This window comes from Pelophylax lessonae (genome assembly GCF_965119305.1).
Source record: "Pelophylax lessonae genome assembly, chromosome: 8".
NCBI classification, from domain to species: Eukaryota; Metazoa; Chordata; class Amphibia; order Anura; family Ranidae; genus Pelophylax; species Pelophylax lessonae.
The window spans coordinates 105,247,024-105,319,112 of NC_138775.1; the positions used below are offsets into that span (position 1 = coordinate 105,247,024).

Genomic DNA, 72,089 nt, shown 5'->3' on the forward strand with positions numbered 1-72,089 from the left:
CCCTTTATGCAGAAATCATTCCTGCAGGGCCACAAAGCTCACAGGACTAAGAGGAGGAGGATTTCGGGAGCATGGATGTAGAGGAAGAGGATCGCATACAGCAGTCTTCAAGGGATGGTTTTGATTCCCCAGAAACCCCAGGTGTTGTACGTGGTTGGGGAGAGGTTGCTCTTGCTGACAATGTCACCCTTAGTGACCCAGAGGACTCAGAAGCTCATGCCTCCTCCAACTTACGTTGCATGGGCTCCCTGATTCTGAAAAACCTGTGAAAGGACCAGAGGATTCGTGCTATCAAGGAGAAGGATAATTACTGGTTGGCAACAATTCTTGATCCATGTTACAAGCCTAAAGTTGCAGAGCTCATCTCAGCCGGCCGCCTTCGCAGAGGGAGCAGAAGATGAAACATCTTGAGGAGGCCTTGAAAAAAAAAAATTGTGTACCGCCTTTCCAGACACTGGGAGGTCAACATTCTCCGGACGTGTTTCTGAGGCATCGTTCAGCCAAAGGAGGAGCGGTGGTGAAGGCGGCCGGCTGACCGATGCCTATAAACAGTTCTTTTGTCCTCAGCAGCACCCAGGGCTGTTAGGTTTAAGCAACCATCACCAGCGTCTCCATCATATGATGCATGATTATCTAGGTGCAAGAGCAGACTTGAAGACCTTTCCAGCTGCGCATCCACTGGCTTACTGGGTCTTGAGGATGGCTACTGGCCAGAACTTGCTCAATATGCAATGGAGCTACTGGCCTGTCCTGCTTCCAGAGTGCTTTCTGAACGGACGTTCAGTGCTGCTGGAGGTTTTGTGATGGACAAAAGAGTGCGTCTGTCCACAGACTTTGTTGACCAGCTGACTTTCATCAAAATGAACCAGTCCTGGATCAAAAAGAGCTATCAGGCCCCTGATGCTGATGTAACAGATTGAATTTTCTAGGGGTTTGCCATCCCTTGAAGACTGCATATGCTGCCTATCCTATTCCTCTACCTTGATTCTGCTAGCTTCCAACAATGTTTTTGGTTTAGGTCAGTAACAACCCATAAGGCCTAATTTTTCTGCACTTGTATGACAGGTGCATACAATTTAAATGTTGTACTGTATGTCATTTTTAACAGCAGACCCTGTCCCTATGCCCTGCTAACTGTGAGGGTTTATGGTGTTCAGGCACCACCAACACCAAAGGCCCAATTTTTGGCACCTGTGTAGTACATGCAATTTCAAATTTGTATGGAATTCTTACGAGCAGGTCACGTTCCTGCTCCCAGCAAGAGTAACTGCGAGGCCTTGGTTGTGGTGTTCAGGCACCACCTTCCGCAAAGGCCAAATTTTTGGCACTTGTATAGCACATGCAATTTCAAATCTGCATGGAATTCTTACCAGCAGGTCCCATTCCTGCACCCAGCAAGAGTAACTGTGAGGGGTTGGTTACGGTGTTCAGGCACCAGCAACAACCAAGGCCCAATTTTTCTGCACCCGTATTACAAGTACATGTGATTTGAAACTTGTATGTATATTTGTATATGACATTTTTTGCTTTAGAAATGTCAGTATAACTGCAGCAGGCTACATATATCCTAGAGATATACTACTTTACAGGCACATTTAGGGGACCCCCCCAGGCACGATATTTTAAGGAATGTTTAATTTTTATAGTTTCACTTTAAGCCTCATTACAATCAGTAAACCAGTGCTCCGTTAAAAACGATCCTTTTTAAAAACTTTTTTTTCATTGCTACATGTTCCCCAGGTCAGGACCCAGACCCACATACACTTTTTTGGAACAATAACTTGCATTTAAGCCTTCAAAATGAGGCCGTTTGATTTTCGAGGTTCGAGTCCCATAGACTTTAATGGGGTTCGTTTGTTCGAACAAACTTTTCCTCTGTTCACGGTATTCTAGTGCAAAACAAACTGGGGGGTGTTCGACTCTTCACTAATTGAACATAAAGGCTATTGAGGAATGCATTGAGGGAACATTTCATCGACAATTTTGAGAACAACATTTTTCTATAAGCACTGGTTTGAGCGTATAGTCATTTTTAGCAGGGGTTCCCTGAGTCCACAAAGGTTTTGTAGGAGTTCCTCTGTGTTGAAATGAAAAGTTGGAGAAAGGCTGATCTAGGAGATGCCAATGTCTCAGCCCTTCTTGGGGGTTTGCCTTTAAGATGACCAAAGCCATTTTGTCTCTTCCTAATCCTAAACAGGAAATGCTTTCAAACTGTGTTTGAGGCAGCATTTTCATTGGGAGACCAGTCATCTCAGCCAGCTATTGCATGCTGAGTATCCAGCCTTCTTACCTGTAACAATAGGGCTTGGTTAAAAGGGGGCAAAGGGTGGTTACCCGTAGGGGGATGCACAGGTGTTCCATGCATCCCCATGCAGGCAGTCCCATGTTAATGAGAATGTTAATGAGAATGCAGCAGCTGCATGGACCAGCAGCTGCTTCAAATTTGACATCCAAGCAGGTGCATGGCCCTGAACACACACTTTTCACGTTCGCAATTGTGCATCTGCACAGATGCCAAATTGGGAGCAGCAGCTGTGTCTACCTTTTGGGTGAAGTTCCACTTTAGGGTTAAAAAAACAACCTTCTGATTTTAGAACCACATTAAGATTTTTAATTTTGTCATGGTTCCTCTTTTACATATTTATCTCCATCATCTTGGACAATGCATTTTGACCACCCTATATTCACGCATAGAAATATGCAACATTTTAGATGAGAATTGTATTTAGACTAGACTACGCAATGCAGTAATACATAGAAAATTTAATTCCAACAGTATCAGCTATGCAATGCTCTAAAAATATATTTCATTTACAGTATCATTTAATTTGAGGATTTATTCAGATAGGTTTATAACCTCGCTGATGATTAAAAATATATCTGTGTTATGTTGGCCAAACATAGGAAAGAATAATATAAGACCACTCTAGCCGATATGCCCACCATATAGTACACTAGTTAGCATGTACTGTACTAGAAACCTGTGAAGAAGGAACTTTTTTCCCATATGAATTTCACATCATACTCAAAATGGTGAAAATAGGAAATTATCCTTAACCCCTTGCCGACCGCTCACATGGAGCGTACTGCGGTAAAGTGGCTCGATTCCGTCCAGCGACGTAGACCTACTTTGCTGGACTCTTCCCCTTGTGGGCGGCGCGTGCGCGCCGCTGGAGGCTCGCTCCCGCTGTATTCAGACACAGCGGGAGTTGGGCCAGGGGGGGAGAGGCGGTGATCACCGCCGCTCTTCCCCCGATCGTCGGGGATCGAGTGAGGAAATCCGCCCGCTTGTGTAAACAAAGCGGGCGGATGTCCTATTGGACAGGCAGGGACAGATTACAGGATTCAGCATAGCTGAACCTGCGATCTGTGCCTGTGTCACACAGTCTCCTCCCCCCACACACGTCAGTAAGCACCAGGCATATATTTAACGCCTTGATCACCAATAAAGTTAACCCCTTCCCTGCCAGTGTCATTATTACAGTAACAGTGCATATTTATAGCACTGATTACTGTAGTAATGTCACTGGTCCCCCCAAAAGTGTCAAAAATGTCAGTCAGTCCGATCTGTCCGCCGCAATGTCGCAGTCCCGCAAAAAAAATCGCAGATCGCCGCCATTACTCGTTCAAAAAAAAAAGAAACAATAAAAATGACATAAATCTTTCCCGTAGTTAGTAGGTGCGATAACGTTTGCGCAAACCAATCAAAATCGCTTATTGCGATTTTTTTACCAAAAATATGTAGCAGAAAACAAATTGGCCTAAAATGTTAAAAAATTTTGATTTTTACATTTTTTTGGGGGGAATTTCATATAAAAAAATTTGAAAAATATTGTTATTTTTCAAAAAAAATAAGACATAAATTTAATTTGGGTACAGCGTCACATGACCACACAATTGTCCGTTAAAATAATGCAGTGCCGAATCGCAAAATATGGCCTGGTCAGGAATGGGGTAAAATCTTCCGGTCTTAAAGCGGTTAAAAATACGCTCATTGAGAATTTTTTTGTCAAAGACATGTAGCTAAATACATTTTGGCCTAAATATATGACAAAAATTGAATATATTGGATATTTTTTAACTGTCAAAGTAGAAAAATATTGTTATTTTTTCAAAATTGTCTCTCTTTTTTTATTAATATTGCAAAAAATGAAAAGCACAGAGGTGATCAAATACCACCAAAAGAACGCTCTGTTTGTGGGAAAAAAAGGACGACCGCGCAATTGTCAGTTAAAGTCACACAGTGCCAAGTTGCAAAAAGTGACCTGGACGTAAAGCAGGAAAATCCTCCGGTCCTAAAGTGGTTAATTATTTAAAAATGTTGAGTAGACTGTTTCCACTGTTCTTTTCAAGAAACCATCTACCTTATTTTCAGGGCACATTCACTTTAAACTTCATACTTGACTTGCTTTAAACAACATTGTTGAAAAAATGAATGCTATAAAAGCTTTTACCTACAAGAAAGTAAATAAATGTTTACCCTTCCCACACACAAACACTGCTCCAGTGGAAAAAAAAAGTCCATGAAGTCTCTGCAGAAACGGATATTTCAATGTCAGTTGATCCCCTGTGTTTCCTGCTGCCCTTAGTTTTTGCTGACCACTGTCACCTATATCACTTTCTTTGCACTAGTACATTTAAACAGTGGAAATCACCTAATATTTTCTACCAAGCTTTTCCATCGTTCTCTGGTGGTTTCTTGAGGAGGTTTGCTTCAGTGGTGAAACTATTGTATATAGTATGTGGCAGATTCCCATCATAAAGTCCAGGACCACTGGCTTCCCAATGTACTAGCAATCTCCAAACTGACATTGCTAAAACACCCATCAGTGGTGGAACTACCAGGGTCTCAAAGGTCGCACTTGCAACTGGGCCCTGTTGTTCCACCACTGTTGGGGATCCCCAAGACAGCAGGAAGGGGTCAACTGCAGAACATGTTAAAGGGTCCCACTGCGGGACCGTAAGGCTCATTTCACTCTGCTGCAACCCCAAAGTCCTACAACTTGCATGCAACTTATTTGTGATTTCCTTGCAACTTTCATGCAATTTCCTTGCAGCTTCCTTGTGACTTTTGTGATTTAACATTGCAGTCCATGGCACTGAAATCGCACCAAAGTTGCAGATATGTAGTGCAGGAACCTTTTTTTTTTATCACTACGACTTGAGTCACATTGAGCCCTGTGACAGGAGTAAAGGGCACCCGGATCAGAAAGAAAGACCCTAGGCCCAGAGGTAAGGGCCAAAGGAATGCTGGAAAGGGCCTTGGCGGGCAGGGAGTCTCTTCATATTTTCTTGCATTGGGGCCCTGAAGGTTCTAGATAAAACTCTGACACCCATCCTGGTAATTCCCACAACAGTAGCATTGTTTGTATAATAAGGACTGAGAACCAAGCGCAGCTTAACCCCTCAATCACCCAGCGCTTTGCACTACCAATCCAAAAAGGTGTGCACTCTCTCAAGGAAATGACTCAACCAGCTGCTACCTCATATAATAAAATCAAAACAAAGTGCATATAATCATAGGCATCCTAATTAATACACACAGGCAGCGCTATGACCCTGATTGTTGGGGTCTTGTGAAGGCGTCTCTAAATAATGTGATCTCCACAGACATAAAGAGAAACGAGTCCAAATATTAAAATAAATAACATGAGTCCATCGTTGGCGGGTTCATGCGGGATCTCAGTGAGGGATAAAACTCCGGTATGGAAACACAGCTGCTCTTATGTCCCACCACCTCACCTCGTGAAAAACACCCAGACTGGATACTCTTACCAAATATCATCATGCGCCTGTGCATGAGTGGCTGACACGTCCGGACCATCCTGATATCCCTGCTGTAAGTAACCTGTCAGCGGCTAGACTCTCCTCATAGAACGTGGTGCATGGGAGGGAGCAAAAAAGAAGCTCATAGAACAGTACCGTTTGGAAAACCATATGCCTCTTTATTGTTAAAATCTCCCCCCCTCACCCATTACACTCACATTCAATTGAAATAGTATAAGCATGTAATGCATCAATAGACACCGCGGACTCCGCCGGTCGCATACCGGTCCTCCGTGTGCTCGTCAGCGTCCCTAGGGCGGTGACTTGTGCGGTCACCTTGACAACAGCACGCGGGACGTCAGCTTCACTACTGATCGGCTACTTCCGGAACGCTGACGAGCGCACGGAGGACCGGTAAGCGACCGGCGGAGTCCGCGGTGTCTATTGATGCATTACATGCTTATACTATTTCAATTGAATGTGAGTGTAATGGGTGAGGGGGGAGATTTTAACAATAAAGAGGCATATGGTTTTCCAAACGGTACTGTTCTATGGGCTTCTTTTTTGCTCCCTCCCATGCACCACGTTCTATGAGGAGAGTCTAGCCGCTGACAGGTTACTTACAGCAGGGATATCGGGATGGTCCGGACGTGTCAGCCACTCGCACAGGCGCTTCTACTAATGATATTTGGTAAGAGTATCCAGTCTGGGTGTTTTTCACGAGGTGAGGTGGTGGGACATAAGAGCACAGCAGCTGTGTTTCCATACCGGAGTTTTAACCCTCACTGAGATCCCGCATGAACCCGCCAACGATGGACTCATGTTATTTATTTTAATATTTGGACTCGTTTCTCTTTATGTCTGTGGAGATCACATTATTTAGAGACGCCTTTACAAGACCCCAACAATCAGGGTCATAGCGCTGCCTGTGTGTATTAATTAGGATGCCTATGATTATATGCACTTTGTTTTGAGTAGCATTGTTTGCTACACCTATATTTACACCTTTGCTTTGCATTTAATTGCTGCTCAGAATTATCAATGTTGCCAGGTATTAAACAAATGTTATGCGTGGCTTTTGGTACTCTGAATAAATGTCTAACTAATAAAATCACATAAAATCTGTCTTTGTGGTCTTTGACATGAAAACTGGGTATGTGCTTACATTTAGCACATTTAGCTGACAAGAAAGATAAGGCAGGCCTTTCTGATACCTGATTGTTTGATTATACTTCCAACGAGAAAATTGCATGTTTTTGTAAAAATAATATATGTTGGGATTGTACATATTATATTTTGCCTGTGAAAAAAGGAAAAACTTGCGCTTATGGGCCAAAGGTATGTTCTATAAACTTAATTTTTCGTAAGAGAGTAATAAATATTTGCAAAATAGTAAAAAATAAATGAGTAAACAATAAATTAGAAAGCTGCTGCTGACAAAAATAGGTGTACGTGCCTTTAAATAATGAAAAACGTGAATATCAGCGCTGCTTTGTAAACTTGACCCTATATAATGTCCAAAACACTTATATCCAATAGTGCATAAAGTGCTATGGGAGCACTACATCACTTTTTGAAATACTACAGCAGCACTTGATGAACTTATATCATTTGTGGACATTGTTTACGTATATGAATTTTTGCTGCACATGGTCACTTTTTGTTGCACATAGGTCTTTATGCACTATTGGATATAAGTGTTTTGGACATTATATAGGGTAATGTTTACAAAGCAGCGCTGATATTCACGTTTTATATTTTGCCTGTGTCATTGCACAATCTTATCAGCATTATCCATTCCAAGAGTAATATAGATACATTTGCATATCATCAGTTAAGGTCTCATCAAAAAGACAACTTAAAGATTGAAAAATGTAAAGCACAGAAAAAATGATCTGGGGCTTTTTTCTAAAACAAATATCATTCCCCAAATAATCTTTTGTGTAGACCAGCACCTTACACATCCATGTCAGATCTTATCCAAAGCATATACAATGTAAGTGGCCTTGACAGAGGTACATAAAGAAGCTATACCATCCTTTAGTCTACAATCCGACCCTAAAATTGTAAATGAGTTAGGATCAGCTACCAGCAGAGCTTCGTTAACTCCTGTGATGCTGCTTTTGAAACTTAATTTGGTATTTCTTTGTTCTTCTCAAGTCTATGTAGTTTGTGTTGTAAACCCAACAGCCTTGGGCAATCGTGTTCCCCAGCTTCCGCCAACTACCCTGTGACTTGTTGACTCTTCTGGACCAAGACCCTCAATAACTTCATCTCTTGCTACTCTTCCACTGCGAGCAGTCTCCTCTTGAACTTGGGTGACCTCTGTGTGTCCAGCATAGAAACCAGCTACCGTATTGGCAGTTTGTACTGCATGAACCTTGTTGCGTGCACGTTTCTGAGTCAGCATACATGTAAAAACTTGTTTAAATCTCTTACGGAAGTGCTTAGAGATAAGAGCATACACAATTGGATTGAGGCAAGAATTAGCATAGGACATGCAATGAGATACTAGACGGAAAGCATATGTAGCTCTATTGAAGGGAAAATGTCCAAACCAGAAGCAAAGAATGACTAAGTGGTGAGGTAGCCAGCAAATACAGAACAGCACAGCCACTATGATAATCATTTTGGTTACTTTATGCTTGGCTTTTCTGGATTCAGACACTGTTTTTACAGGGTCCACTGAAGTCCACAAAAAGCAGATGGTTCTAGCATAGGAGAGACCAAGAATAAGCACAGGGAGGAGGTAGCCAAAAACAAACGTAGACACATCCATTATCTTCCTCTTACGATCCTCCCAGTTTGGAATACAGATAGGTACTTGATTATAAAGAATAATATGATAGTAGCTCAAGTAAGGGCCAGCAAATAGGATAGAAAGGGCCCATATAACTGCAATAGCTGCGAGGGCATTCCTAGAGGTACGGAGGTCTCTGGATTTCAGTGGGTAGCGGATGGCTAGGTACCTGCAGAAAAAAGAATGAATGAACATGAATCTGATTAAATCTGTAAATATCTACCTGTTATACAGATCTATATCTGTAAATATTTACCTGTAAAATAAAAATCATGCCAGGCATATTGAGATAATTAATGTAATCTAGTTATATGTGTACTTGATTTGCTCAGCTGTGAACTCAAAGTGCTATTAAACCAAGAATAAAAAATGTAATATATTGCAGTTTACCAATCTTTAATTGTGGTGGCTGCATTAATGTTTCCTTTTTTAGGCTAATTTTTTCTTTATTGTCTGCTAGCCATCCTGTCAGTAACACACGTCCTGTCTTCCAGTGAAGGAGCCAAATAGCCACCTTTGGATAGCAGCAATGTCAGTCTGGGGAGAGGGTGGTGTAGGATGCACTAGCAGATTTAGATGAACTTGACTAACAAATTAAGGCAGAATTCCAGATAACACTTTTTATGCAGTTACAGCAACAGTTTTTTTCCTTTTGGGATAGAGGTTTTACATAAATAAATAAAAGCTGATTATTGTAGGCATCCCTGTCAGTGTTAAATGGTTTGTCTCAACCCTCTAGCTCTCACTTTTGCTGCACAGCTGGTCTGTTAAAGTAAGTTAAAAAATAGGAGTTACTGGCTAAACTACTAGGTAAAAAGAAAGGAAAAAACGCCAGAGGGTTTGTTTGCATGCAAGGACTGGCGCTACACTTGGACTGGCTTTTAACAGGTGTTTGACAGGTGGTAAAAAGGCGATATGTTGCCTCCTCACCACCAATTTCCCCCCCTAAATGCTGCACTACAACACCACAACTAAGTGTATTGCATGCAACTGCAGCGTAGCCTCATTCACTTAACCACTTTACCACTGGAGGATACTGGAGGATTTTGCTGTCTTACGTCTGGGCCACTTTTTGCGATTCGGCTCTGTGCGACTTTAACTGACAATTGCTCAGTTGTGCGATGTTTTATGTCCTTTTTTTCCCACAAACAGAGCTTTCTTTTGGTGGTATTTGATCACCTGTGCGATTTTTACTTTTTGCGCTATAAACAAAAAAGAGCGTTTGTTTTGAAAAAATAACATTATTTTTAACATTTTTTTATATGAAATTCCCCCCCCCCAAAAAAATGTAAAAATCAAATTTTTTTAAAATTTTTGGCCAAATTGTTTTTTCTGCTACCTATGTTTGGTAAAAAAAAATCACAATAAGCGTATTTTGATTGGTTTGCGCAAAAGTTATTGCGTTTACTAACAAAGGGAAAGATTTCTGTCATTTTTGGTGTTTTTTTTTTTAACGCGTAATGCGGCGATCTGCGATTTTGTTTTGTGGGACTGCGACATTGCGGCGGACAGATTGGACCCTTGACTGACATTTTTGACACTTTTGGGGGTACCAGTGACATTACTGCAGTAATCAGTGCTATATATATATGCACTGTTACTGTAAAAATGACACTGGCAGGGAAGGGGTTAATTTTATTGGAGAGGGAGGGGTTAATGTATGCCTGGTGCTTACTAACGTGTGGGGGGGGGAGGTGACTGAGTGACACAAGGACAGATCGAGGGATCAGCTATGCTGAACCCTGCAATCTGACCCTGCCTGTCACTTAGGAGATCCGCCCGCTCTGTTTACACAGGCGGGCGGATCTCCAAACTAGATTCCCCGACGATCGGGGAAGAGCAGCGGCGATCGCCGCCGCTCCTCCCCTGGCCCGACTCCCGCTGTGACTGAAAACAGCGGGAGCGAGCCTCCGGCGGCGCGCGCGCGCCCCCGAGAGAGGGGAATGTCTGGCGACATAGACCTACGTCGCCAGACGATAACGAGCCACTGTGCCGCAGTAGCAGCACAGTGAGCAGTGGTAAAGCGGTTAAACAGGTCGCATCTAGCAGGTTGTAGTGCCCGTCAAATGCAATATAGGGTATAATTCTGGCCACGGCATGTTTACACCCCCACACACTGCCTTTGCAGCTTAACCACTTGAGCTTCTGGAAAATTTTACCCTATTCATAACCAGAGCATGTTTTGCTATTCAGCACTGTGCTGCTCTAACTGGCAATAGTTTTTTTTGCTGGTATTTTATTACCTCTGTGTTTTTTATTTTTTATTATATAAACAAAAATAAAGACAGAAAATTTTGAAAAAAAAAATGTTTTCTACTTTCTGTTATAAAACATATCCAATAAAATCAAATAATTTTATAAATTTAAGCCAAAATGTATTTTGCTATATGTCTTTGGTAAAAAGAAATCCCAATAAGTCTATATTAATTGATTTGTAGGAAAATTATAGTGTCTACACACTATGGTATATATACCGTATTTGAAAATTGATCAATCCTGAAGTCTATACAGTGGCGAAAAAAATTTTTGATCCCCTGCAGATTTTGTAAGTTTGCCCACTTACAAAGAAATTAAGGGTCTATCATTGTTTTCGTAGGTGTATTTTAAATCATAGAGACATAACATCAACCAAAAATCCAGAAAAAACACATGATACTGATGTATGATCATTAGAGCTTGTGAATGATCTCAAGGCAGTTGGGACCACAGTCTTTAAACAAACCATTGGTAACACTATACGCCTCCATGGATTGAAATCCTGCAGCACCCGCAAGGTCCCCCTCCTTAAGAAGGCATGTGTATAGGCCCATCTTAAGTTTGCCAATGAACATCTAAATGATTTCAGAGAAGGATTGGGAGAAAGTGCTATGGTCAGATAAGAACGAAATCAAGCTCTTTGGCATTACCTCGACTTGCCTTGTTTGGAGGAAGAAAAATGTTGACTATGACCCTAAGAACACCATCTGTACGGAGGTGGAAACATTATGCTTTGGGGCTGTTTCTCTACTAAAGGTACAAGCCGACTTTGGCACATTAAGAGACCAATGGGTGGGGCCATGTATTGTAAAAACTTGGATGAGAACCTTCTTCCCTCAGCCAGAGCACTGAAGATGGGTCGTGGATAGGTCTTCAAGCATTACAATGATCCAAAACATACCGCCAAGTAAACAAAGGAGTGGCTCAAGAAGAAGCACATTAAGGTCATGGAGTGGCCTATCCTAGCCTAATCCTATAGAAAATTTATGGTAACCAACTAAAAGAAAGGTCTTACCTCTGTACTAGGAAAACAAGGGTTTCTCCAAGTACTATGTCGTGTTTTGCCAATTTTCTATCCATTTACAAACTGATGTTTCCAAGCCTGTAGACTTTACCTTACACATTAGCCGTGTGTGGGGATCTGTGTCAAACGATTTTGCAAAATCCAAGTATACTTGGAAATGAAAGATGGGAGCTGATTGGTGACTATGCACAGCTACTCTAGATTGTGGCTTCTCCAGTTTGATAAATCCCCCTCACTGAGATAAAGAAAAAGTCTTCAGGAGCCTGACACTGCACCTGTGATTCACTGATTGCAGCTGCCGTGCTTTGCAGGCCACTATGCAAAACAGAATAAATGCAAATTTTTTTTTCCTGCAAATATATGTGCATTTATTGTTTTTCCTGTTAAAGGTGGACTTAGCTCTTAAATCTGTTCAATCCTCTGAAGAATTTCATGGCAGTGCCATAATCAATCCTGTACTGGGAGAAATATCTGGATGATCTGGATGAAAGATCTGGATGTACTGTGCTGCCAGTCTCCTGAGGGATCTAGCCTTACAGGTTCTAATCCGTTTATTAAAATCACAGCACAACACATGCATAACACCTTCTAATATGTATTTTTGGGCATTCCAGATATCTAGGCCCAGTTATATTAATTTATTATACTGTATACTTATATATGGGAAGCTGAAGATCTCATTACTGAATTCTAGGAATCATTTAAATTAATTTGCTGAACGCATATGCTTTGTGCACTGGTGCGCAGTAATGTTGGAACAGGGAGGGTCATCGCCAAACTGTTCCCACAAAGTTGGGAGTATTAAATTGTCCAAAATGTATTGGTATGCTGACGCCTTAAGAATTCCCTTCACTGGAACTAAGGGGCCAAGCCCCACCCCTGAAAAACAACCCCCCATCATAATCCCCCCTCCACCAAATGATTTGGGCCAGTGCAAAAAGCAGGGCCCATAAAGACATTGATGAGCGAGTTTGAGGTGGAGGAACTTGACCTCTACAGAGTCCTGACCTCTACCTGATAGAATGAATTAGAGAACAGACTGCGAGCCAGGCCTTCTCGTCCAACATCCATGCCTGATCTCACAAATGCTCTTCTGAAAGAAAGGTCAAATATTCCAATAGAAGCACTCCTAAACCTTGTGGGCAGCCTTCCCAGAAGAGTTGAAGCTATTATAGCTGCAAATGGAGGGCTAACTCAATAGTTCATGTGCGTGTAAAGGCAGGTGTCCCAATTCTTTTGACAAAATAGTATATAATAGTATATATATATATTTTTTTTTTTTCTTTGCCAAGAAGAGCCTTACAACAAGGCTCACAACAGCCTTAAATGAAAATGTCAATACACACAGTGGTGTAGCTTGGGGGATGCAGGGGGGGCCACTGGCACCGGGCGCAACATTTAGAGGGGCGCATCCCACGCCCGCCATCCGCGGGATCATAGTGCCCTTTACAGACATCTCAAGTCTCCCGCATTTCGCCCTGCACTCATGGACACCCGCGAGCGCAGGGCGAGATCCCGGCAGGGCTGAGGACGGCAGTGTCAGAGATGTCATGACTGAGAAGGGAGCCGCTATTTCCCACATAGTACCGGCTCACAGGCGGAGTGATATCAAGTGCACTCAGCCTGTGGGAGGAGGAGCCATACAGAGGAAGCACGCGGCTCTGCTCTATACTGCAGCTGTGTGCTTCCTCTGTATGACTCCTCCTCTCACAGGCGAAGTGCACTTGATATCACTCCGCCTGTGAGCCGAGACTCCGCTTCCAGAGTCTCCCCCTGCTGTCCGGGCAGGACGCGGTACGCAGTCTCTCCCCTCCGCTCCAGATCGCCTCCAGTGTCTAGACACAGAACAAGGTAAGTGATGTGCTGCCTGCCCCCAGGGGCCCAGGGAAGTGGACATGGGTGGGGTCAGTGTAGGTGTCAGTGTAGGGGGTGTTAGTGTAGGGGTCAGTGTAGGTGTCAGTGTAGGGGGGGTGTCAGTGTAGGGGTCAGTGTAGGGGGGGTGTCAGTGTAGGGGTCAGTGTAGGGGGGTGTCAGTGTAGGTGTTGGTGTATGGGGAGGTCAGTGTATAGGGGGGGTCAGTGTATGTGGAAATGTAGGGGAGGGGGTCATTGTAGGGGTCAGTGTATGGGGGGTCAGTATAGGTGTCGGTGTAGGTGTCAGTGTATGGGGGGGGGGTCAGTATAGGTGTCAGTGTAGGTATCAGTGTATGGGGGTGTCAGTGTAGGGGGGTCAGCGTATGTGGAAATGTAGGGGTCAGTGTATGGGAGGGGGGGTCAGTGTGTCAGTGTAGGGGGGTTAGTAAAGGGGGGTCAGTGTAGGTGTCACTGTAGGGGGGTCAGTGTAGGGGGGTCAGTATAGGTGTCAGTGTAAGGGAGTCAGTGTGGGGGTCAGTGCATGGGGTTGTCAATGTAGCTGTTAGTGTATGGGGGTGTCAGTGTAGGTGTCAGTGTATGGAGATGTCACTGTAGGGGGTGTTAGTGTAGGTGTCAGTGTAGGGGGGGTCAGTGTATGTGGAAATGTAGGGGAAAGGTGTCAGCGTAGGGGTCAGTGTATGGGGGGGTTAGTGTATGTGTCAGTGTAGGGGGGGTTAGTGAGGGGGGGGGGTCAGTGTAGGTGTCAGTGTATGGGGGCGGGGGGTCAGTGTATGTGGGGGGTTAGTGTGGGGAGGGTCAGTATAGGTGTCAGTGTATGAGGGAGTCAGTGTCGGTGTCAGTGTAGGGGGGTCAGTGTAGGTGTCAGTGTATGGGGGGGTAAATGTAGGGGGGTGTCAGTGTGTAGGGGGTGTCAGTGTAGGGGGGTCAGTGAAGGTCTCAGTGTAGGTGTCAGTGTATGGGGGGGCAGTGTAGGTATCAGTGTATGGGGGGGTCACTGAAGGGGTCAGTGTAGGTGTCAGTTTATGGGGGGTCAGTGTAGGGGGGGTTCATTGTAGGGGTCAGCGTAGGGGGGTCAGTGTAGGTGTCTGTGTAGGGGGTGTCAGTGTAGGGGGTTCAGTGAAGGTGTCAGGTAGGTCAGTGTAGGAATCAGGAATGTCAGTGTAGGGGTCAGTATAGTAATTAGGTAGGTCAGTGTAGTGATCAGGTCGGTTAGTGCAGGAATCAGGTAGATCTGTAGGTGTCAGTATAGTAATCAGGTAGGTTAGTGTAGGAAACGGGTAGGTCAGTGTAGGTGTTTAGTGAACAGGTAGGTCTGTGTAGTGGTCAGGTAGGTCTGTGTAGTGGCATTTAACAAGAACAGGGACAGCAAAGAAGGAATGTTGCCCCAAAACGCCATATCTGAGTAACTGGGGGTATAAATGTACTAAATTGTTTATTGAGTAGTCAAAATAGCAAAAAACACAAGGTTATGAAAAACACAGAGACCTTCCGCCTTGTCACCGCAGAGTGGACTACATAGTCATTAAAACCAATACATGCACACCACACATCCCGCTGCAGCCCACCAACAGAGGAATAATAAAAAAAATGAATCGATCAATACAAATAATAATATATCAACTGGTCACAAATAGTAACAATGCAAGTTGCAATATATCAGTGAAGACTGGTCATGGAGGAGCTTACCATTATTCATACCGCGACTAAGCGCCTCCAGGCATCGGCGAACAATTGCCAATTACACAGGAGAAGCCATCCGGACTGAATAGAGAGCTGAGTGACCGTATCAAAAGAATCTGCATCTAAGCGCTTAATGAAGAAGAAGGTCGCCGATTGCAAAGGAAAGAATGCTCAGGCTGAATACAGAGCTGAGGTATATCAGCTGTGGTATTTACACGTTCTCGATCATGTGGAGATTTATTCAGAGTACCCTGGTATTTTACTTATTGCTGCTGTGATAGCCAGCCAGTGATCTGCATACCGGTATCGTACTAGCCTGCTGCATGGGCCATGGTATTTTGAATTTGTATTCTTGTGGATATCCCGTTGTCGGCCCATGTATGCTGGCTCGCCCGATACGGCTATTCAGCTCTCTATTCAGCCTGGGCATTCTTTCCTTTGCAATCGGCGATCTTCTGTCCGCCAATCTCATGAAGTGCTTAGATGCTGGTCTTAATTTGCTAAATGGCCATGGTGTTTTGAAATTTTGGCCCGTATATGCAGATTCTTTTGATACGGTCACTCAGCTCTCTATTCAGTCGGGACGGCTTCTCCTGTGTAATCGTCACTTGTTCGCCGATGCCTGGATGCGCTTAGTCGCAATATGAATACAGTAAACCCCCGCTCCATCGCGGTTCAGTTTTTGCGGTCCCGGTTTATTGCGTTTTCTTTTGTAATGTTATTTTTCTATATAAATCATTAAAAATGAAATATTTTTGTGTTTTCCATAGCTCTTGCTATGTCTCTCAGTATCTTTTATGTGTTTAAATGAGTTTCTATTGTTTTAAAAGTGTGTTTAACCACTTGCCGCCCGCCGTCAATTGACGGCGGAGCGGTGCGACCATTATTCTGGGAAGATGTTATATGACGTGATCCCAGAATAGCAGGGCAGGCGCGCGATCGCGTGCGCACCGCCCTGCACTGCCGGTGTCGGGGTGTCCCCGGGACACCCCCCGTCACCGGCAGGGGGGAAACAGCCAATGGGCGTAGCTGTTTCCCACGTGATCGGCTGTGTTCCAATGACACAGCCGATCACAATGGAGGCGCCCGGGAGATGACCGCGCATGCGCGATCGGGAGCGCGCAGCGCAGTCATGTCGGTGGCACTGTGTTCCGTAGGAACACAGCTGTCACCGGCGGTAGTAAACAGTCACTGACAGTGACTGTTTACTAAGTGATCGGCTGTGAATCCATTCACAGCCGATCACAAAATGTAAACAAAGAGCAGTAACTCACTGTTACTAGCTCTGCTCCCCTCATACAGTTTCCAGTATGAGGGGAGCAGAGCTAGAAACAGTGAGTTACTGCTCTGTGTACCTGTAAAAAAGTAAAAATCACAAAAATAAAATGTCCCCACACAGTCCTTAGCCCCCCCCCTCCCAATGTCACCTGTCACCCAACAGTCACCTCATCAGTGCCCAGAAATTGACACCCATAACGTTCACATTTGAGCGTAGCGATCGCAGGCAGAATCACCGCGATTCTGCCCGCGATCCGGAAATCATTGCAAATTGCGGGACGCCTGTGCGTTGCCCGTGATTTGCAATAGCACCCCAAACGCTGTGCGATGTTGCTGCGATTTCCACCTGCTGAATCGCGGTAACATCGCGCACAAACATCGCATGACGCCCAAAAAAGGTACAAGAGCTTCTTTGGGGCGTCATGCGTTGTTTGCGTGATGTTACCGTGATTCGGCAGGTGGAAATCGCAGCAACATCGCACAGCGTTTGGGGTGCTATTGCAAATCACGGGCAACGCACAGGCACCCCGCGATTTGCAATGATTTCTGGATCGCGGGCAGAATCGCAGTGATTCTGCCCATGATCGCTACGCTCACATGTGGACATAGCCTAAAGTTCACCGGTCACCAGAGAATGCCATCAGTACCGCCGTGCACCATCGCCCGTCACCTGTCACCCATCAGTGACCATCGCCCGTCACCTGTCACCCCACCAATCACCGTCACCTGTCACCCCATCAGTCATTGTCATCTGTCACCCTATCAATCATCGTCACTTGTCACCCCATCAGTGATCGTCACTTGTCACCCCATCAATCATCGTCACTTGTCACCCCGTCAGTGATTGTCATCTGTCACCCCATCAATCATCGTCACTTGTCACCTCATCAATCATCGTCTCCTGTCACCTCATGAATCATCGTCACCTGTCACCCCATCAGTCATCGTCACCTGTCACCCCATCAGTCATCGTCACCTGTCACCCCATCAGTCATCGTCACCTGTTTGCCATATACATGCAATCACTTACTGACCGCCTAACGACTATATGCGTCGGCCATTAAAAGCTAAATACTGGGGTTATGGCAGCAGATAGCTGCCATAACCCCGGTATTTTTTGAAACGGCAGGCAGGCTTTCAGATAAGGGTGGTCCCAGTGGCGGATTCGCCGCGAAATTACCCTTACGGTGCAGGGGAAGAGGTGCCCCCCCCTCCCGCCGCGTCCCAGACGTTTTCCCAGCTTACCGGACCCGCCGGCAGCGGGGAAAACTATTCGGCCCCGGATCCTCAGAGACAGGAAGTCGAGTGAGGGCAAGATGTCCCTCACTCGACTCTATGGTCTTGGAGGACCGGAGCTACGTCAAAAGACGTTGCCTAGCAACCGGTTTAAAGGGCGCTTTTTTTTTTTTTTTCCTTTTTCAACAATTTTTTTTCTTTTTTAGTGTAGTTGTGAGGTGTGAGGTCTTTTTGACCCCAGATCTCACAATAAAGAGGACCTGTCATGCCTATTTCTATTACAAGGGATGTTTACATTCCTTTTAATAGGAATAAAAATTATCAAAACATTTTTTTTTTAAACTGTGTAAAAATAAAAAAATAATAAATAAAATAAATAGGAAAAAAAATAAAAAATTAAAGCGCCCTGTCCCCGTTAGCTCGCGCGCAGAAGCAAACTCATACGCAAGTCCCGCCCACATATGTAAACGGTGTTCAAACCATACATGTGAGGTATCTCCGCGATCGTTAGAGTGAGAGCAATAATTTGAGCCCTAGACCTCCTCTGTAACTCTAAGATAGCAGCCTGTAGAAATCTTTAAATTGTTGCCTATGGGGATTTTTAAGTACCAATGTTTGGCGCCATTTTGTGAGCATGCGCAATTTTGAAGCATGACATGTTGGGTATCTAATTACTCGGCGTAACATTATCTTTCACATTGTGGGAAAAAATTGGGCTAAATTTACTGTTTTCTTATTTTTTAGTTCAAAAAAGTGAATTTTTTTCAAAAAAAATCGCATTTGGAAGACTGCTGCGCAAATATGGTGTGATAAAAAAATATTGCAACGATCTCCATTTTATTCTCTAGGGTCTCTGCTAAAAAAAAATATATAATGTATATATAATAAAGTAGTTTTCTAGCAAAAAAAATGATTTTAGCTTGTAAACACCAAGTGTCAAAAATAGGCCCAGTCTTAAAGTGGATAAATGGACAACTTTGTGAAAAGGGCTACTTGGATGTTAGGCGTTTGTATGTGGCCAGGCTGTGAAAAAGTGTTACACATGTGGTATCGCCATACTCAGGAGGAATAGCAGAATGTATTTTAGGGTGCAATTTTTGCTATGTACATGCTATGTGTTAGAAATATTGCATAAATGGACAGCTTTGTGTAAAAAAAATGTGTTTTAATTTTCTTTCCACATTTTCCAAAAACTTGTGGAAAAAAATGACATATTCAAAAGACTCATTATGCCTCAAAAATTATACATTGGGCTGTTTGCTTTCCAAAATTGGGTCATTTTATGGGGGTTTCCATTGTCCTGGTGCTCCAGGGCCTTCAAAAGTGCGATAGGTTGTCAGGAAATTATATGTGTAATTTGTGCTCCTAGAATGCCGGACGGTACTACTTGGATGTTAGGCCTATGTATGTGGCCAGGCTGTGAAAAAGTCTCACACATGTGGTATCGCCATACTCAGGAGGAGTAGTAGAATGTGTTTTGGGGTGTAGTTGCAAGTATACATATGCTGTGTGAGAGAAATAACCTGTTAATACGTCAATTTGTAAAAAAAAAAAAATCTTCATTTTGCAAAGAGTTGTGGGAAAAAATGACAACTTCAAAAAACTCACCATGCCCCTTTTTAAATGAAAAAACAAAATTAAACCCGCGCTACACAACGTGAAAATTATTAATATGAATAAGATAATGAGCAGCTGCTGCAGACTCTAAGAAAATTCTTAGGAAAATGTGATAAAAACGAATTTATGCAGCGCTAGCTTCAATAAAGTGATAAGTGCTGTGATATATAAACAATATTCAATAATTTATAAAGTGCATAGTAAAGATCATATACACAAAGTGCTAAGTGCTAAAAAATATATGCAATATCCAATAAATTATAAAGTGCATGTATACACATAGGTGGTTAGATATACTCCAAAAGAATATTCAGTGCTTGAAACAAAAAGTCCTTATGGACTTATCAGATGAGAGACTTCTAAAGGCGGAAGCTGACCCAACAAGTGTGAAGGCTACACAGGAGAAGTTCTGGTCCTTAAAGATCCTGGGCAATGTGCAATAATCTTGAAGGTCTTAAAATTCATCTGCAATCTGGTGAGTGGGGAACCTTGAGGGGCACCTTGTCACTTTGCAAGCACCTGGAATATTTTTGGCACCTTGGCACCTTAATTGGATCACCATAAGGACTTTTTGTTTCAAGCACTGAATATTCTTTTGGAGTATATCTAACCACCTATGTGTATACATGCACTTTATAATTTATTGGATATTGCATATATTTTTTAGCACTTAGCACTTTGTGTATATGATCTTTACTATGCACTTTATAAATTATTGAATATTGTTTATATATCACAGCACTTATCACTTTATTGAAGCTAGCGCTGCATAAATTCGTTTTTATCACCCTTTTTAAATACCTTGGAATGTCTACTTTCCAAAAAGGGGTCATTTGGGGGGTATTTGTACTTTCCTGACTTTTTAGTGTCTCAAGAAATGAGATAGGCCTTCAGTACATCAGGTGTGATCAAGTGTGATAAATTTTCAATGATTCGCACCATAGCTTGTGGACTCTATAACTTTCACAAAGACCAAATAATATACACTTATTTGGGTTATTTTTACCAAAGATAAGTAGCAGTATAAATTTTGGCCAAAATTTGTTAAGAAAAATTACTCATTTGCTAAATTTTATGACAGAAACAAAGAAAAATGCGTTTTTTCACAATATTTCCAGTCTTTTTTTATTTATAGCACAAAAAATAAAAAACCCAGTAGTGATTAAATACCATCAAAAGAAAGCTCTATTTGTGTGAAAAAAAGGACACAAATTTTTTATGGGTACAGTGTTGCATGACTGAGTAATTGTCATTCAAAGTGTGAGAGCGCTGAAAGCTGAAAATCAGTCTGGGCAGGAAGGGGGTGAAAGTGCACTGTAGGCAAGTGGTTAAAGACCTTAAAATGCTTTTACACGTACAGTGACAGTAAAAAAAAACATGCCTACAATACATTTTAATATGGTTTTTCTATTTCGCGGATTTTCACTTTTCGCGGCTGGGTCCGGAACGTAACCCCCACAATGGAGGGGGGTTTACTGTAATGGTAAGCTCCTCCATGACCAGTCTTCACTGATATATTGCAACATGCATTGTTATTATTTGTGACCAGTTGATATATTATTATTTGTATTGATCTATTCACTTTTATTATTACTCCTCTGTTGGTGGGCTGCAGCGGGATGTGTGGTGTGCATGTATTGGTTTTAATGACTATGTAGTCCACTTTGCGGTGGCAAGGCGGAAGGTTTCTGTTTTTCATTACCTTGTGTTTTTTGCTATTTTGACTACTCAATAAACTCATTGATTTAACTTTTTACTGAGTTGGTAATTTTTTTTTTTTGGAAATTTAGTACATTTATAGGTGTACTAAATATAAACTATAGGTCTGAGTAGTGGTCAGGTAGGTCTCTGTAGGTGTCAGTATAGTGATCAGGTTGGTTAGTACAGGAAACAGGTAGTTCAGTGTAAGTGAAAGTATATTAATTAGGTAGCTCAGTGTAGTGATCAGGTAGGTCAGAGTAGGTGTCTGTGTAGGTGTCAGTATAGTAATTAGGTAGCTCAGTGTCGCGGTCAGGTAGGTCTGTGTCGTGGTCAGGTAGGTCTGTGTAGGTGTTAGTATAGTAATCAGGAAGGTCTCTGTAGTGGTCAGCTAGGTCAGTGTAGGTGTCAGTGTAGTGGTCTGTATAATGGTCTAGTAGGTTTGTGTAGGGGGCGCAAATTACTTACCTTGCCCCGGGCGCTGACAACCCACGCTACGCCACTGAATACACATGGAAATACACTAACTATAACATGGAAGCTGCCAGCACGACAATTGACATAAAAAATTGTCCATAAATGACATATAAAAAAGTGCAGCGCTTAATGAAAGAATAAGTACTGTTACATTACATAGTTACATAGTAGGTGAGGTTGAATAAAGACAATAGTCCATCCAGTTCAACCTGCGTAGGTGTGTGTTGCTGTAATCATCTCACATAGCCCTTAATGTCCTGATCCTTGAGATGTAAGTCTAAGAGTCTTTTGAAAGCCACCATACTTCCTGCAGAAACCACCTCTTGTGGTAGAGAATTCCACAATCTTGTAGCCCTAACAGTAAAGAACCCCCCTCGTTGCCTGAGGTTAAAACGCTTCTCCTCTAATCGCATTATATGTCCTCGAGTCCTCATGCAATCCCTTCGAATTAACAGCTGTTTTTCTAAGCTGAGATCCCCATTAAGATATTTATAAATTGCTATCATGTCCCCCCTCAGACGTCTCTTCTCCAGGGAGAATAAATCAAGCGATTGCAGACGCTCTTCATAGTTAAGGTCCTTCAATCCCCTAATCAGTTTAGTTGCCCTTCTCTGGACTCTCTCCAGCTCCAACACATCCCTCCTGAGGACTGGCGACCAGAACTGGACAGGATACTCCAGATGCGGTCGGACCAGAGTTTTATAAAGTGGTAGGATTATAGTCTTATCTCTGGAATACATCTCTTTTTTTATGCATGCTAATAATCTGCTGGCTTTGGCAGCTGCCGCTTGACATTGCATGCTGTTGACTAATCTATCATCAACCAAGACTCCCAGATCCTTCTCCATTTTTGATTCCCCCAAGGGTTCCCCTCCTAACGTGTATTGTGTTTTTATGTTTTTAGTCCCCAAGTGCAAAACCTTACACTTCTCCACGTTAAACCTCATTTGCCATGTCGTTTCCCACTCCGTTATTTTGTCCAGGTCATTCTGTAGGATATCTGCTTCATGCTGTGCAGTTATTGCCCTGGCCAATTTTGTGTCATCTGCAAAAACTGATAACGAACTACTGATCCCGTCCTCAATGTTGTTTATGAATAAATTGAACAAGGTTGGTCCCAGGACTGAGCCCTGGGGCACCCCGCTTACTACCTCAGACCAGTCTGAGTATGCGCTGTTTATTACCACCCTTTGGACACGCCCTTTTAGCCAGTTCCGTATCCAAGAGCAAACCCTGCTGTCGATACCTGCAGACCTTATTTTATAAATTAAGCGCTTGTGGGGAACTGTATCAAGCGCCTTAGCGAAATCCAAGTACACCACATCCACTGGTCTGCCCCTATCTAGCTCACAGCTCACCTCCTCGTAGAATGCTAAGAGATTGGTTTGACAAGAACGCCCATTTGTAAACCCGTGCTGATTACCGCTGATGATGTTGTTGTCTTTAGCAAACTCTACGATATAGTCCCTTATCATCCCCTCCAGTAGTTTACATACTACTGATGTCAAACTGACAGGCCTATAATTTCCCAGGATATGCCTCTGGCCCTTTTTGAATATCGGAATCACGTTAGCTTTCTTCCAATCCCCTGGTACATCTCCTGTCCTAATACTGTCAGCAAAGATCAGGAACAGTGGTCTAGATATAACTTTACTGAGTTCCTTGAGTACTCTCGGATGTACGCCATCCGGGCCTGGTGATTTGTTTGTGTTAAGTTTATCCAGCCTTTCTCTTATTTCACCCTCTGTTAGCCATAGTGGCAAGTCCTGTGTATTACTACTAACCATACAGTCATGGTCAGTGTACCCTCCGTTTCCTGTATAAAGACTGACGAGAAAAAAGCATTCAGCGCGGTGCTTTTTCAGTGTCCTCTGTAACCATCCTCCCATCATCGTTAATTATGTGTGCAATATGCTCTGCCTTAGTTTTTTTGCTGTTGATATATTTAAAGAATTTCTTTGGGTTTTTTTTACTATCCTCCGCTATTTGTCACTCAAAGTTGATTTTAGCCATCTTGATTTCTTGTTTACTTTTCTTATTTGCCTCCTTGTATTGCTCGAAAGTCGATACTGTGCCCTCTGATTTATATTTCTTGAAGGCCAATTTTTTTCCCCTAATAAGTTTTTTGACGCTACGGTTTAGCCAGCCAGGTTTGGCTTTGTCTCTTCTAAATTTATTTCCCATAGGAATGCACTGCAAGATGCATTTGCTTATTATGTTCCTAAAGCATTCCCATTTATCCTTTGTGGTCAGTGATCCCAGGGTTTGGTCCCAGTTTACCCTTTCCATCAAGGAGTATAATTTTGGAAAGTTTGCCTTGTTATATTGTTATTTATACTAAATGTGATCATCCTGTGATCGCTAGAGCCCAGGTTGTCCTGGACTCCTACCTGCGAGATTATGTCTGGGTCATTAGTGATCAATAGATCCAGGACTGCGTTTTCTCTGGTAGGGGAATCCACCAACTGTGACATGTAATTATCCTGAAAAGTTTCCGTGAATAGACGGGCCTTCTGTGAGTGTGTAATCCCCTCATCCCAGTCAATGTCGGGATAATTGAAGTCCCCCAATATGATGACTGATCCCAATTTTGCCACTTTACCCATTAGTGCTAAAAATTCCAGCTCTACCTCCTCCCCTTGGTTAGGTGGCCTATAGCAAACCCCCACAATTACTTTCCCCTTTTCTCCTTCCCTATGTAGTTCAACCCACACAGATTCTAAATCCATGCTCATCCCATCCGTAATGTCACTCCTTTCTATCACCTTTATATTGTTCTTGACATAGAGACATACCCCTCCCCCTCTTTTTCCTACCCTGTCCTTCCGGTACACCGAATACCCTTGGATATTGGCCAGCCAGTCTATGTCACAAGGTCTATGTTATCCTCATGTACTAACATTTCCAACTCATCCATTTTATTAGCTAGGCTCCTGGCATTAGCATATACCCCTCTTTGTTTTACAGAAGTTAAACGTGATTAAGGTGCAGCCCATCCTTACTAAAGAGTCGGTAGCCGACTGAGAAGTCAGCCCAGTTCTCCAGGAACCCAAACCCCTCCTTCCTACACCAGTTCCTCAGCCACTTGTTAAGTTCCCTAATCTCCTTCTGCCTCTCTTGTGTGGCTCGAGGTACAGGCAGTATTTCAGAGAAAACCACCTTGGAGGTCCTTTTCCTCAATCTATTACCTAAGTCCCTGAAATTGTTCTTTAGGATCCTCCACCTTCCTTTTACTTTGTCATTAGTGCCCACATGCACCATGACCGCTGGGACATCCCCAGCCCCGCACAATAATCTGTCTGCCAGATCTGCGATGTGCCAAACGCTGGCGCCCGGTAAACAACAAACTGTTCGGTTACCGAGATCTTTTTTACAGATTGCCCTCTCTGTCCTCTTGATAATTGAGTCCCCCACTACCACAACCTGTCTAACCTTTCCTGAGTCAACGCCCCCCTTCTTCCTGGAGCCGCCCCTCCCCTGGCAGCTGGGGGAGGGCGCATGCTCCAGCACTGCAACCCCTGAGTTGATATCCCCCTCAACCTGCAACTCGGCAAATTTGTTAGGGTGTACCAACTCAGGACTGTCCTCCCTGACACTCATCCCTCTACCCTTCCTAAAAGTCACCCAACTGCGTACCTCTGCTGCTTGCGTCTCCTCTATTCCTCCCTCCTCTATTCTGGCCTCTGCCAGCGCCTGATGGGTAATGTCCAAGCTCCTTTCCAGGTTGTTGATGCTACGCAGTGTTGCCACTGTGTTCTGTAGGTCCAGGATCTGGTCTACCAGAGCAACAAGTCGCTCACATCTTGCACAGCAGTATTTGTCCTCGATTGGTTCATCAAGGAACGCATACATGCAGCAAGAAGTGCACTGAGTGGCATCACCAATCCTGTCGGACATTATTACCCACTACTCTATGGGGATAATATTAACGACCTGCTCTTCCTTACCTACACTACCTCTGTCTCCCCTGGTACTAAACCTGGGGTACTCACCAGTCGCTAATATACTAACCAGTCGCTAAGATACTCACCAGTCGCAAAGATACTCACCAGTCGCAAAGATACTCACCAGTCGCAAAGATACTGTGATGATACAAATCAAAAAAGTGCAACTATATCACAGTAAGTGAGTCCATAGTTCATATAACATGGTGAAGAAATACTGGAAAACACAAAGTGAAGCTGAAGTGTTCTGATATCCAAACTCATCAGTGAGAAATAACCCAGCACCAACATGAAAGGCATATGCACTCACAGAAGGTGTGGACCCAGGTACCTTACAGTAAAAGAGAGCACAATAATCTAGCAAACAGGAAGTGCAGAGGTTCAAGGTTTAAGAAAAACAGGCTTTAAGACCAGATCATTCAAGCAATTGTCCAGGGAGCCATCCAGCATCCCAGGTGGCTCAGCAAGAAGAGACATTACCAGACACAGCAGAGGTTGCAGGTCCTGACAGATGGTCATGTCTATAAAACAAAAAACTTCTGGGATACTATATCCCCTTTTGATACAGAAGACTACCCTTAAATCAATTGGGTGTACACTCCACTAACTTTTATATGTTATGTCTTCCTCTTTTAAGTCATATAAGAACAGCGTGACGCCTCACTTACTTTATGCAGTTAGGAGTCTGATCCCAAGATTTGGGAAACAAGTTGCTTGCTCCACCATTGGATTGGAGGGGGAGGTAGATATTATAAAATGGAAGCTAAATGTAGGATTCACATTGCCAAAAACACACTGGAAAAAATTAGGGATATATCCCCATCAGGGCTCCCCACACACATGTCCCCATCAGGGTCCCCCACACATGTGTCCCAATCAGGGCCTCCACACACGTGTCCCCATCAGGGCACCCCCCACATGTGCCCCCATCAGAGCCCCCCACAAATGTTCCCATCAGGGCCACCCCCACACGTGTCCCCATCAGTGGCCGCATACACATGTCCTCATCAGGGCCTCCACTTACATCTGTCCCCATAAGGGCACCCCCAAACATGTGTCCGCATCAAAGCCCTCACACAAATGTGTCTCCATCAGGGCCCCAACAAACATGTGTCCCCATCAAGGCTCCCCCACACATGTGTCCCCATCAGAGCTCCATTGTCAATCACGATGCCCGCTGCCACCACCGGACCCAAAAAAAGAAAAAAAAATGCTCCGCCCGCGATGAAGACTAATCGCGAACTGCTTGCTCTGCTGTTTGACAGTACTTGTATAGGTAAGGGGCAGAGCCTCCTGGCAATGTCACCCAGTGGTACCACCCCCTTGTGACATCACCAACCAAGTATGCACTGGTCGGTGATGTCACATGGGGCGGGGCCACGGGCAGAGCATTTTGTTTTCTTTTTTTTTGGGTTCTGCGTTGGCAGCGGGCATCATGATTGACGATGGATCTACATCGGGGGGGACATTGCTTTTTTTTTCACTTTTCATAAAGGAATTGTCAAAAACTGTGTGTGGGTTTTTATTTCTTTTTGGTGAATGGGTAGGGGTACTATGTATCCCATGCTCATTTACATAGGGAGGGGGTCCAGATATGGGGGCCCCCTTCTTCAAGGAGCTTCCAGATATTGATAAGCCCCCTGCCCGAAGCTCTGCACAACCACAGCTCATGGTTGTCAGGAAGAGGCTGTTGTCCCCATCAAAAAGGGGACAAGGTACTTTGGGAAGGGGGGAGCAGAGCCCCCCACACTGAAAGACACCCCCCCCCCATGTTTAGAGCATGTGGCCTGGTATGGTTTAGGAGGGGGGCACCTGCTCGCCCCCCCCCCCCTTTCCTGACCTGCCAGGCTGCATGCTCAGATAAGGGTCTGGTATGGATTTTAGGGGGGACCCACGCTGTATTTTAAAATTTTGGTGTGTGTGGGGTTCCCCTAAAATCCATATCAGACCCAAAGAAGCTGGTATAGGTGGGAGGGGACCCCATGCCGATTTTTTTTTTAACATTTTTGTATTGCCGACAATGGTATTGTGATGCTGGCACTTTAAATGTAATTTTGTTTTTCTTTATAAATGTCAGTTTTGCTGCAGCAGGTTCTATACATGGTACAGATGTGTCGCTTTACAGGCAAACTAAGAGGATCCCCAAACACTAGATTTAAAGGAATTTTTCATTTTTATTGTTTCACTTTAAGCATCATTAAAATCACTGCTCCTGTAAAAACAATCATTTTAAAAACAAAATGTTTGCATTGAAACCTTTTAATTAGTGATCGAGGGCTGATATGCACTTTTCCCCATATATTTTGGAATCGGACACCAAGGTGACCGATTTTGCCAATATTTCAGGAAAGTGCTTGTACCAGAGTGATGCCTGCAGCTAGAGGCATCACCCCGGTATTGGCGTCCATAGCCGACGGTCGGCTGTCTTGTAATGACAACTGATGCGGCTGAGAAGCCACTCAGCTTTCATTACAAGGAGCGGGAGGGGACGTCCCCCCCCCCTCGTCCCCCCCTCCCCCCGCCTTCCGCGGCTCGCCCGGGCCACCGAAGACCTCGTCAAAGCCGCATTTGGCTCTGGTCGGGTCTCAATGTAAAAACCCGGAAGTGATATCGTGACATCACTTCTGGGTACTCGGCGCCAGATTAAAAAAATGACAGCATTCAAAACAGCCAAACTTGGCGTTTTGAATGCTTTTAAGTGCAGAGGTGGGGTTTAGGGTCTTTTAGACCCCCAGATCCCTCCACAAGAGTACCTGTCAAGTGATAAAAAAAAAAAAACATTTTTAAATGTACGAAAATATTGGTCAATATTGGCTGATACCAATATGCCATGGCCAAAATATCGGTATCGGCAACGAACTTTAGTGAAAACCATAAGTCCTTTGGACCCATATACACAAGCTGCATAGAAAAAAACCTTAGGGAAAAAACCTTAGGGAAAATTAGTGACTTTTATGTTCTGCTTGCTCTAGATAATGGATATCATGATTTCATATCTGGAAAAAGTTAGAGATGTGAAAATGATTCATAATCTCAAATTATTCAAGGAAAGCAATGTCTTTCATTAGAGCACTGGGAGAAATACTGATATAGGACAATATGAAAAACAAAAAGATAAGAAGTAATCTATGGGTAATCTATGGGTAAAGAGCTCAGTTTGAAATCTATTATAGAATGTTTTTTCCTTGAAATCAGATGAGCACAAAAGAGCTTGATTGCTAAATGTGTTTGTGAAAAAAATGCACCACCTTTGGGAGAGAAGAAATGCAGAGGAAGAATGAAAGGAAGAGAATTAACAATTTAAGTGAAAAAAGGCAACTAAAGAATTGAGAATGGAATCTGAGTAGCAGAAGATGACAAGACAGGTGTGAGTTGTGTGTGTGCACGCAAGGGTGTGGGGGTGGGGGAGACAGAGTGGGGATGTATAGTAACGCACTTTTATTGGTCTTTTGAGACTTTCTTGGTTTATAGACTATTTAGTAAGAGTAATAAATCTGATATCTAAAAAAGTATTGATTATGTTAAGGCAGAAAAGGTGATTGAAGATGATGACGGATGAAAATAAAATGTTAGAAATAGGGAATGAAGTGAATGATGGATGAGGAAGCGTATACAGACGTAATCGGTGGAGCTGTGAAGCAGCAAGATTGTGGAAACTGCAGTTTGGGCACATTATATCCAAGGGAGGAGGTCATGAAGAAACAGAAATAATGAAGTAATGGGGAATAGTATCTAAAGAAGTATTATCAAACACGTTAAGGTAAAATGTAAATATCTATTCACCTGTCAACTGAAACGGCAGCCAGGGTGAAACTGCTGGCATACATTGACAAGTAGATGGAGAAGTGAACAGCTTTACAGAGGAAAGCTCCAAATAACCATCCATCTAGGGTGTATATGGTGGCTTGAAAAGGGACACATAGTAGTATAAAACATAAGTCTGCAACCCCCAGGTTTAGAATAAAGAGGTTGGTTGTATTGTACTTAGTTTGACCATTCCTCAGGAGCACAACCAAGACTAATCCATTTCCCACTGTCCCAAGAGCAAATATCAGGGAGAAGACCACAGGTACGATGATTCCCCCAGGGGGCAGTTCTGATGTAACAGAGGCATTCCAAGCTTGAGACATTGCTCCACTGCTGTCACCAGCCCTGTGAAGAATAGAGAGAAATTAATACATAGATACATAGTCAGACTGAAAAAATAAACAAGTCCATCTGGTTCTACCAGCAAAAAAAATTAAAAAATAAATAGAAAACAGAATTCTATACTCACAGTCAGGACCGGGACAAGGGTTGGGCAGGAGGAGAGCTGCCCTGGGTGCAATGGTTCATTGCAAGGATGGGGGCACCCTGACCCTAGCCCTAAGGGGGGCGCAGTTTTATATCTTTGCCCTGGGCTCTGGGTAACCTTGTCCCGGCACTGCCCACAGTTGATCCAGTGGAATGGAAAACTATTTCTTCCTGATCCATTGAAGGCAACTGGATATTTCCTGGAGCAACAGTTCTTGATGTGATTTCCTATAAATGTTAATTAATAGTTATATTTTATGTATTTAGGAATGCATCAAACTCTTAAACACTCTATTGAAATGAGATCTATTTTAATTACATAACATCAAAGGTATAGACAGTAGCGCGCTTAAATAAATGATAGAAATGATTACTAGGAAATCCAAAAAACGAAAGTTTCCAGAGTCTTGCTACACTTGCACCACACCAAGTGATTGATTGTGACTGCTCCCCTTCAGCTGGGAACTCACCAACTGCAGATGCATAATATTTTCAAACATAGGCCACGTCCTGGCACAGCAACTTTCTTCATACACACCCACCGGAAGTGACGCTCCGGAGTGCTCAGAGGAGTCGGGTGAGATTATGACATTTATCATTAGGTCCGCTGCGACCAGGATCTGACAGACTTCTTGCCAGACTGGCTTACATGCTTTTCTTTATGCTTTTTGAATGTGAGTGCATTTTGTGTGAATTGATTTATTAATAAATTGTCCAAACTGAGTTACGCTATGGATACTCTTCTTTCTTCCGCATATACATGCTTATGACCTTTGAGACAGTGTTGCCTCCAGGAGCTCAGCATTGATTAATTTAACCCATTTTAGGGTTACCTGCCTTTTTGCCTGTATATGAAAATATTAGGCATCTGCAGTTGGTGAGTTCCCAGTTGAAGGGGAGCGGTCACAATCAATTACTTGGTGTGTTGGAAGTGTAGCAAGACTCTGGGAACTTTTGTTTTTTTGGTTTTTTATTTAATACGTTTTTCAACACACTGTCACAGGTGTATTTATAACGTTTCTTAATCATCATTTGTATAATTTATTTAAGCGCGCTACTGTCTATACCTTTGATGTTATGTCATTTAAATAGATCTGGTTTATCCATTTGTTTTAAAAGTGGCAGCAGCTTTTGAATCACGTTTCAACCACTGTCTGAATATCTAAATTACAATAATTATATTTGACCTCTTATGGCGCGGTGTTAAGGATCCCATGTTGTTTGGGTTTGTTGTTTTGGATCCTTTTTTAATTTATTGGAATGACCAGAACTAGTTCTTGAGGGAGTCCATTCCACATTTTCACATCTCTTACTGTGAAGACGCCTTTCTGTATGTGCAGGTTAGGGGCTTAATTCACGAAAGAATCGAAAGGATATTGCATGTGACACCGTTTTCCCAAACATTGCATGCGATATGAAAAATGTCTATTTACTATCCCTTTATGTGGTATTTACATTAAAAAGCAAATAAATTGATGAAATACCCACATAAAACAGCGTTAAAGTCATTTCGCTTAAGGAAATAAATGAACAAATGCTTGCATTAAATAAGTAGTGGTCCAGTTAAAGAAAGTATTTCATTTCAGCTGGTTATCACTGGCATTCTTAAGCAGGAAATAACTGGTTGTTAAGGAGGCAGCACTATCCGAATTGCTTGCTGACAGCAGAATATTAGCACAATTTTTTTTTATAAAGCAGCGCGGGGGGGTCCCCCCAATCCATATCAGGCCCTTTGGGTCTGGTATAGATTTTGAGGCGGACTCCCAACCAAATTTAAAAAAAAAATGTTGTGAGGTTTCCCCCTAAAGTCCATACTAGACCCTTACCTGAGCATGCAGCCTGACAGGGCAGGAAAGGGGGGGGGGAGAAAATTTATGCCAAAAGCACCCACTCCATGTTCAGGACATGTGGCATGGTATGGTTTAGTGTGGGGGGGCGCTTGCTCGCCCCCCCACTTTCCTGGCCTGCATACTCAGATAAGGGTCTGGTATGAATCAAAATCTTTAGCAGACCCAAAGAGCCTGATATAGATTGGAAGGAGACCCCATGCTGTTTTTTCTTTTATATCAGGTCTTCTTTTTTGTTTACATTTTGCTGTTAGCTCCCACCTAAAAAATTACAATAAAAACAAAAACTGTAACTGCTGACTTTTAATATATGGATACTTACCTATCTAGGGATCCAGCGATGACCTCACCTAAACTGATTCTTTAATCAGCTTTGGGTGCAGGCGCCAGCATAGCAAGTAAGGGAAACGGGAAGTGAAGGCTTGTAGCTTCACAGCCAGTTTCCTACTGTTGCACCTTGTGAATGGTCCTGTAGTCTTCTGGGACCTCTGATGTGTTCCAGAAGACTGCAAGGGAATGAGGGGGAGCCGAACTTCCAGCTCAGATCTCCGCAGCAATCTCAGCTGGAAGTAGGAGTGGGTACCTGTCAAAACTAGATACCCCCTCCCCCCCCCCCCACAAAAGTGCCAAATGTGGCAGTTGAGGGTAAAAACAAGCAGAATTCCCCCTTTTGGGTGGGGTTCAGCTTTAATGAGGCAGCAGGTGGCAACTCCTTATCAATCAGCTGGTGTTAACATACCACCAAATTTTACTGCTGAAATATTGCATGACTTAAAGAAATGGTGCATGCTGTATTTTAGTAACATTTCTTATAGTAAATTGCAAAAAAAAAAATGTTTTAAAAATGCTATGAGCTATTTTTCCACTGATCCTAAAGCGCTTCTAAAGCCTTAAGGTTTTTCACCTTAACACATTCTATGCATTAAGGTAAAAAAACCTTCTGTGCTGAAAAATCCCCACCCCAGCCCCTCCCCGTATGCTTACCTGAATCAGATCCAATCCAGCAATGTGCACAAAAGCAGCGGCTGTCTCCCTCCTCCTTGGACAAAATGATAGCAGCTGTTAATCAAATGCTGTGCCAAGCAGGGGGGGGGGGGGGGGTGTCAGGGTCGAGCTGCCTGCTCTGGGTTTACCTCCTCCCAACCGGCCAATGCACATATACGGCCAGGTGGGAGCTTCCTCCTTCTGAATGGACGTTCAGAAACGTCCTTCAGAAGCAGGGAGAGCCCTGTGACTGGCCCTCCTGATCACATGAAGGCTGTGTCCAATCACAGCAGCCATGTGATGTCAATAGAGCCGTTATCAAGGCGATCGGCTCTGCTTCTCCTCACATAGTGAGGAGAAGGAGAGCGGATCGGAGCTGACAGGCAGTGATCAGTGAGTATAGAGCTGTTTTACTGCTCTTTACTCACTGATTGCCCTGCTAGTGTCCACACACAGTGTCCCCAGCACACAGTGTCCCCAACACATAGTGTCCCCAACACAGTAATCACACCTGTCACACATCTGTCCCAGTACAATAATCTGTTACAGTGAACATCTGTCTGTGATCATTTGCCACATCTGTCCATGATCATTTGCCACATCCTTTCTCAAAGCGGTGAAAAGATGCAGTTTCATCCTTGTGCTTACTTCTCTCATTTAATGTCTACAGCCGAGAGGAATTACGACATCCGGAATAAAGAGTTACTGGCAATCAAGGAAGCCTTTTCCAATTGGAGGCATCTGCTGGAAGGTACAGACCATTCTCACTGATCAAAAAAATCTAGAATTAATTCGTTCGGCCAAAAGATTGTCTTCTAGACAAGCACGTTGGTTGCTGTTCTTTTCTAGATTTAATTTTATTATCTCGTATCGACCTGGGTCAAGAAATGGTAAGGCTGATGCCTTATCATGGATGTTGTTGGGGCCTTTCCAGGAAAACAACTCTGAATGCACAATCCTGCCTCAAAAGAACTTCCTAGGTGCCACAAGTTCAAAAGCATTCTTGAGTCTCCTCAAAGAAGGATATGAGAATGGCTCGCTCCTCAATAATCCTCCTACGCACATCAACCTTGAGTACAAGAATGGCTTTTGGATTCAAACACATCGCCTCTATGTATCTGAATCTGCTCGGGTTGAAGTCCTCCAGTTGAGTCATGACTCAAAACTTGCTGAGCATTTTGGAGTTTCTAAAACAGAGGAACTTTTATCATGTTCCTTTTGGTGGCCAGGGTACAAGAAAGATGTTAAAAGGTATGTAGCCTAGTGCCTGACCTGTGCACGCAATAAGACACCCTGAGCTTCTCCTTTGGGGTTGCTCCAACCACTCCCCATCATCAAGACCATGTGGGTCAATTTCTATGGTCTTTGTTGCTTATTTACCCCCCTCAAAATGAATGACCACTATCTTGGTAATCGTTGACCGCCTTACCAAGATGGCACTATTTATACTGGTTAAGGGGGTACACTCTTCTGAACAAACTGCAGAGTTGATGGTTCGAGAAGTCTTCAGACTACATGGAATTCCTGAAGACGTTGTGTCAGATCGAAGAGTACAGTTTACTTCAAAGTTTTGGAAAAGCTTTTGCTCAGCTTTAGGAGTAGCAATCAACCTGTCTTCTGCTTTTCATCCTCAGTCTAATGGTCAGACCGAGAGGACCAATCAAACTTTAGAGCAGTACCTTCATTGTTTTTTTATTTATCTTCAGGATGACTGGGTGGACTATCTTCCTACGGCAGAGTTTTCTTATAACAATTCTTTACATGGCTCAACCTCTCAAAGCCCGTTTTTCTTCAACAATGGGTATCATCCAGTTTTTATTTCTGATCTCCCTATCTCAACTCCAATTTCTGCTGTAGCCAACAGATTACCTATGCTGCAAGAGATTAGGGAGAAATTGATTGAGACTTTGAGGGAGGCTCAGGAATTTTACAAGAAGGCTGCTGATAGACATCGCAGATCACTTCCTACTTTCCAGATGGGTGACAAAATTTGGTTATCAACCAAAAATTTGAATGTCCATGTTCCATCTGCAAAGTTGGGACAAAAGTTTTTGGGACCTTTCCAGATTTCTGCTCGGATCAACCCAGCCACTTTCCGTCTAAATTGATATGGAATAAATTGGCACTAGCTTTCCAATAAACAAATAATCCCACAAAAAAAGGTATATCAGAAAGCCGTGAATCGCATATTGCACACAATAGTGTAAAAAGCAGATCCCCAGATAGGGACATAAAATAAGAATAAATATATCAAATACAAATGTGAAAAAATATTGCCATAAATCGCATAACAACTATGATCAAAAGGTACTGTGTGACATCAATAAATAACTTCACAATATATAAATGGTGCAAAGAAGCAATAAAGTTCTCAAGTGCAAAATAAATAAATAATCAGAGAAACAATGTCCATGTGCAAAAAGGTGCAACAAAAAGATGTGCTTCAAAAAATAAACTGTGACTCTTGTGACTCTTCTCAATAATACGGTGATTCTTGTGATTTTCCAATGTTGTCAGTGGGGACAGCGTGTCACCCAGGTGAGCTAATCTTAAAATAAGTGTAATGGCTGCTCACCTCCAAATACTATCCCTTGATAATGTCACATGGAGTGACGCAACGCTTTTCTCTTCTTACCCGGTGATTTATATCACATACGCTCTTATGAGTGTATTTGGAGGTGAGCTGCCATTACACTTATTTTAGGATTAGCTCACCTGGGTGACACGCTGTCCCAACTGACAACATTGAAAAATCACAAGAGTCACCGTATTATTGAGAAGAGTCACAGTTTATTTTTTGAAGCACATCTTTTTGTTGCACCTTTTTGCACATGGACATTGTTTCTGTGATTATTTATTTGCTCTTGAGAACTTTATTGCTTCTTTGCACCATTTATATATTGTGAAGTTATTTATTGATGTCACACATCACTCAGTACTAGGGTTGAGCAAACCCGAACTGCAAAACTTGGGTTCCTACAAGACTTTAGGGTTTTTGGAACCCGAACATTTTACTGTATATTTGGTATCGAGTTTGGTGTTCGGCAATTTAATGCGGCGTTGAAAAAAGCTGCAGGGCAGCCAATCAACAAGCATTTAACTTTTGTGCCCTTAGAAGCCATCACAGCCATGCCTACTAATAGCATGGCTGTGATTAGCCAGTGCAGCATGTGACCCAGCCTCTATATAAGCTGGAGTCACGTAGCGCCGCACATCACTCTCCTCTATCTAGTGTAGGGAAAGGCTGCGGCTGCTGCTTTGAGGGAGAGAATAGGAGTGGACAGAATTAGAGTTGAGCGGACACCTGGATGCTTTCTTCTTTAATAAGAACTCATTCAGCGTGCAATCTACATAGATTTTGTTGTGTGGGTGCAGTGCACAATCTTTTTATCCTGCCCTGAGCCCAGTGACAGAGAAAAATTACTTTTATCCATCTGTTAGTTAGGTGGGCGTCGGCAGGGGGGCATTTTATGCAAGCTCAGTGCACCGGCACTGCATATGTGCTTTTGTGACATTTTTGACACCCTTTTTTGGCAATACCCTCCATCTGGGGCCTCTGCCGCATTATTCAGTGTGCATTTTAAGCAATATAGCTATCATTTTCTGGGTTTTTAAAAACACCCTTTTTGGGCTAAAATCCACAATTTTATAGCCCTTGCTGCATCTTTACGTGTAGAATTCAAGAGTTATATAATGCAGTCATATTGCGTTAGTAAAAAAACACCCTTTTTTGGCAAAATACACAATTTTACAGCCCTTGCTTGGTGCATCAGTGATAAAAACAAGCTTGAAATACTTGAAGAATTTTCAGGCTTTGAAAAAACACCAATTTTTGGCAATACCCTCCATCTGGGGCCTCTGCCGCATTATTCAGTGTGCATTTTAAGCTATATAGCTGTAATTTTCTGGGTTTTTCAAAACACCCTTTTTGGGCTAAAATCTACAATTTTATAGCCCTTGCTGCATCTGTACGTGTAGAATTCAAGCGTTATATACTGCTGTCATATTGTGTTAGTAAAAAAAACACCCTTTTTGGGCAAAATACACAATTTTACAGCCCTTGCTTGGTGCATCTGTGGTAAAAACAAGCTTGAAATCCTTGAAGAATTTTCAGGCTTTGAAAAAACACCCATTTTTGGCAATACCCTCTATATGGGGCCTCTGCCGCATTATTCAGTGTGCATTTTAAGCTATATAACTATAATTTTCTGGGTTATTAAAAACACCCTTTTGGGGCAAGATCCTAAATTTGAGAAATATGAGGAGAACGTCAAAGGGCGTGGCCCCCGTCGTGGTGCTGCTGGTGGAGCTCCTGTTGCAAGGAGAGGACGATCTGTGCCAGCTACACGCACAAGTGAAACACCTTCCTCAGGTGTGAGTAGGCGACAGAACCTGCAGCAGTATTTGGTTGGGCCTAATGCGGCTCTACGAATGTTGAGGCCAGAACAAGTACAGGCGACAGTAGATTGAGTTGCTGACAGTGCCTCCAGTTCCGTCACATTGTCTCCCATCCAGTCTCCTGCTGAAATATTAGAGTTGACACCTGCAGCCGATGTCCATCAGTCTTTCACCTCACCCCCTTGCAAATCAGCCAAGCAGTCTGAGCCCCAAGTCATGCAGCAGTCTCTTCTGCTTTTTGATGACTCTGTTAACAGGTTTTCCCAGGGCCATCCACCTAGCCCTGCCCCAGAAGTGGAAGAGATTGAGTGCACCGATGCCCAACCACTTATGTTTCAAGATAAGTACATGGGAGGACCATCGCAGCACGTCTCGGATGATGACAAAACACAGGTGCCAACTGCTGCGGCTTTCGGAATTGTGCAGACCGACAAGGAGGGCAGGGGGGAAGACTGGGTGGAAGATGATGTGGAGGAAGATGAGGTCCTCGACCCCACATGGAATCAACGTCATGCAGGTGACCTGTGTGGTTCGGAGGAAGAGGCTGTGGTCGCATAGAGCCACCAGCACAGCAGAAGAGGGAGCAGGGTGCAAAAGCAGAGCAGCCATCCCCTAGACAGTACGCCTGCTACTGCCCAACACAGCAAGGGACCAAGCACACCAAAGCCAGCTCCAAGGAGTTCCCCAGCTAGCAGTTCTTCAGACAATGTGCTGATGACAAGACACAAGTGGTTTGCACGCTGTGCAATCAGAGCCTGAAGCGAGGCATAATTGTTCTCAGCCTAAGCACAACCTGCATGACCAGGCATCTAAGTGCAAAGCATGAGCTGCAGTTGAGTGGACAGTCACCCCAAAAACCAAGAAAGATCTCTGGCTCCTCTTGCTTCCTCTTCTGCTGCAGTCTCGGCCTCTTCATCCACCTCTGCAGTGACAGTGGCACCTGCCACACCGCAAACAGAGGATCTGTCAGCAACACCACCACCTGGGTCACCAACCATCTCCACAATGTCCCATGAAAGCGTTCAGCTATCTATCTCCCAAACACTGGAGCGGAAGAGGAAGTACCCCCCTACCCACCCGCGATCCCTGGCCCTGAATGCCAGTATTTCAAAATTCCTGGCCTTTGAAATGCTGTCATTCCGTTTGGTGGAGACGCACAGTTTTAAAAGCCTTATGGCGGTGGCTGTCCCACAGTACGTCTTGCCCAGCCGCCACTACTTTTCCAGGCGAGCCATCACTTCCCTGCACAACCAAGTGGGGGACAAAATCAGGTGTGCACTGCGCAACGCTATCTGTGGCAAGGTCCACCTAACTACGGATACGTGGACCAGTAAGCACGGTCAGGGACGTTATATTTCCCAAACAGCACACTGGGTAAATGCAGTGGCGGCTGGGCCTGAGGCGGATAGCAGTTTGGCGCATTTCCTTCCACCACCGAGGATTGCAGGGCGCTTCAGTTTGCCTCCTGTTGCTATCTCCTCCTACTCCGCTTCCTCATCCTCTCCCGCCTCCTCATCCGGTCAGCGTAACACCAACTTCAGCACAGCCAGGGGTAAATGACAGCAGGCAGTTTTAAAACTTGCCTGTTTGTGGGAAAAACCCCACACCACGCAGGAGTTGTGGAGGGCCATCGAACAACAGACCGATGAGTGGTTGGTGCCAGTGAGCCTCAAGCCCGGCCTGGTGGTGCGCGATAATGGGCGAAATCTCGTAGCAGCTCCGGTTTGACGCACATCCCTTGACTGGCGCATGTGCTGAATTTGGTGGTGCAGAGGTTCCTTAAAAATTACCCCCATATGTCAGAGCTGCTGCAGAAAGTGCAGGCCGTCTGTGCCCATTTTTGGCGTTTTCACCCTGCTGCTGCTCGCCTGTCAGCGCTGCAGCGTAACTTCGGCCTTCCCGCTCACCGCCTCATATGTGACGCGCCCACAAGGTTGAACTCCACCTTGCACATGCTGGCCAGACTGTGAAAGCAGCAGCAGGCGATAGTGAAGTTTCAGCTGCAGCACGCACACGTGAGTCACTCTGCTGAACAGCACCACTTCACCACCAATAACTGGGCCTCCATGCGAGACCTGTGTGCCTTGTTGCACTGTTTCGAGTACTCCACCAACATGGCCAGTGCCGATGACGCCGTTCTCAGCGTTACTATCCCACTTCTATGCCTCCTTGAAAAAACTATTCGGGCGATGATGGAAGAGGATGTGGCACAGGAGGAGGAAGAGGGATCATTTCCAAGGCTTTCAGGGCAGTCATTTACAAGTAGCTCTGAGGATGGGTTCCTGCACCCACAAACGCCAGGTACACAATTGTCCAGCAAGGGAAGAGTTATGGAGGATGACGAAGTGGAGGATGAGGAGGAGGAGATGGAGGAGGAGGAACCATGTTCACAGCAGGGTGGCACCCAGACCATCTCATGGCCATCACTGGTGCATGGCTGGGGGGATACAGAGGACACAGACGATACACCTCCCACAGAGGGCAGCCTGGCACACATGAGCGATTACATGCTCCAGTGTCTCCGCAACGACCGCAGAGTTTCCCACATTATAACTTGTAACTTGTGCTGATTACTGGGTGGCCACGCTGCTGCATCCCCATTACAAGGATAACGTACCATCCTTAATTCCCTCACTGTCAACACGCCACAACAACCAGCACCACCAGCTGATATGGAACGTCTTAGCAGGAGGCAGCATTTCACCAACATTGCGGAGCAGTATGTGCGCACACGCCTAGACGTACTGAATGACGGGTCTGCCCCCTTCAACTTCTGGGTCTCCAAATTGGGCACATGGCCTGAGCTTGCCCTTTACGCCTTGGATGCCTGCAGCCAGTGTATTATCTGAACGTGTATTTAGCACGGCAGGGGGCGTTATCACAGACAAGCGCAGCCGCCTGTTCAGAGCCAATGTGGACAAGCTCACGTTCATTAAAATGAACCAGGCATGGATCCCACAGGACTTTTCCGTACCTTGTGCAGAATAGGCATGTATACCGGCCTTACCCAGCCATTGTTGTATTTTTGATGTTTCTCACTCTTTTGGGGTTTACCCTAATGGGATAGTAGACAGGACTCCCTATATTATTAATAAATAACAGATAATACATTTACAATAATGAGACACCACACAATATCTGTTTGGAATATTTTTAAGGCCGCGCCCGTTTATTATCTTGATAAAAGATTTTCAACAATATTATAAAACCGAACAAATCGTATATATATATATATATATATATACATTGTCCCCCTTTGCATAACACAAAGGTGAACCTACAAATAATAATACTGGCCTTGACAAAACAAGGGAGGGAGGGGAACACCACAGCTCCGTTCCAGTGAGGTGGCTGAGCCCTTAGCTGTGGGGGTCCCTCTTAAATAGCCCTAAACCAGGGGTTTAGGCGGGATTTTTCAGCGGGAAAAGATGAAAACTCAACTAATCTCCCCTGATACAAGGGAATTTGAGCGGGAAGAGGGGGAAACGGCCCAATCTCCACAGATATAGGGACAAATTTGAGCGGGAACAGTGGCTGAATAAGCCCAGATCATAAAGGTCAACTAAACTTTCCCCAGCAACAATTTTACCTCACCCTGTGACTGCTAATAACTAGCCTACACCTAATCCCTGTCCCCATCTTATGAGGAAAAGGGGGCACAAAATGATGCCCCTTTTCCTTTCATTTAAAAAAAATAAAATTTAAAACAAAAACCAGTGTTGGCTACTTCGTCCTCCTCCACCGCCGCTTCCACCTACACCGCCACATTCACCGCCACCTCAATCTCCTACTCCATATGGACCTCGTCCTCCTAGATCAAGATTATTATTTTTTATTTTCATGTATTTTATGTTATTTTGCATTTGCAGCCCTCTAGCCCTTTCCATGACTTTTTTAGAGCCATTTTAGTGCTCAAAAGTTCGGTTCCCGAACTCGAACTTTTGTGAAGTTCGGCCGAACCCGTCGAACCCGGACATCCAGGTGTCCGCTCAACTCTACTCAGTACCTTTTGGTTCTATTTGCACTTATTTATTTCCTGCATATATTACACATTTTGTGATCATAGTTGTTATGCGATTTATGCCAATATTTTTTCACATTTGTATTTGATATATTTATTCTTATTTTATGGCCCTATCTGGGGATCTGCTTTTTTACACTATTGTGTGCAATATGCGATTCACGGCTTTCTGATATACCTTTTTTTGTGGGATTATTTGTTTATTGGAAAGCTAGCGCCGATTTATTCCATATCAATCTACTTTCTTCAAAGTGGTGACACTGTAAAATTGGCAGCTGCTTTCGATCTTTTTATTTTCTTCATCATTATCCTAGTCTTTCCCTCTCCATACTTACCACATTCACTTCATTGACCCTCTTGCTTGTTGACCCTCTTGCTTGTTAACTTTCCATTTAAAACTTCCTAACAGTATGACAATTCACCCAGTTTTTCACATATCGCTACTCAAACCATTTAAGGAAAATCCTTTTTCTGGAAGAATTTTTCCACCTCCTCCACCTGTTGACATACAGGGTGGGGAAGAATTTGGGGTGGAGAGAATTCTTGACTCCAGGATCTTTAGGAAAATATTACAGTATCTGGTTCAATGGGAAGGATATGGTCCAGAACAGTGGCGGCTGGTGCTCAAAATTTTTTTTGGGGGGGGGCGCAAACAGAAAAATGTAATAGGCATTGCTTTGCGGCAAAAAACGCGGTAAAAAATTGAGTGACTTTAAGGTCACACAAGTTTCAAAGGGGCCTTCAGTAATCAAGGTATTCCCTGCTATTGCAGTACCACCCCCCCAACCTGGCATGGATCACAAGCTTCCTTCCACAGGTTCTTGAATTGTGACTTACAGACATATCAGGAGCTGTGCACTCACAGTTGCATACCAGGAGCAGGAGGAAATCCCGGCCACACTGTCCTGCTGCTGCTCGCTCTGCTGGCTGCATCCACTCTCCTTCACTGTAAACAGCTGGACAGAGGATAAGCCTTCGTGGGGAGCCGCATATAAATGTGTTCTGCCCAGGGCAGGTGCCATTCTACCCATCGCCAGTCACATTCTACCAGTCCCCCCCCACCCCCACATTCATCCCCTCTCATAAAAATTGTGCAGGCTCACTCCACCAGTCCCCCCCCCACCCCCAGTCACACACTCACCCCCAGTGTGAACCAAGCCTTAAATGTTGGCAGAGGCTAAAAGGTTGTCTACCTTTTTTTTTCTGTCTTGGTGACATCCTCTCCCATAATTATTTTCGTATCGCTTCACATGGATAGGAAGTGAGGGAAATCTCCCTAATGGGGTCACCAGCTGAAACAGGAAGTGTTACCTCTCCCCCACTTTAATTTGGCTGAAGTCAGGCTTTAAGGGATTGCGGGAAGTCACATGATCAGAGCCATGGCATTGCTGCATCTTACACTGACTGAGCAGCCAGGAAAGAGTGTAAGAATTTTCAGGAGATAAATTCTGGTCCTGTGTTGGTGTAATCCCCGCTACGCCATTTTATCGCGGCATGGCACAAGCTTGATATGAACGTCGGAGACGCAGTATGTCAGGAGGGAGCGGCGCACCTCTCTCATGCTCGAGGACACGGTTCCAAGCGCAGGAATCAGAGCATAAATCCAAGAGCATCCAATCTCTTATTTTACAGGGATTACTGCTTCTCATTCCCAGCAAATTCCTTCCAATCAGCCAGTGAGAGCTTCATGGTCCACTCCCGCCTCTTATGGGGCAGACAAGTCCCACTCTGCTTTATCCCGACCCTTCACAACATTTTATCCTATGTACAATGTATAATGGCTGATGTACGGGGGGAGGGGGGCTCCACACAAATAAAGTGTCCATAGACGCTCCGCACTTCCCAGAATTAATTGTGGAAAAGTATTAGATACATCTATACTTCTCCTCCCTGTCACTCCCTCCCTTGTACCTATCTCTCCCTTCCTTCTACCGAGCCTCCCTTCTACCTATTCTACCTGCGGCCGGCCTGAAGACTCGACTGACCTGGTGGTGGAACTGGTCTCAGTCAGTGCCAGTGGTGGGGTGAGCCAGGAATCAGGAAGAAGTCTCCTACCGTAGGTCGTGGGCCGCGGCTACTCAGCTCCTCCACGGACCCGGTCAGCTCTCTCTCAATCGTCGCTCCTCTCTGCGCCGGGCCACGGCTACGCCTCAGGCCTCACTCACTCCTCGGTCCTCGCGCTCCGATCCGTCCAACTCAGCTCCTCCACCGACCCGGTCAGCTCTCTCTTGATCGTCGCTCCTCTCTGTTCCCGGGGCGCTCCGATCCGTCCGACTCAGCTCCTCCACCGACCCGGTCAGCTCTTTCTTGATCATCGCTCCTCTCTGTTCCCGGGCCGCTCCGATCCATCCGACTCAGCTCCTCCACCGACCCGGTCAGCTCTCTCTTGATCGTCGCTCCTCTCTGTTCCCGGGCCGCGGCTACGCCTCACTCACTCTTCGGTCCTCGCGCTCCGATCCGTCCGACTCAGCTCCTCCACGGACAAGGTCAGCTCTCTCTCAAACGTCGCTCCTTTCTGCGCCGGGCCGCGGGCGGGAATGAAAGGTTATCGTGACGCCGGGACAGTGCACCGCCCCCACGCGTCACATCACCAGGTCCGATGTCCTCCTGTGATTGGTCCAGGCTGGACTCTGGACCAATCACAGCCCGGACATCGTTAAAGTGGGGTGTGTCGGGACGCATTGCTCTGCGCCCCGACACACCCCCAGAAGAGTGCCAATCGGCGCCTCTGTTAGGTGAAGGTGGGGTCAAAAACCCCACCCCCCCCCCCCCATACACAGCACTAAGTCCGGCACCCCTAGTGGGCGGAAAATAGACTTTTTTATTTTTTTTATTTAGTCTTTTTTTTCTTCTGGTTGTGTTTGGGGGGGGCGGCGCCCCTGCGCCCTCTATGGGCGGGCCGCCACTGGTCCAGAAGAAAATTCTTGGGAGCCTGAAGAAAATGTTCATGCCCCTAGATTGACAAGGGAATTCCACCAGAGGTTTCCTCTTAAACCTGATCTTAAGACGTCCAGCGGACGTCCTGGGAGGAGGAGAGTACTGTTAGGACCCGGATTTGAACCTGTGACCTTCACTGTGTCTGGCAATGACTCTTCTTACTGAGCAACCTGGAATGCTGGACAGCTTGCTGGACAGCTCACTGGACAAATCCCATGGACTTCCTGATTTAAGCCATGTCTCTGCACTTCCTGGTTGCTAGAAAATTGTGCCTTCACCAGCCAATATCTTGCTTGTCTTTCCTGCTGCTGTCCGTATCTTTGCTATCATCCGTTATCAATGTCTTGTTCCTCGACTTCGCTTCTGCTTAATTCCAACCTGCAACTACTTGTTACCAACCTTGGCTGTTCCTTGACTATGCTTCTGCTTGATCCCTACCTGCTATATCTGCTATTGGACCAAGGCTTGCTCACCTCCTGGTGGGGCAATCCAGAGGATTGCAACCTGGTGCTAACACGCAGCAAAAACCATCTCCACCATCAGGAGCTCTCGTGAACACCGGTTAGTACTTAGATTCCGCACCTCAGATGAGCTTGCATCATCTGCCTGGGTGACCTGCCTGTGTTCCTATCCAGCGAGTTCCTGTGTAAGCTTCCACTGCTGTAGGTACTGGTCTTCGAGCTTGACCTCTGATCCTGACAGGATGACAGTGGGCAGCATGCACAGGAGAGGAGTGCAGAGTGTATGACAGTGGGCAGCATGTACAGGAGAGGAGTGCAGAGTGTATGACAGTGGGCTCTATGTAGAGGAGATGAGTGTGGAGTGTATAACAGTGGGCTCTATGTACAGGAGAGGAGTGTGGAGGGTATGACAGTGGGCTTCGTGTACAGGAGAGGAGTGCAGAGGGTATAACAGTGGGCTTTGTGTACAGGAGAGGAGTGCAGAGGGTATGACAGTGGCCTCTATGTACAGGAGAGGATTGCAGAGGGTATGGCAGTAGGCTCTATGTGCAGGAGAGGAGTGTGGAGGGTATGACAGTAAACAGTTGTCAGGAAGTGAGTGTGGAGGGCATAACAGGGGCAGTATGTACAAAAGAGGAGTGTGGAGAGTATGACAGTGAGCAGTATGTACAGAAGAGGAGTGTGGAGGGTATGACAGTGAGCAGCATGTGCAGGAGAGGAGTGTGGAGGGTATGACAGTGGGCAGTATGTACATAAGAGTGTGAATGTAAAAGATATGACAGTGGGCAGTATGTACAGGAGAGGAGTGTGGAGGGTATAACAGTGGGCTCTATGTACCGGAGAGGAGTGGAGAGGAGTCTGGAGGGCATGACAGTGGGCAGTATGTACAGACGAGGAGTGCAGAGGGTATGACAGTGGGCTCTATGTACAGGAGAGGCCTGTGGAGGGTATGACAGTGGGCAGCATGTACAGGAGAGGAGTGAGGAGAGTATGACAGTGGGCTCTATGTACAGCGGAGGAGTGCGGAGGGTTTGACAGTGGGCTCTATGTACAGGAGAGGAGAGTGGAGGGTATGACAGTGGGCTCTATGTACAGGAGAGGAGTGTGGGGGATATGACAGTGGGTTCTATGTACAGGAGAGAAGTGAGGAGGGTATGATAGTGGGCTCTAAGGACAGTAGAGGAGTGTGGAGGGTAAGACAGTGGGCAGTATGTACAGGAGAGGAGTGTGGAGGGTATGACAGTGGGCAGCCGGTACAGGAGAGGAGTGGGGAGGTTATGACAGAGTGCAGTATGTAGCGGAGCGGAGTGCAGAGGTTACATAGTTACATAGTAGGTGAGGTTGAATAAAGACAATAGTCCATCTAGTTCAACCTGTGTAGGTGTGTGTGGCTGTAATCATCTCACATACCCCTGAATGTTCTGATCCTTGAGATATAAGTCTAAGAGTCTTTTGAAAGCCACCATACTACCCGCAGAAACCACCTCTTGTGGTAGAGAATTCCACATTCTTGTTGCCCTAACAGTAAAGAACCCCCCGCGTTGCCTGAGGTTAAAACGCTTCTCCTCTAATCGCATTGTATGCCCTCGAGTCCTCATGCAATCCCTTCGAATGAACAACTTTTTTTCTAAGCTGGGATCCCCATTAAGATATTTATAAATTGCTATCATGTCCCCCCTCAGACGTCTCTTCTCCAGGGAGAATAAATCGAGCGATTGTAGACGCTCTTCATAGTCAAGGTCCTCCAATCCCCTAATTAGTTTAGTTGCCCTTCTCTGGACTCTCTCCAGCTCCAACACATCCCTCCTGAGTACTGGCGACCAGAACTGGACGGAATACTCCAGATGCGGTCGGACCAGAGTTTTATAAAGTGGAAGGATTATAGTCTTATCTCTGGAATGCATCCCATTCTTTATGCATGCTAATGTTCTGCTGGCTTTGGCAGCTGCCGCTTGACATTGCATGCTATTGCCTAATCTATCATCAACCAAGACTCCCAGATCCTTCTCCATTTTTGATTCCCCCAAGGGTTCCCCTCCTAACATGTATTGTGTTTTTATGTTTTTAGTCCCCAAGTGCAAAACCTTACACTTCTCCACGTTAAACCTCATTTGCCATGTCGTTGCCCACTCTGTAATTTTGTCCAGGTCATTCTGTAGGATATCTGCTTCATGTTGTGAAGTTATTGCCCTGGCCAATTTTGTGTCATCTGCAAAAACTGATATCGAACTACTGATCCCGACCTCAATGTTGTTTATGAATAAATTGAACAAGGTTGGTCCCAAGACTGAGCCTTGGGGGACCCCGCTTACCACCTCAGACCAGTCTGAGTATGCGCTGTTTATTACCACCCTTTGGACACGCCTTTTAAGCCAGTTCCGTGTCCAAGAGCAAACCCTGCTGTCGATACCTGCAGACCTTATTTTATAAATTAAGCGCTTGTGGGGAACTGTATCAAACGCCTTAGCGAAATCCAAGTACACCACATCCACTGGTCTCCCCCTATCAAGCTCACAGCTCACCTCCTCGTAGAATGTTAAGAGATTGGTTTGACAAGAACGCCCATTTGTAAACCCGTGCTGATTACTGCTGATGATGTTGTTGTCTAGCAAACTCTACGATATAGTCCCTTATCATCCCCTCCAGAAGTTTACATACTACTAATGTCAAACTGACAGGCCTATAATTTCCCGGGATATGCCTCTGGCCCTTTTTGAATATTGGAATCACGTTAGCTTTCTTCCAATCCCCTGGTACATCTCCTGTCCTAATACTGTCAGCAAAGATCAGGAACAGTGGTCTCGATATAACTTTACTGAGTTCCTTGAGTACTCTCGGATGTACGCCATCCGGGCCTGGTGATTTGTTTGTGTTAAGTTTATCCAGCCTTTCCCTGATTTCACCCTCTGTTAGCCATAGTGGCAAGTCCTGTGTATTACTACTAGCCATACAGTCATGGTCAGTGTACCCCTCCGTTTCCTGTGTAAAGACTGACGAGAAAAAAGCATTCAGCACAGTTGCTTTTTCAGTGTCCTCTGTAACCATCCTCCCATCATTGTTAATTATGTGTGCAATATGCTCTGCCTTAGTTTTTTTGCTGTTGATATATTTAAAGAATTTCTTTGGGTTTTTTTTACTATCCTCTGCTATTTGTCTCTCAAAGTTGATTTTAGCCATCTTGATTTCTTGTTTACTTTTCTTATTTGCCTCCTTGTATTGCTCGAAAGCCGATACTGTGCCCTCTGATTTATACTTCTTGAAGGCCAATTTTTTTCCCCTAATAAGTTTTTTGATGCTACGGTTTAGCCAGCCAGGTTTGGCTTTGTCTCTTCTAAATTTATTTCCCATAGGAATGCACTGCAAGATGCCTTTGCTTAATATGTTCCTAAAGCATTCCCATTTTTCCTCTGTGGTCAGGGATCCCAGGGTTTGGTCCCAGTTTACCCTTTCCATCAAGGAGTATAATTTTGGAAAGTTTGCCCTTCTGAAGTTTAGGGTTCTTATATTCCCCACTTGCCTTGTTATAGTGTTATTTACACTAAATGTGATCATCCTGTGATCGCTAGAGCCCAGGTTGTCCTGGACTCCTACCCCCGAGATTAGGTCTGGGTCATTAGTGAGCAATAGATCCAGGACTGCGTTTTCTCTGGTAGGGGAATCCACCAACTGTGACATGTAATTATCCTGTAAGGTTTCCGTGAATAGACGGGCCTTCTGTGAGTGTGCAGTCCCCTCTTCCCAGTTAATGTCGGGATAATTGAAGTCCCCCAATATGATGACTGATCCCAATTTTGCCACTTTACCCATTAGTGCTAAAAATTCCAGCTCTACCTCCTCCCCTTGGTTAGGTGGCCTATAGCAAACCCGCAAAATTACTTTCCCCTTTTCTCCTTCCTTATGGAGTTCAACCCACACAGATTCTAAATCCATGCTCATCCCATCCGTAATGTCACTCCTTTCTATCACCTATATATTGTTCTTGACATAGAGACATACCCCTCCCCCTCTTTTTCCTACCCTGTCCTTCCGGTACACCGAATACCCTTGGATATTGGCCAGCCAGTCATGTGAGGGGTCGAACCAAGTTTCTGTTATTCCCACAAGGTCTATGTCATCCTCATGTACTAACATTTCCAACTCATCCATTTTATTAGCTAGGCTCCTGGCATTAGCATATACCCCTCTTAGTTTTACGGAAGTTAAGCGCAATTGGCGGTTATGTTTATTCCTGTTTGGTCTGAGATTTTCCCGCACAGACCTGCCAATTGACATTGTGGACCTACTGTCGCTGCTGACACTACAGCTGCCTTCTGTCCTCTGCTCCCTCCTGACTGACTCTACTTCTGAGCCCCCCCCCCCGTCTCCTAGTTTAAAAGCCCCTCCAACTTGGTGGCCATCTTTCTCCCCAAAAGAGCTGTACCGTCCCCATTAAGGTGCAGCCCATCTTTACTAAAGAGCCGGTAGCCGACTGAGAAGTCAGCCCAGTTCTCCAGGAACCCAAACCCCTCCTTCCTACACCAATTCCTCAGCCACTTTTTAAGTTCCCTAATCTCCTTCTGCCTCTCCTGTGTGTCTCGAGGTACAGGCAGTATTTCAGAGAAAACCACCTTGGAGGTCCTTTTCCTCAATCTATTACCTAAGTCCCTGAAATCATTCTTAAGGATCCTCCACCTACCTTTAACTTTGTCATTAGTGCCCACATGCACCATGACCGCTGGGTCATCCCCAGCCCCACACAACAATCTGTCTGCCAGATCTGCGATATGCCGAACGCGGGCGCCCGGTAAATAACAAACTGTTCGGTTCACGAGATCTTTTTCACAGATTGCCCTCTCTGTCCTCTTGATAATTGAGTCCCCCACTACCACAACCTTTCTAACCTTTCCTGAGTTACGGCCCCCCTTCTTCCTGGAGCCGTCCCTCCCCTGGCAGCTGGGGGAGGGCGCATGCTCCAGCATTGCCACCCCTGAGTTGATATCCCCCTCAACCTGCGACTCGGCAGGTTTGTTAGGGTGTACCAACTCAGGATTGGCCTCCCTGACTCTCCTCCCACTAACATTCCTAACAGTCACCCAACTGCGTACCTCTGCTGCTTGCGTCTCCTCTATTCCTCCCTCCCCTATGCTGGCCCCTGCCAGCGCCTGATAAGTAATGTCCAAGCTCCTTTCCAGGTTGTTGATGCCACGCAGTGTTGCCACTGTGTTCTGTAGGTCCAGGATCTGGTCTACCAGAGCAACAAGTCGCTCACATCTTGCACAGCAGTATTCGCCCTCGAATGGTTCATCAAGGAACGCATACATGCAGCAAGAAGTGCACTGAGTGGCATCCGCAATCCTGTCGGACATTATTACCCACTACTCTATGGGGATATATTAACGACCTGCTCTTCCTTACCTACACTACCTGTGTCTCCCCTGGTACAAAACCTGGGGTCCTCACCAGTCGCTAATATACTAACCAGTCACTAAGATACTCACCAGTCGCAAAGATCCAACAGACGCAAAGATACTCACCAGTCGCAAGATACTCACCAGACGCAACGATACTCACCGGTCGCAAAGATACTCGCCAGTCGCAAGGATACTCACCAGTCGCAAGGATACTCACCAGTCGCAAGGATACTCACCAGTCGCCAGGATACTCACCAGTTGCAAGGATACTCACCAGTCGCAAGATACTCACCAGTCGCAAAGATACTCACCAGTCGCAAAGATACTCACCAGTTGCAAAGATACTCACCAGTCGCAAGATACTCACCCGATACACACCAGTTGCAAATATACTCACCAGTCGTAAGATGCTACCCCTCGCAAGATGCTAACCAGTCGCAAGATGCTCACTAGTCGCTAAGATACTCACCAGTCTCTAAAATACTCACGGTCGATCAGTCAAGAGCGCCGTCGGTCAGTCGCAGAGCGCCGTCGGTCGGTCGCAGAGCACCGTCGGTCGGTCGCAGAGCAGTCTGTCAGTCGCAGAGCAGTCTGTCAGTCGCAGAACAGTCTGTCAGTCGCAGAACAGACTGTCAGTCGCAGAACAGTCTTGTCAGTCGCAGAACAGTCTGTCAGTCGCAGAACAGACTGTCAGTCGCAGAACAGTCTTGTCAGTCGCAGAACAGTCTGTCAGTCGCAGAACAGTCTGTCAGTCGCAGGCAGTCTGTCAGTCGCAGAGCAGTCTGTCAGTTGCAGAGCAGTTTGTCGGTCGCTGATGGTCGCAAGCAAGGTCAGTCAGTCACAGGTTGGTCTGTCAGTCCGTCAGTCACAGGTCCCAAAGCACCGTCACACAGCTGCAGAGAGATACTCACCAGTCGCCGCTGCTCCTCCTCCCCTGCTTCCGTGAACACTCACCTCCTCAATACTGTGCGGTGTCCGTTCTCCGCCGCAGCCGCCGCTCCGCGGTTTACCGCCGCAGCTTACAGTCCCGGTCCCTCACGTCCCGGTCCCGCTGCTCTTAGTCCCGGTCCCGCCGCTCTCTGTCCCGGTCTCTCTGTCCCGGTCCCCTGCACCCGCGCCGGCTTCTGGTGACCTAGTGCGGCTCCCCCGCACGTGTCACCCGGCTCTCCTCCATGCTCTCCTCCACACACACTCCTCCAGTTGCTAGCTGCTGCTTGCTCCTCCCACTTCCGGATACCGCTTGTAGAAGTGATGCCAAGGTTATGGCAGTGGGCTCTATGTACAGGAGAGGAGTGTTGAGGCTATGACAGTAGCCAGTGTGTATAGGAGAGGAGTTTGCAGCTTGCCTCCCCAAACAGATTTCTCCTAGAACAACTCAGCTCACCTCTCTCCCTTCATGCAGTGTGAGCAGCAGCCAGAAGTAGCTACACACAGTGTACTCCATCTCCCTGTTCTCATGGCACTAATAATGGGACAGGGAATCTGAATCAGAGATCACACAAAGAGTGCAAGAGACTGCAGGGGAAGTGGCGAGACAGAAACCAGGTTTGGAGCTTCTTACTACATATACCAACAGGTGGTTTATGTATTTAGAAGCAATGGCACTGCTGCTGTCCCCACTGTGACAAGTAAGCTCATGGGGCCTCCTACTGACCTCGGGCCCTCAGGCAGTGCTCGAAGACCCAAATGATCAGTTCGCCCCTGTCCATGGAATTCAGTGAGTCAGTGGAGTAACCTGAGGGCCAAGAATCTGGAGCAGTGATCTTTGACCTTGCTCAGTGGAGAGGAAGGGCGGAATAATGGAGCAGAAAAGGCAGCAAACAAGGTGAGTACTAAGGTCAGCTGCTGTAATTGCTATTAAAATTGAAGGGTATAATATCACTTTAGGTTTCACCATGTTGGGTGCAGTGGGCAGGGTGTGTTGAATTATCATTTGTTAATATTCTTGTTCCACCTTTCTCAACATTATAAATGCTTATCTTCTTTTGCTCTTAAAGCAGAAAATGACTCTCTCGATTAACATAAACTATTATGAGGGTCTGGGCTACTACACATTGGTCTGCTATTTAGGACCATTGATTTCTGTGTTACACACACAGCCACATCCAATCACAGTTAGAAGCACGCCCCTAGGGACACACTTAACCCCTCCCTCTCCAAAAAAGTTAACCCCTTCCCTCCCAGTGTAATTTTTACAGTAACAGTGCATATGTATAGCACTGATTACTGTAGTAATGTCACTAGTACCCCCAAAAGTGTCAAAAATGTCAGTCAAGGGTCCGATCTGTCTGCCGCAATGTCGCAGTCCCGCAAAAAAAAAAAATCGCAGATCGCCGCCATTACTCGTTAAAAAAAAAACAATAAAAATGACAAAAATCTTTCCCTTAGTTAGTAAATGCAATAACTTTTGCGCAAACCAATCAAAATACGCTTTTTTTTTTACCAAACATATGTAGCAGAAAACAAATTGGCCTAAAATGTTAAAAAATTTAGATTTTTACATTTTTTTTTTGGGGGGGGGGGGAATTTCATATAAAAAAATGTGAAAAATATTGTTATTTTTGAAAAATTGTCCCTGGTCAGGAAGGGGGTAAAATCTTCTGGGGCTTAAGTGGTGAAACAAAAAAACCCAAGACTTTAACAAAGTTAAATATAAATGGATTACTGATATCCCTAGTACCATAAATACAGAGTGGGAAAACATATTATCCCCTGACATTTTTACTGTAATATCATCCAACGACAAGTTAGTCCAAATTACCGTATGTTTCTACATAAAGTGTACTACACCGCACAATGTCTATACAGGATGGGGAGAGCTAAGGTTTACCTCACGTTACAATCTGATTATAAACCCTGCTAGACTTACCAGCAACTAAATAGTGCAAGGGTCTACCCAATTGTATACAAATTGACTGGATAATTTAGGTAGGTCCACATATTATATGGTTTTGAAAGATCTAAATTTGATTGTACAGAGATCGTATGGTCAGATTATAATGTATGGTGAGACTTAGCAAGCACGGGAGCACCATAACTCTCCTTCCTGTTTTAAGGGCCGTACACACTTGACGAAAATCGGACAAAATATCCTCCGATTTTTCTCGGTCTTCTCAGCGTTCATTACCGTTTTTAGTCGACAGTGCATAAATGTTCACGAAATTTCTGGTCCGATTTTTCTTTTTTTTGGCACATTTGTTCCTAGACTTCCGGGTCGTCAACAACTTCAGATAATGCGCAGTCTTTCGTATCCGATTTTTCACGGACGTACTGCATACACATTAAACGAAAATCGGTCGTCTGGGGACGGACGAAAAAAATTTTGGTGTTTGTCCCTCTGTTTTTTTTCGTTGAAAATGTCGGCATCGGCTGCTGAAAGTTGTGTACACACTAGGCAAAAATCAGACGATTTCACATCGGGCGGGAATCTTCGGCAGATTTTCTACTAGTGTGTACCCTGCTTTAGATGCCATTATGAAGAATACTTCAATCCAGAAGTTGCCCCCCCCTTCCCCGCCCAAACTTTAACCAAACCTAGTCATGTTGGGTAAACCTTTGGAACACACAGGAGCAGGGAAAGGCAACCTTGGCACCCCAGGAATAAAAGCATGATAGGACTTGTAACTTCATGACAGCTGGGGTAGCAAGGTTACTTACCTATGCCCTAACCCCTCCATAGAGTACTCTGTTCTATTATGTGTAATTTATAGATTAGTACCACTGAGATTTATTTGGGATTTAATAGCACAGCACTTAAGATACATTGGTTTTCTGTGTTTGAACCTATTTGCATCAATGCATTGTAATGTTGAATAATGAAACCTTTGGTCCTTGTAATTTATATTTGTATTTGTTGTTATACCTCTGACGACTTTTGAAAAAACAATAAAAAGTATCTATTTTAAAAAAAATTATTCTTCCCACACGTTAACCATTTGCTGACCGCCCGGCGCAGATATACTGCGGCAGGCTGGCTAGGCTGGGCGAACCAATTTATGGGTACGTCGGTTCACAGGAGCAGTCCTGGGGAGCGAGTGGGGATGTCGATCCACGGGACCGGCGGCATTGATTGCCACCAGGCACCCGCGATCGCTCCCCACTGAGAGAGAAGGACGGTCTGCTGTTGTAAATTAAGCAGACCATTGTTCTCTCTGAAGTGAAATGATCACAGAGCGCCTGTGATCCTCCTATTTAGGTCGCACAGATCACAGATCGCTGTCATTACTAGTAAAATAAAGTAAAAATTACATAAATCATTCCCCTAGTTTGTAGACACGATAAACTTTTGCGCAAAGCAATCAAAATATGCTTATTGCATTTTCTTTTTACCAAAAATATGTAGCAGAATACAAATTGGCCTAACAGGATAGATTTTTGATTACATTTTTTTTTTTTTGGGGGGGGGGGGGGGAATGTTATATAGCAGAATGTGAAAAATATTGTTTTTTTTTTTTTTTTCAGAATTGTCGCTCTTTTTTTGTTTATAGCGCAAAAAATGAAAATTGCACAGGTGATCAAATACCACCAAAAGTAAGCTCTATTTGTGGGAAAAAAGGACATCAATTTTATTTGGGTACAGCGTCGCACGACCACGCAATTGTCCGTTAAAATAATACAGTGCCGAATCCCAAAAAATGGCCTGGTTATTAAGGGGGCAAATCCTTTCGGTCCAGAAGTGGTTAACATATAAGGTAATTTTTTCAGTTTTGGATACATTTAATGCTTTTATAACTCCACAACACAGAAAATCATTCCTATTGCTAGAAGGGTAGTTGATGCTTTCAAAGAGTTCTGGTGAAGTGGACAACATACAAAGAGTATTCATTTTGCAATTAGAAACTAGACTATCATTATCTTATTTAACATTAAAACATGTGGACGATAAGTCTTTTTTTAGCACCAATATCAATGTTGTACCAAGTGAAAGAAAATCTAAAATAAAATATATTTAAAATTCTATTATTATTGCACCAATCTAGATATGCTATCTGAAGCTTAGTTAAAAACATAATTATAATAATGAATACTAAATATTACAATATAGATAACACATGATTTACTTGTCTATAGGAAACAAATATAATATATATTTAGTACAGGTATTTATTAAAGGTAAAAGTAAACAAACATTATCACCATAGGATTATTGATTTATATTAAAAAAAAAAAAACCTACATATTAGTCAATATGTTGCCCTTTGTACAAAACTATATGCACAACATCTTCATTTACAGCTATTATAAAACAATCCATTATTTTTACAAATCATATAACAAGTCAAATTTTACATGTATCATTGCAATCAAGCATTAGGCATGCAGAGGAATCTACTGACTTACACATTTCCTTCATCCATGCACATTAGACATTTGTAAACACAAATTTTTAATGAAACAATAAATCCACATAACGATCACCATTCCATTATCATGCAAAGCTGTATAGCTAATCTGCAAAAGCTAATTACATTCTCTGTGGCCCCAGTCTTTCTATTCAGTCACTTCTAAACCAATGCTTAAATGTCCAAGTGACATATCATTTGATTAACTGATCGATCTCTGTGGCATGTGTATATATGATGCAACATTACAGATTACCTGTTTGATCGTCTGTTTTCTACCATATGTCAGTGTAGCAGAATGTGTGCTGCAAGGTCTATCAAATATGTTCTGGTAATACTGCATGCCTGGGTTTCAGCAGGTTTCTCAGATATATGTCTCTGGATTTTCTCTAGTCAGTTACATTTATACATAGGCACCAAACACCATGTATATGTAAATGAGTTTCTCTAGAAGTATTTCTAAGTCTCCTGTGGCTTTCTGTAAGTATGCTGTTGCTATACAGTTATGTGTTGTGTGCAGTGTGTAGAAAATATTTTTCTTTCCTTACCTCCTGTCTAAGCTGCTGTACTTGTTTCATCTCTCTCTATGCAGCTCTCCCTCTATTCTCCCTCCTCCTTTTACATTCATACTATCCCTCCCGCTTCCACAGTCTCTTTCCTTCCTTTTCATTGTATCATGGCTTGTCTTCATGCACATTGGATATCCTACTCAATCTATATGTTTCTGTTATATATTTACTCTCTCTCTCTCTCGTTCTCTCTCTCTCTGTATATATATATATATATATATATATATATATATATATATATATATATAAAATTATACCACTTTAAATTCCAGATACATATGTTATTTTTTATTTTCTTCTGCACAAAAGCATTTTTAATATTTCAGTAATCAAAGACTAAAGATATAATGTGTTATTATGTGTCTGTATTTGTTACCTCTATATCTTGTCATCATTTATCTTTTTGTCCATCAGCCTCTTATCCATCTAGAGCACACCTTGTATACACACTTTATGTGCACATATTAATTATGCCTAAAGAAGATATCATGCAATGTTGTACAAGAAAGAGTGACAGTTGAGAAGTTAGATTGCAATATGTTTTTTTTTTTTTTTGGAAGAGGGGTATTGAATTTGACATTAAAGAATGATTGCTATAGCTGGGGGTGACACCAGAAGGAAATCCAATAAGACTGAAAGATCTTTTGCTTCATCTTTTATTTTTTGAATGGCTGTGTAGAATAAAGCTCACCACATACATAGCAATCTGACTGCACAATTTCCAACAACTATGTAGTGCAAGGACACGCCTGATTGAATAGAAACAGTTAAATAGTTTAGGTAGGTCCACATATTGCATAGTTTTTCTAAATCTAAAAGGCATTGCACAAAGCTTGTTAAATCAGATTTAAGCCAGCTTATAACATGTTCTGTATGGTGAGAGTAAAGTACAAATAAAGGATCTGGTATGACAATTTAAAAATGACCAAATCTAGTTACTATGTGATACACAAGCCACTGCAGTCTGCGGTAGGAGGTTTTAGCAACTGAGGCAGTATGTTATTCCATAAAGCAGTGGGAAGGACTAGGTGTGGCCAGGTGCTGATTGACAAGCTACAGGCTTAAAGGAGAAAAGGAGAAGTATAGCCAAAGCTAGTTTGGCTGTATTTTCCTATGGATCACAGCAGTGCAATTCATTTTGCACTCCTGTGACCCACTTTCAGCAGGCTGAAGTCCACTCTCTGCTGACCTCACAGAAGTCAGTCCAGGCTCCGCGCCATCACGACCGTGGAAGTCGGGATCCACCAAGTGTTTGGACTGACACCCGGCTCAGCCTCTCAGCAAGCTGCTGAGAGGCTGAGCCAGCCGCTTACCACCCCCCTCTACAGCCCAGTGAGTGAGGAGGGGGCAGAGCAGCTCTCTGCTCGGGGAGTTGTCAGAACCGAGCCATCAGCGGTGTTCAATTGCTCGGTTCCTAGGTGGAGCAATGCTGCATACACCTAGGTAAGTATAATTCTGAAAAAATAAAAAATAAACATACATCTCTTTTTGGAATCAGCTATGACATTGCTGATAGCCACTTCTCTTGCAACCGAAAGTCATCCCAGTGTAGAGCAAGCAGGCACAGCTTACATGAGTGTGAGGAGTGTGACAACTGAGGTCCGAATTCAGGAGCAGATCAGCGTTGTTGCTACCTCACCACAGGAAGCTGCTTTAAGTGGACTTTACTGGCAGGCTCAACTTTTTATTTGTGGGACATTCCAAAAGGACTAAGAAAAAACTGTACGTGTAGATGTACTTACTGTATAATTAAGTTCTGCGGCACATTTTAATTGGAAACTATAGTTCTACTTTCAGGTGGTGGGCTACACTTGTACCAGTAATACATGGCTGATTGTTGCTACATTTGTACTGTTATGACATCGCTGGAAATTGCAATTTATCCATTAATAATTTTATATTCAAAAATGTTACTTTTCACATTTGGGATGACCATCCCACATGCCACACTATATTCAACATATAGCTAATAAAGTTAAAATAAAAAAAGACTAAAGACCATCAAGCTGAGCCTCTCACTCTATGGTTGCCTTCAAAGGGCCAGTTGTATCTGTAAGACTATATAAATTCTTATACTTTTCATGATACCAGCAGTGCGTAATCCTCCTTTTCAACTGGTATATAATTGTATATAATCGTATTATACTCATAATTATAAACAAATGAGCAGCGCACCCCATCCTCCCTACATCAGATATCAAGAGCCCCTCCACCATCAGCAGTAAAGAGTCCCCCAGCCCCCCCCCCCCTTTACATCACAGTGCACCCCTCTTACCTTGTGCTGCTGCAGGTAAGAAGCTGGGGGAAGAGCTGTGATGCAGAAAATGCGGGGTCTGAAGGAGGATCAGAAGTGGGCTGGAGTCAGCTGAATGCTAAGACCAGTGGAGGCAGAGAAGAGGGGGTGCTGTTGCTGTACAGAGAGGCGGCTGTACAGAGAGGTGCAGGATCTGTAAGAGGAATTCGGTCCTCCTCTCTGCTGCTGACTGCTAAATTGGGGGTGTGGTGGACAGACATGAGCTGCTGACTGTGAGAGGAGGAGAGGTGCAAGGGCCAAATGAAATGGTCTGTGTGGGCCAGATTTGGCACATATGATCTAGAGAAAGGCACAATATACCCTTTGTGAACCTCCTATACATTTTTCCAGATAAGAGGGAAAAACAATTCCTTTGTGAATTCATAGATAGACATTGGCACAAAGATCGGGTGTCTGTTCGAGCATCGGACCTTTTACCAGTCCGCTGGGGGTCTAACATTACATATATTAGCAGTGTTTCTACCACTGCCATCTATGACAGCTTCATTTCAATGGTTGTTAAGGAAGCTGCCAGTGTTGGCACCCTCTGTGTTCTTAGCAACTAGTGACGTCACCCAGCCCCATTCATTTGCTGGCTAGCATTCCTCGGCCATGTAAACAATTTGGCAGGGATAGCTCTGACATCATCAAAATATGGTCATGGCCATATTTGTTCAATGACTATACCTAGGAGACCCCATTTATCACCCCTTTATATACCTTTAGTGGCAGGGCCTCAGAAATCTGTCATTTGGACTTTTTTACAATTAACCTTTTTTCTGTGAATGAGAGGGGGGGGGCCTGTATCTAGGAACCCCTTAGTGCTAAAGAGGGCTTCTGGATTTAAAAAAACAACCCTGCCTGCAGACCCCCATATCCATTAGGCCAGAATCATGGGGAAAAGGCCATTTTCCTCATCAACATGGGGATACAGTGTTTTACTCTGGGAAGGCAGTCTTTCCTGGCTTGCTAGGCTGCATGATCAAATAAGCGTCTGGTATAGAATTTAGGTGGGTCCCACTGCTTTTTAAAATGTTTTTTTTTTCTTTTTTTTTTTTGCTTGGGCTCCCTCTTAACATTAGCATACCAGAATCTATGGTGTGGTATGTATTATTAGAGGGAAGCCCACACAATATTTTGGTGTGGGGTCCCCTATTAACATCCAAATCAGATCCCCATCTAGGATAAGGGTCTGGTATAGATGAATGGAATCCCATTCTGCTTTGTTTATATAAAGAAGTAAAGCATCAAAAGCTGTAATGTTCCAGCAATTTAAACTGCATTTGTTCTTTGGAAATGTCAGTTTTGCTGCATTAGGTTGTATTTATCTTACAGTTGTGCCACTTCACAGGCAGGGTTTGGGTATCCTCCAGGCAGGGCTGTCTTTAACGTGGGGCAAATGGGGCAGCTGCCCTGGGCCCAGTCATTGTTAGGGGGCCAAAAGCAACTGTCCCCTTTAGCCCACACTGCTGCCCGCCGGAGTTCCACTACCCCCCGCCGCTAGTCACGCTGGGTGCTCGCTACTGTTCTCCTGGAGAGGAGCGTTGCTTCTGTATTTACAAGTGGCCCTGTGGCCACTCAGAACCCTCCCTGCCTGCTTCACACATCAATCTCTGTGAAAGCAGAGCAGGGAGAGGGCGATGCATCCACACAGGCGGAATCTTCTCCAGAGACCGGCAGCCTGCCACAGACATGCTGTGAGTTGTAGCTGCTCTTCCGCTGCACCAATCTGTTGTTTTCTAGGTGGAATTTGGAGGAAAACTCTGTATTGGGGGTGGGGTAAGCTCCAAACTGGAATCTAAAGGGTGGAGAGCTTTGTTCTGGGGGGGGGGGGGGTTGGATGTACAGCGCACTCCTCAACCATGCATTCTGCACATAGTGCACCCCTCAAACATGGACTCTGCACATAGCGCACCCCTGCAACCTGCACATAGCTCACCCCTGAACCCTGCACTCTACACATAGCACACTCCTGAACCCTGCACTCTGCACATAGCGCACCACTGAACCTTGCACTTTACACATGGCGCACCCCTGACCCCGGCACTCTGCACTTTGTACAAAGTGCACCCCTCAATCCTGCACTCCGCACATAGGTGCACCACCCAACCCTGCACATAGGGCACCACCCAACCCTGCATTTAGCTCACCCCTCAACACTGCAGTCTGTACATAGTTCACCCCTCAACTCTGAACGCAGAGCACCCCTCAACCCTGCACTCTAGAAGTGGCGCACCCATCAACCCTGCACTCTGCACGTAGTGCACCCCTTAACCCTGCACTCTGCTTGTAGCGCACCCCACAACCCATCAACTCTGCACATAGTGCACCCCTCAACCCTGCATTCTGCACATAGAGGACCCCTGAACCCTGGAGGTAGCGCACCCTTGAACCCTGCGCTCTAAATATAGCGCACCCCTGAACCCTGCACTTTGCACATAGCGCACCCCATGAGTCCTGCACTTTGCACATAGCGCACACCTGAACCCTGCACTCTGCACCCCTCAACCCTGCACATAGCCCAACCCTCAATCCTGCACTCTGCACATAGCACCTCTCAGTCCTGCACTCTACACATAGCGCACTCCTCAAGCCTGCACATAGCGCACCCCTCAACCCTGCACTCTGCACATAGCGCACCCCTCAATCCTGCACCCTGCACATAGCGCACCCCTCAAACCTGCACATAGCGCACCCCTCAACCCTGCACTCTGCACATAGCGCACCCCTCAACCCTGCACTCGGCAACTTAGTGCATCCCTCAACCCTGCACTCTGCACATAGCACACCCCTCAACTCTGCACATATCCCAGCCCTCAACTCTGCATGTAGCACACCCCTCAACCCTGCACTCTGCACACAGAGCACCCCTCAACCCTGCACTCTGCATATAGCGCACCCCTGCACCCTGCAATCTGCACATAGCTCACCCCTCAACCCTGCACTCTGCACATAGCGTACTTCTGAACCCTGCACTCTGCACATAGCGCACCCCTGAACCTTTCACTTTGCATATGGCACACCCCTGAACCCTGCACTCTGCACTTTGTACAAAGTGAATCCCTCAATCCTGCAACCTGCACATAGCGCACCACCCAACCCTGCACGTAGCTCACCCCTCAACACTGCATTCTGCACATAGAGGACCCCTGAACCCTGGAGGTAGCGCACCCTTGAACCCTGCGCTCTAAATATAGCGCACCCCTGAACCCTGCACTTTGCACATAGTGCACCCCATGAGTCCTGCACTTTGCACATAGCGCACACCTGAACCCTGCACTCTGCACCCCTCAACCCTGCACATAGCCCAACCCTCAATCCTGCACTCTGCACATAGCACCTCTCAGTCCTGCACTCTACACATAGCGCACTCCTCAAGCCTGCACATAGCGCACCCCTCAACCCTGCACTCTGCACATAGCGCACCCCTCAATCCTGCACCCTGCACATAGCGCACCCCTCAAACCTGCACATAGCGCACCCCTCAACCCTGCACTCTGCACATAGCGCACCCCTCAACCCTGCACTCGGCAACTTAGTGCATCCCTCAACCCTGCACTCTGCACATAGCACACCCCTCAACTCTGCACATATCCCAGCCCTCAACTCTGCATGTAGCACACCCCTCAACCCTGCACTCTGCACACAGAGCACCCCTCAACCCTGCACTCTGCATATAGCGCACCCCTGCACCCTGCAATCTGCACATAGCTCACCCCTCAACCCTGCACTCTGCACATAGCGTACTTCTGAACCCTGCACTCTGCACATAGCGCACCCCTGAACCTTTCACTTTGCATATGGCACACCCCTGAACCCTGCACTCTGCACTTTGTACAAAGTGAATCCCTCAATCCTGCAACCTGCACATAGCGCACCACCCAACCCTGCACGTAGCTCACCCCTCAACACTGCAGTCTGTACATAGTGCACCCATCAACCCTGCACTCTGCATGTAGAGCACCCCTCAACCCTGCACTCTAGAAGTAGTGCACCCCTCAACCATGCACTCTGCACGTAGCGCACCCCTTAACCCTTCACTCTGCACGTAGCGCACCCCGCAACCCATCAACTCTGCACATAGAGGACCCCTGAAGACCCCTGAAAGCCTGCACTTTGCATGTAATGCACCACTGAACCCAGCACTCTGCACATAGTGCACCCCTCAACCCTGTATATAGTGCACCCCTCAATCCTGCCCTCTGCACATAGCACATCTCTCAATCCTGCAATCTGCACATAGCTCACTCCTCAACCCTGCACATAGTGCACCCCTCAACCCTGGACTCTGTACATTGCACAACCCTCAACCCTGGACTCTGTACATAGTGCACCCCTCAACCCTTCACTCCGTACAAAGCGCACCCCTCAATCCTGCACTCTGCACATAGCGCAGGCCTCAACCCTGCACATAACGCATCCCTCAACCCTGCACTCTGCAACTTAGCGCACCCCTCAACCCTGCACCTTAGCGCACCCCTCAACCCTGCACTCTGTACATAGCGCACCCCTCAAACCTGCATTCTGCATGTAGCACACCCCTCAACCCTGCACTCTGTACATAGCGCACCCCTGAAAAAACCTGCACTCTGCATGTAGCACACCCCTCAACCCTGCACTCTTTACGTAGCACACTCTTTAACTATGCAATCTTTACATAGCTCACCCCTCAACCCTGCACTCTGTACATAGCACACCCCTCAACTCCGCACATAGCACACCCCTCAACTCTGTATGTAGCGCACCTTATCAACCCTGCACTCTGCATGTATCGCATCCCTCAAACGTGCACTTTACACGTAGCGCACCCCTCAACCCTGCACCCTGTACATAGCACACCCCTCAACTCCACACATAGCACACTCCTCAACTCTGCATGTAGCACACCACTCAACCCTGCACTCTGCACGCAGCACTTCCCTCAACCCTGCACTCTGCCTGTAGAGCACCCCTCAGCCCTGCACTCTGCACATAGTGCATCTCTCAAACCTGCACTCTGCATGTAGTGCACCCCTCAACCCTGCACTCTGTACATAGCACACATCTCAACTCTGCACATAGCACATCCCTCAACTCTGCATGTAGCACACCCCACAACCCTGCACTCTGTATGTAGAGCACCCCTCAAACCTGCACTCTGCACGTAGCACACCCCTCAACCCTGCATTCTGTACATAGCACACCCCTCAACTCTGAAAATAGCACAACCCTTCACTCTGCATGTAGCCGCCCACAACCCTGCACTCTGCATTTAGAGCACCCCTCAACCCTGCACTCTCTATGTAGCACTCCCCTCAACCCTGCACTCTGCGCGTAGCACACTTTTCTGTATATAGTTCGCTATATACTTCTATAATGGTCAAACATTCAGATAGACGCACTCCTATACCTTGCGGACAGTCTTCCCAGAAGAGTTGAAACTCTTATAGCTGCAAAAGGTGGTCCAACTCAATATTGAACCCTACAGGCTAAGAATGGGATGCCATTAAAGTTCATGTGTCCGATTCCTTTGGTAATATAGTGTATATACTAGTAAAGAGGAGAAGAAGTTGTTGCCCATGTTGCTACTGGAGATATGCCCAAGGAGTATTTCTGTGAGGAGGATGTAGTAGAAAGAAGGAGGTACATCTGGTCCTAAAGCTTTACCTGATCATTTGTAGAGTAAAGCCCCTTACACACGCACAGATTGATGGCCAACTGATCGGCCAACTTTTGTCCAGTGTTGTTTGTTGGTTGAATTGTGCTCTAGACTTGCACTGGACTTTTGTTGGCCAACAAAAACCAACTTCAGAAGTGATGTCATGTTCTGGTTGACTTTCAGTGTGTTTTTTCTTCTCTGAGCATGCCCAGTCTTGCTCATCTGATTTTTGTCTGCCGAAATCTGTACTGACTGAGGAACAATCGGCCGTTCTTTGTTGGCCAACAAAAAGTTTATAGCATGCACACCAGATTTTTTTTCAGCCGAAAATTCGCAGTTGGTTGTCGGAAGCATCATACTAACAAGCCAACAATCGGCAGATCGGACGTTGGCCAACAATTTACGGCCAACATTTTGTGCGTGTGTACGGGGCTTTACTTGTTCCGTCTGCCATCATGGATGTGGTCTATTATTACTGCCAGTAACTAAGCTACCCCACAGGACATGAAAAACACATTGATAAGACCATTGGTAAAAAAAAAAAAAAAAAAAAAATCCCAGCTCAACAGTCCACTTTAAAAACAGGGGTTTTGTTTGCACACATTTGCAAATACATGGGTAAGCTGCAGAGGCTGCGACAAGGCACCCCAATATTATCTGCAGTTTTAACTCTATACATTTTTAGAGCCTCCATAGTAGGAGCACACATATAGAAATAGAAAAGTTGCACTGGGAAGTTGAGCTGGTAATTTTTCTTTGTTTTTGTTTAACATGTGTTGCCCTTTCATGTGCTCCTTGCTGTTAAGGGCAGTTATAGGTTGGGGCCGTTGCCGTTTGTTTGAACAAGCAGCAAGGCAGCTTGAGAGACAAATTTACTATAAGATTTCAGCTTGACTAATACATTTCTCTTCCCACTACAACAATAATAACATGCCCCTGACTACTACATAATTGTGTGTGTGTTTTGATTCAAAATCATTTTCATCTATGGGTTAAATCCGTAACTAATATGGGTAAAATCACTTCAAGCTTTGTTGATATTTGAATACTCAATATGCTGGCCAATGTTTCCTATGCAGGGGTTGAACATACACATAACTCGTTCAGGTTCTTAATCCTGCTAATATTGGTTGCTTTGTTGATAATATACAGCTGGCTTCACAATCCAAAAACCTGCCCTATTCCTATAAATTTGGGCATAGTGAATTGGTAATTGCCTGAATGCTCCACCATGCATCACCCACAACTATAGAGAGAAAGATGCAGGGTATGAAAGCACACAAGAAACTGTGCTACAGCTTCTTTTGTTTTCAACTATTAACTTTATGAGGACTGGGCACCATGGGCTGCAACTGACAATGTTTTTTGGGCTTTTTCTTGAGAATCAGACCTGAAGAGGAATGTCCTGCCATTGCTGGCTGCTGTCACTCTCCTACAAGATGCAATAAATAACCCCTCGGTGCTCATCGTGTAAGGATACTATAGAAAGTTGCACAAAGATGACAAAAATCCCTCCATTTTTTGTTTAAAGGAACCAAAATGTAAAGTTGGATTAGCATTCCCCTATCCCTTACACAGTATGCTACTTTGTAGAGGATGAAAGGATCCTTAGTCAACTTTAAATATTTCATAACATTTTGTTGAATTTGACTAGCATTTGATATTTCTGTATTTAATGTTACCTTTAAACTTCATGGTGAAAGCGACTATTGAGGTTTATGGATGATTTTATTCTGAATTATTAAATATACATTTTATGTTCTGGCATGAGACAAGCACTATTGATCAATTCCTTTATGTTTTGTCTCTAATCAAAAGCTTTGATAGTATCTCATATGTTGGAAGAAAGCAGAAATACCCAAACGTATGCCTGTAAGGCTACTACTTACTTTTATTAGCGTTGAGATTTAAATTCGGATTGAACACAAATTTAAACCCAATTTCCTTAGCAATTACTTTTTTGCCTATTCAAATGGCCGGTAAAAAAATAAGCCTTCTCTTCGGGGTGGCTGTTTATAGATTTTTTACTTTTTGTGGGTGTTTTTTTTAATTTGTGGTGATAGACTTTTTTTTTTTTTATTTGGGGTGATGAGTGCAGCAGTCACTTGTTGAGTACAAACAAGACCCCACATCCTCCATCACTTCAAACATGAAAGGAAAAACAACTGAAAAGTTGATCTTTAGGCAAAACCTTTTTTTCCATTATGGATAGAGTGAAGGAGGGTTATAATCCCTGTCAGGTTTGATTTTTGCCATCTGTGTCCCATTGGGGAGATTTACGTTCCTGTCCCATAGCCAAAATAGGAAGTTGACGGAAATCCCTGCAAATTAAAGAAACCAGAACTAGTGTCCCCAGAGGTAGATTTCACCCTCTATAAGAGCCCATTCACACTAGCACGACTTGTGAATAGTGATGTCGCGAACATAAAATTTAATGTTCGCGAACGGCGAACGCGAACATCGGCAAATGTTCGCGAACCGGCGAACATTGCGAACCGCCATAGACTTCAATAGGCAGGCGAATTTTAAAACCCACAGGGACTCTTTCTGGCCACAATAGTGATGGAAAAGTTGTTTCAAGGGGACTAACGCCTGGACTGTGGCATGCCGGAGGGGGATCCATGGCAAAACTCCCATGGAAAATTACGTAGTTGACGCAGAGTCGGGTTTTAATCCATAAAGGGCATAAATCACCTAACATTCCTAAATTGTTTGGAATAACGTGCTTTAAAACACCCAGTGTGTGTATACGATCAGGTATGATGTTGTATCGATCAGGTAGTGTAAGGGTTACGCCCGCTTCACAGTGACAGACCAAACTCCCCATTTAACGCACCGCAAACATCCGCAAACAGACCTCAACCAACCAAAATGGGACAGGAACTGGGCTTTAAGGGTTAGGGTTAGGTTTAGTGTTAGGGGATAGGGTTAGGGTTATGGTGAGATACTTAGGGTTAGAGTTAGTAACCCTACCCCTATGCCTCTAACCCTAACCCTCTAAGCCTAAGCACTAAAAATATCCCTATCCCTAACCCTAGCCCTAATTCTAATTTTTTTTCTGGTTCTGGACATGCTACATAGCTGAAACTTCACAGGTACACTTTTTAGACCCCCCCCCAGACACCAAATCACACAAAAAAAAGTTCTTAAAAATTGTCATTTTTGATAAAGAGCCAATTATTGGAAAAATTAAAAAAAAATAAAAAATAAAAAAAAATAATTCTTTGGATTTAGTGTCTGGGGGGTCTAAAAAGTGTACCTGTGAAGTTTCAGCTCTGTAGCATGCCCAGAACCAGAAAAAAATACGAATTAGGGTTAGGGCTAGGGTTAGGGTTAGGGCTAGGGTTAGGGGGTTAAGTTTAAGGTTAGAGGGTTAGGGTTAGGATTAGGGTTAGGGCTAGGGTTAGGGTTATTTTTATGGCTAGGCTTAGAGGGTTAGGGTTAAGGTTAGAGGGTTAGGGTTATGGTTAGAGGGTTAGGGTTAGGTTTAGTGTTAGGGGATAGGGTTAGGGTTACGGTGAGATACTTAGGGTTAGAGTTAGTAACCCTACCCCTCTAACCCTAACCCTCTAACCCTAAGCACTAAAAATAACCCTAACCTTAGCCCTGACCCTAACCCTAGCCCTAACCCTAACCCTAGCCCTAACCCTAATTCTAATTTTTTTCTGGTTCTGGACATGCTACAGAGCTGAAACTTCACATGTACACTTTTTAGACCCCCCAGACAATAAATCCAAAGACATTTATTTTTATTTTATTTTTTTAATTTTTCCAATAATTGGCTCTCTATCAAAAATTACCATTTTTAAGAACTTTTTTTGTGTGATTTAGTGTCTGGGGGTCTAAAAAGTGTACCTGTGAAGTTTCAGCTCTGTAGCATGTCCAGAACCAGAAAAAATATAATTTTATATATATATATCTATATATATATAGATATATATATATATATATATATATCTATATATATATATATATATATATAAAAATTACACAAATACCAGCCCTAAAAAGGTCTTTTTGGGGACAATATATATATATATATATATATATATATATATATATATATATATATCCAAAAAAAACTCAAATACCAGCCCTAAGAAGGGCTTTTTGGGGTGCTGTCCTTACAGCAGGAGTGTACCAAGAACACTGACTAACAAGACCGAGAACACTGGCTAACAACTGTCCCTAGCTATTAACAGCAGCAGCAGCACTTTCCCTGCTCTCACTAACACACTGCTTCAGAAATGATCTAAGATGGATGCTGCCCTTGCTTATTTATAGGAGGTGGGAGGGTGTGGGAGGGAGGTATGCTGATTGGCCTGGAATGTGTCTGCTGACTGTGAGGTTCAGGGTCAAAGTTTGCCTCAATGATGATGTATAGGAGGCGGACCGAACATCGCATATGTTCGCCCACCGAGGCAAACGCGAACATGCAAAGTTCGCCGGGAACTGTTCGCCGGCGAACAGTTCGGGACATCTCTACTTGTGAGGCGACTTGTGTTGCCCCAGGTCGCCCCAGGTCGCTTGACATAACAAAAGCAATGTTAATCAATCAGTGGCGTCTCAATTGGCACTACTGAAGTCGCTCTGAAAAAGTCGCTTTTCTGAAATCTGACTGAAGTCGATTTCAGAAAAGGGTCCTGTACTACTTTGAGGCGACCTGTGATCCGACCTGTCCCATATACTTCAATGGGAGTCGCCTCCTTATCTTAATTGACACAACTTGTTATCAGACTTTCCAGGAAGAAGAAAGAGATTAGCCAGGCATTCCCCACATTGCAGCCATGCCTATAATGGAATATATATACCATTATATATATATATATATATATATATATATATATATATATATATATATATTAAAAAAAAAATATATATATATATATATATGTAATGGTATATATATTCCATTATCTCTGCTTGATCTGTGTGAGTGGCACTGGTGGACACAGATAAGTGGCACTGGTGGACACTGATTCATGGCACTGATACGTGGCACTGACACGTGGCACTGATACGTGGCACTGGTGGACAATGATTTGTGGCACTGATACGGGGCACTGGTGGACACTGATTACTGGCACTGATACGTGGCACTGATACGTGGCACTGGTGGACACTGATACGTTGCACTTGTGGACACTGACACGTGGCACTGATACGTGGCACTGATACGTGGCACTGGTGGACACTGATTTGTGGCACTGATACGTGGCACTGGTGGACACTGATTCGTGGCACTGATACGTGGCACTGGTACGTGGCACTGGTGGACACTGATATGTGGCACTGATACGTGGCACTGATACGTGGCACTGGTGGACACTGATTCGTGGCACTGATATGTGGCACTGGTGGACACTGATACGTGGCACTGATACGTGGCACTGGTGGACACTGATTCGTGGCACTGATATGTGGCACTGGTGGACACTGATTCGTGGCACTGGTGGGCAGTGGCACTGGTGGACACATACGTGGCACTGGTGGGCAGTGGAACTGGTGGACACTTATACGTGGCACTGGTGGGCAGTGGCACTGGTGGACACATACGTGGCACTGGTGGGCAGTGGCACTGGTGGACACTGATACATGGCACTGGTGGGCAATGAGGAAATGAGTAAAAAAAAAAACAGAAAAGGGGAATTAGGTCACAACACATCATATTCTGATCGGCCAAACACAAAGTCATCTGTCATATAAGCCGCAAGTCGCGGTAAAGTCGTGGTAAAATCGCGGTAAAGTCGCGGTAAAATCGTGGTAAAATCGTGGTAAAAAGTCCCTCCGACATGGGGCGACTTATGGTCGCGGCAGTGTGAACCGACTCTTACTGTCCCCATGACTAAGTGCAGGGGTTTGGAGTGAAACACATTGGAGGTGTGGCCTGGTCGGAGTCTAGACTGAGGTTGCCACTCCACTCATCTCTGCAAGACACCATATATGTGCGGCTTCCAGGGGCTATCCTTCTTCCTTTGAATTGAGATTTTCTTTTACTTTTACTGTTGATAACAGTATATAGGACAAATAGAGGGTGAATCTCTGGGGCAGAGGCAGCAGTAAAAACAGGTGTTCTAATCCATTCCCCCTCTATCCAAAACTAAAAAACAAGCTTTGACTTTAGTTATACTTTCATGCTCATTCCTCCAGCCTAGGGCCTTTTGTCTTGGTCTTCCAAATGTACTTACAGCACCCATGTGTTTGCATACAACAACTGCATCTCTCTTAGCTCTCTCAGCTTTTGCATTTGCAGCTACCTGTTGCACAGGACCATGCCCTGACTTGGGCAGGGGACCTCCTGTCTCCTGGGTTGAGCCCTGAACTATGGCTAAACCCTTCATTATAATGGACGTACTGTAACGCTCCTGCGTTTTTATATGGTGTGGATTTTCAGCTGCAGAAATAGTTCCACGTCAGCAGTCATGTAAGAGATATGCTGAGACACCATTCCCAACCTCAATGACTCATCATGTGTGGAATGTCTTATTTCAGCCAGTAAATACACACAATTAGCAAGCTGGTTCTTAGAGTGACTTTATGCATGTGGTAACACAATGATGAAGGTTGAGTGGAGGTGGTAGGTGATAGACACTTGAAGGTGAGACAGTAGCAGATGGATGCAGGAAGGTTTAGCAATGTTGTATGATAGCAGATGATAGAATAGCAGGTGGACATACAAAAGAGATCAACCCAGTGCAGAAAAGTAGCAGTAGCCCCAAGAGCTAGCAATCTAGTTTATGCAGATGTGATAAACAGTCTCTACTATGCAGAGCTAGATAGTGTAAGCTTAGTATAAGTTTATAGAGAATTCCCCTGTGGGGTACTTAGCACTATTAGCGATACAGCCGAAGGGTGGTTCAGGAGAGGCGGATGATCCAGTAGCGGGATACAGGGATCAGCCCAGCGAGGTTCCGTCAGCGAAGTAAGCTTGCAAGCATGGAAGCTTCAAGCAAGATTAGCATCCAGATAAGGGTGTTTGAACGAACACATGTGAGTGAGAACCTGACGCCTTAAATAGCCATCTAGTCCGGCGCTGAGTGATGACAGCTCCAGTCTTAAAGGTGTATGCGCACCTTTCCAAAAGTAAATGGTAGGGCGCATACACTTGTGGAAAGTGTAATTTAGGGTACCGGAACATTACAATACCCCCCCCTTAAGGCCTGCTCCTGAAGGCCTCTGGAGCTGGTTTGTCTGGGTATCTCGCATGAAAATTGCGGATTAATCTAGGGGCATGTATGTCAGAGGTGTTTAGCCAGGTGTCGTCTTGGGGCCCATAAATCTTGCCAGAATTTAGAAATAAATTGGGATCCACGGTCAGACAAAAGAGTTTTTGGGATACCATGTAATCTGAAGACATGTTTCATCAGGAGTTCTGCCGTTTGTTTGGACGAAGGTAGTCTGCGAATAGCAATGAAATGTGCCATCTTTGTCAGATGGTCCACTGACACCAAGATGGTATTAAATCCTTTAGAAGGAGGCAATTCTACGATGAAGTCCAATGACAGAACCTCCCATGGAGTTTGGGGTATTGGTAGACTGCATAGTAGACCGGATGGTCTCGTAGTGTCAATTTTGGACCTGGCACAGACATTGCATGAAGAGACGAATTTTTGTATAGATGTTTTCATGTCAGGCCACCAGAATTGCCAAGAAATCAAATTGAAAGTCTTTGTCATACCCATATGTCCTGCCATAGGCACATCATGCGATAATTCCAAGATCTTGGTGCGTAGGGTAGGTGGTATGTAAAGTTTGTCGTTGTAGTAGAGGAAGCCTTCTGCATCGGTAGTTAGTTGTGGTGGGGGTGAATCCAACCTTATACCATGCAGAACCTCTTCCTTCAAGGAACGGACAACTCCAATAATGCGTTTGTGAGGTATTATAGGAACGGAAGGAATTTCAAAGTAGTTTTCTTCAGTTAGTCGTGATAGTGCATCCGCCTTTTTGTTCTTATCTGCAGGTGTGTAGGTCACTAGGAAGTTAAACCTTAGAAAGAATAGTGACCATCGTACCTGTTGATGCGAGAGAGTTTTGCTAGTCTGAAGATATTGGAGGTTTTTATGGTCCGTGTATATAATTATTGGTAATTGGGTGCCTTCGAGTAAATGTCGCCAATTCTCCAGAGCCAATTTTATAGCAAGCAGTTCCTTCTCACCCACGGGGTAATTTATCTCGGGACTGCTCAGGGATTTAGAAAAAAAGGCGACTGGATGAAGTGGTGAAGTGGGGGTAGGTCGTTGGGAGAGTATTGCTCCTACTGCCAGGT

The 72,089-nt window shown here is 44.7% G+C and overlaps 1 protein-coding gene across 2 annotated transcripts; it reads right to left on the reverse strand.

Annotated features, from left to right (window-relative positions):
• Positions 1–7,826: 7,826 nt before the first annotated feature.
• On the reverse strand, positions 7,827–55,933 carry GALR3 (galanin receptor 3). Of its 2 annotated transcripts, none has more exons than XM_082264848.1 (3): positions 55,872–55,933; positions 29,434–29,802; positions 7,827–8,735 (listed from the first exon to the last, which is right to left on the reverse strand). In XM_082264848.1, exons 2-3 carry the CDS (start codon positions 29,778–29,780, stop codon positions 7,928–7,930), a joined length of 1,155 nt encoding a protein of 384 aa, XP_082120974.1. In that variant the 5' UTR covers positions 29,781–29,802; positions 55,872–55,933; the 3' UTR covers positions 7,827–7,927. The 2 variants fall into 2 exon arrangements, with proteins under 2 accessions (XP_082120974.1, XP_082120973.1); XM_082264847.1 differs by lacking the exon at positions 55,872–55,933 and adding an exon at positions 55,580–55,679.
• Positions 55,934–72,089: the final 16,156 nt, after the last annotated feature.

Bases quoted from the DNA above. Each gene is read 5' to 3' on its own strand.
- GALR3 (XM_082264847.1), bottom strand. From the start codon at position 55,605: ATGGTAGAAAACAGACGATCAAACAG. The intron at 29,803-55,579 runs GTAATCTGTAAT...TATTCTTCACAG, and splicing joins GAAAACAGACGATCAAACAG to GGCTGGTGACAGCAGTGGAG. The intron at 8,736-29,433 runs GTGAATAGATAT...TTTTTTCTGCAG, and splicing joins GCTGCCGTTTCAGTTGACAG to GTACCTAGCCATCCGCTACC.